At 45.6% G+C, this 71,309-nt stretch overlaps 2 protein-coding genes and 1 non-coding gene across 4 annotated transcripts; 1 reads left to right on the top strand and 2 right to left on the bottom strand.

Moving 5' to 3' along the window:
- Positions 1-5,273: 5,273 nt before the first annotated feature.
- Positions 5,274-5,389, top strand: LOC112546203 (U12 minor spliceosomal RNA). The gene has a single exon (XR_003089844.2). It is a non-coding gene; the product is annotated as a U12 minor spliceosomal RNA (small nuclear RNA).
- Positions 5,390-26,158: 20,769 nt separating this feature from the next.
- LOC102448678 (threonine synthase-like 2) lies at positions 26,159-40,445 on the bottom strand. 2 transcript variants are annotated; one of them, XM_025185651.2, is made up of 10 exons: positions 39,998-40,445; positions 39,112-39,274; positions 37,698-37,933; positions 35,417-35,611; positions 34,772-34,924; positions 33,467-33,697; positions 32,450-32,598; positions 30,656-30,781; positions 28,587-28,738; positions 26,159-26,876 (listed from the first exon to the last, which is right to left on the bottom strand). In XM_025185651.2, exons 3-10 carry the CDS (start codon positions 37,918-37,920, stop codon positions 26,672-26,674), a joined length of 1,434 nt encoding a protein of 477 aa, XP_025041436.2. In that variant the 5' UTR covers positions 37,921-37,933; positions 39,112-39,274; positions 39,998-40,445; the 3' UTR covers positions 26,159-26,671. The 2 variants fall into 2 exon arrangements, with proteins under 2 accessions (XP_025041436.2, XP_006111672.2); XM_006111610.4 differs by lacking the exon at positions 39,112-39,274 and having other exon boundaries at positions 26,160-26,876; positions 39,998-40,396.
- Positions 40,446-42,912: 2,467 nt separating this feature from the next.
- On the bottom strand, positions 42,913-57,795 carry THNSL2 (threonine synthase like 2). The gene is made up of 9 exons (XM_014574553.3): positions 57,594-57,795; positions 55,410-55,645; positions 53,804-53,998; positions 52,410-52,562; positions 50,402-50,632; positions 49,332-49,480; positions 47,061-47,186; positions 46,061-46,212; positions 42,913-44,082 (listed from the first exon to the last, which is right to left on the bottom strand). The coding sequence occupies exons 2-9, from the start codon at positions 55,630-55,632 to the stop codon at positions 43,878-43,880; spliced, it is 1,434 nt and encodes a 477-aa protein (XP_014430039.2). The 5' UTR covers positions 55,633-55,645; positions 57,594-57,795; the 3' UTR covers positions 42,913-43,877.
- Positions 57,796-71,309: the final 13,514 nt, after the last annotated feature.

Genomic DNA, 71,309 nt, shown 5'->3' with positions numbered 1-71,309 from the left:
CTTCTCCATCCAGTTCAGTCCTGTAGAGACTAATGGGTTTTCCATGTTGGCTTGAAGTCACTGCTGATTCGTTCACATGCACTCACTTGCGGTGTCCATGTGTCTTGTAACATAAAGTGATCTGCAGATAATGGGATTGTAAGAGCAACATGACTCACACGCTGCATTTGCATTTCAAGGAGCGCCTGGCTGCTGCAAACAAGACCGGGTGTGATTCCGATGGCAATTTCCCACCCCCGCAAACCTCGTCACATTCTTTTCTTTTTTTTTAATAGATGATTCTAACGTGTGAGATTCTGATCTTACTCTTATTATTAGGGATTGGTCCAAAGCCTCCTGAAGTCAAGGGGAAGATGATGAGCACTGGCATTAAGATCTGAACTTTTGTGAACTGGCCTCTACATGTTTTGTGTTATTATTATTAATAAAATAATAATAATAATAATGATAATAATTAATAATTAACAACAACAATTACAATAAGATACCCATAGGGGCTGTGGCTCTTTGCAGACATGAAGAGGCCTGATCCTGATTTCACTTACACTGGACTCCATTGATTTCCCTTGAGTTACTCCTGACTTAACGACTCGATCTTGTAAGATGCTGAACACCTCTGAGAGATGCCGAGCACCCTCCATTTCCATTGACATGAATGGGAGCTGATGGCGCTCAGCAGCTCTCGGAGGATCTCAACACCTTGCGGGAGCAGGTCCGCAGAGGAGATATTTAAAAGCAAACCGGGCCCGAGTGGAGCTGTGGGAAACCAACCAAAGGAAGGAGTCTGCCAAGCACAGTAATGGGTGATGAAGCTAACGTCACATCTTACGCTTTGTCTCTATGGATGAGTGGCTGGCACACACTGGGGTAGCTTCACTGATAAGCACTTGAGGGTGGACATAACAGACACCGTGCTGCTCAAGCAACAGGGTTTGAACTGGGAAAACCTTCAGAGCTAACAGCATGATTTATTCTAGCTCGGGCTACGTCTAGACTGCAGGGTTCTTGTGCAAGGGCTGTGTGCCAGCAGCAGTGGCTGGGCTAGGCAGCGCATGCGCCGTGCGCCCCAGGGGCAGGCCATGGCCTGCATGCTAGTGGCCATGGCTGGGCCAGGCAGCGCATGTGCCGTGCGCCCCGGGGGCAGGACTACGCATGCGCCGTGCGCCTAGGGGCGGCGCCACACACCCAGGCCCAGGACACCAAAATGGTTCAGGCCAGCCCTGCATGGACACTCTCTAGCAAGAAAGCTCTGATTGCCATTAACATAATGGCCACCAGGGCACCTGTGCTTCTTCTGTGCTTCTGTTTTTGCAGAAATCTTTTTGTTTAAAATCTTTCTGGTGGAGTTACAAACCATATGCACTTGTGTGTCTTTGTGCTTTTGCATGCCCTGAGCACTGAAACAACAAATGAAGCTGCTCTAACAAAGTCTGGGGCTACAGCTCCAAAACAAAACTGCATTCAAGTAGAGGCTGGGGTCAGAGGGAAAAAAGCTCCACTCACACTAGCCACCTGTGCAGAGGTTCAGACTACAGGCACATAAATTTTCTGGGCGTGGCTTCCTAGTAGGCATATTTACATTGCAAAGCAAACAAACAAACCAGCTCTGAAGCAGTGAATCTTAGATCCTGGTCACCTGCCTGAGGCTCATGCCCTGGGGCTAAATCCAGCAGTGTAGACATTCCCACTTTGGATAGCTGCAACTACACTAGGGCTTTTACAGCTTGATGCTTGGAGTGCTTTCCCAAACCTGAGGGAGAGCCTGGTGTAGTTCAAAAACTTGGCTCTTTCCCCACCGGAAGTTGGTCCAACAAAAGATATTACCTCATTCATCTTGTCCCACTATCAAAAAAATCACACCTCTGGTTGGCAAAAATTCCTGCTGTAAATCTGTCCTCTGTTCTGGAGAACAGGAAGCATCAGGTAAGAGGTGCCAGTGCACTGTACTAACGCAGCCCATGCCTGAAGTAGGCCTTGTCTCTGGACTGGGGATGTGTCCTGGTTTTACACATCTGGGAGACCAATCTTTGGTCTTTGCCACGTGAAGAGAGATTAAAAAGACTGGAACTTTTCAGCTTAGAAAAGTGGAGACTAAGGGGGGATATGACAGCGGTCTATAAAATCATGACAGGTATGGAGAAAGTGAATAAGGAAAAGTTATTTACTTGTTCCCATAACATAAGAATTAGGTGGTCACCAAATGAAATTAATAGGTAGCAGGTTTAAAGAAGAAAGTATTTCTTCATGCAGGGCAGTCAGCCTGTGGAACTCCTTCCCTTAAGGTGTTGTGAAGACCAGGACTTTGGGTTCAAAAAAGAATGAGATAACTTCATGGAGGGCTGGTCCATCAATACTTATTAGTCAGGAATGGAGTCCTTACCCTGTTTTTCAGATGCTGGAAATGGATGACAGGAGAGGGATCAAAACACGTGATGATTAACTATTTTGTTCCCTCCCTCTAGCCATCGGAAGACAGGATACTGGGCTAGATGGACCTTTGGTATGATCAAGTATGGCTGTTCTTATGTTCTTAATACAGGACTATGTAGCACTTTAAAAATATTTAAAAATAGTCTTTAAAGTGCTACATAGTCCTGTATTTTGTTTCAGCTACTCCAGACTAACACGGCTATATTTCTATCCTTATGTTCTTAACTAATGGAGGCACTTTCTAATGGAAGCATGCAAAGCAACCATTTACACCTGCTTGAAGATAGACAGCCGTTTATCTAGCTCACACCTACTCTTCACTAAATAGCTAAATCCACCCAACTATCTTGCTCAGAGGTGTGGATTTTTCTCACTCCTGAGTGAGGTAGTTAAGTCCCAGTGTAAACAGCAGTAGGTCAACAAAAGAATTATTCCCTCAGCCTAGGCATACAGCCCCACAGCTCTGTTGCAGTAGCATTTCAAGTCTGGACCACCTCTCCGACGATGTCTGCACTACAGAAATGATGCAGCTGTGTAGACACTTGCTACATCAAATTAACTTCAGGAAACTTAAACTGGTGGTGTAAATCTACCGCCTTGAGTGCAGTAGTGAGGTCAGAGGAAGAATTCTTCCATTGACCTAGAGGTGTTTATATCAGGGCTTAGGTGGACTTAAGTACCTTTTTCAGGGGTCTGATTTTTCCACCCCCCTGAGCAATGCAGCTAGATGGATCTAAGTTTTAGGTGCAATCCAGACCTCAACTATTTCTTCCCCCTAGTGAGGACACGGAACTTCGAATTTGTAAAATCGGATGCCCAGGAGTCGAATTTAGTAAATTTGAAATAATCTCCTAGTGTAGACATGGTGTCTGGGAGATGTTGCTCCTAGTCTGATGGAAAAACCTCTCCAACATAGGGTATGTCCACATGACAGGGTTATGCAGTCACAGCTGGCGACTCTCTAATCCAGCTAGTGTAGACAAGCTTAACCATCACACCAGCAGTTTGCTGCATCAATGAAATGTAACCCCGAAGCAAGTCAGAAGAAAGGGCACCCCTGACTCATGTTCACACAGCACCTAGCGCAATGGGGGTATGGCCCATGACTGAGGCTCCTACATTTAACTGCAGTACAAATAATAAATCATTAAAATAATGTTCCCCTCGTGGCTTTTTTGCCATTTGGGCCCATTTGCCCAAACTGGGGCCTCATAAGCAGACGGTGAATCCCTCATTCCGGGAGGATAGCCCCCTCCTTTGTCTCCCCACCCAAGGTCCCATCCCTCTCCCCAGAGAGCCAGCGTAGCCCCAAGACTTCCACAGTGGCCCAGCACTCCCCAAAATCCCAGGCTTGCCAGCTGGCCTGAGCCACCCTGGGCTGCCCTAGGCCACCAGCCACTATGAGCTCTGGGTTGCTAGCAGAATTCAAGCCCCCACCAGCTTTGAGGGAGAGGTGGAATGAGGGTGGGGCCTCGGGGCAGAGTATGGGCAGGACTACCGCCTCCCCTGGCCCATGCACAGTAAAAGCTAAGCCATACTGTCTCCCTGGAGACGAGGTTCGGCAGGTTTTTACAGATCCTGGGAAATGAAATGACTTCACAGACAATGAAGGCCTCATTCGGCCCTCCTCATCATCCGTTACTGAGGCCAACCTCCCAGGGAGGCTTACAAAGGAGTTGCCACTGGCCCCAACTAAATGAGTGTAGTGGTGATCTGACCCATAATCTTGCTAATCTAATTTGAAGTGTTGCTCCCTTGGAGCACACAGCTAGGAGAAGACCCCCTCGCCGCCTTCATATGCAATCAAACACATATCATCTACACAGGATCATTCTGCCAGCCAGGGTGACCATAGCTGGTGGCATTATGTAATCACCACCAGAGAAATTTGAACCTGGAACTTCTGGGCTGCATCTAGACTGGCAAGTTTTTCCACAAAACTTGCCAGCTGTCTACACTGGCCGCTTGAATTTCCGCAAAAGCACTTGCTTTTGCGCAAGAGGGCCAGTGTAGACAACGTGGTATTGTTTTGCGCAAAACCGCATCTAGATTGGCACGGACGCTTTTCTGCAAAAAGTGCTTTTGCGGAAAAGCGTCCGTGCCAATCTAGATGCTCTTTTCCACAAATGCTTTTAACGGAAAAACTTTTCCATTAAAAGCATTTTCGAAAAATCATGCCAGTCTAGACGTAGTCCTGGAGTTTAGTATAGGTGCTTCTACAGCTTGAGCTATAATGTTAGCTGGCTCTTTACTTGGGATGTAGAGCTCCCTTCTTCTTAGTTCTTGCTGTAAGTGGTCTAAATGCCACTACATGGGACAGTGAACCACACAAGGGTTACAATTGCACCTGGCATTGTGTAGTGAAGTTCTCACATCTGACTCAATCCTGCAAATCCATGCCTCCCTGGAGCAGCCCCCTGAGCAGTGCTAAGTAAGGGTAGGGTGTAGCGTTTGAGAGTACGGTGTGCTGGGATGGTTTTGTCCATGAAGTGCTGCTTTTGTGTAGCTTCAACTGCAGACAACCAGCAGTATAGGCAGCATTAGCTTGACACTTCTTGCAGACCCACTTGATTATAGAAACAGTAGGGAACAGCTTTACTTAACCCAGAAAGAAACAGCGCCATCTACTGGCTACATCCCAGCATAGCTGATCTCACTTGCACCAAAGCCAATCCAAGGTCATTCCATTCGTGTCAGCAAAGATCCTCACCAGTGTAAACAAGACCAGAGTCTAGCACTCAGAGCATAGCACAGGCTGGGAGCAGGCTGAGTTAGTGGATCAGTAAGACCCTCCAAACCGCCCTCTGAGCAATCTGACTCATGCCCTGCACCAACTCCCTAGTATGCCTTACACGTAGGAGTAAGGAAAATAACAATCTGGGGTGATACCCAGGTCCTCACTGCTAATGTGAGAGGAATTTTTGTGGCGGCTCAGGTCGCTCCCAGGGTGACTGGCCTACTTAGCGAGAAAAAAAATCACTTGTGTATGTGATACAGGGCACCAGCGGTGAAAGTAGCTTAAAATGTCTTACAGGTACTGTCCTATTGCAAGCCGGGTCCCTGCCAGCTCTCTAAATAGCTCCCTGCTGGTTTGGTGGAGCTGTGCACCTGGGTGCATTTCATCTCTGTAGGGCACCATGTTGAATGTGTTAGTGCTAAACAAATGACAGGTCCCGGCTCAGCTGGGGAGAGGCACTTATCTCACATGATGAGGCAGAGCATGAAGACTTCTGTGGATTCCTTTAGGAAACAGAACTGACTTAGGAAAATAGCAATAGACTGAGGTACAGTTCCAGGGAATTACCCAGTCATTAACATATGAGCAATCGTCCATAAAGGGTTTCTTTGACATTGGGATTGGGTCCTCTTTGTCTTACTTTTAATGCATAACAAAGTGCTGGAAGGATATTTTGTTGAGTTTGACCCCAGAAAAAAGTTGTGGTGATGATGATGATGATGATTGTTGTTGTTGTTCTTTTAAAATGCCAGAAAAATTAAGTTTGGGTCTCTCCTAATTTTGCAGGAGTGCTTGATTAGGTCTCAGAGGATGGATATTGCTAGCTGACACACATCAATAGAAGAAGGGTTGCTGACTCTTTATCAAAAGCTTCCTTTCTCCACAACATTAATTAGTCATTAAAGTTAAATAAGTGCTAACTAGTCAAAACAACAACCAAAACAAAAACAAACAAAAAAGAGATGTTGAGCCCTCTAACAAAACCTCCCATCCTTACCCTTTGTCTCAACTTTCACTCACCTGCAGGGGTGAAAGTGGGCCAGTACCACGTACCAGTAAGAACTTGTTGATGGTACCAGCCTGTACATTAAAATATCACTGCCCCCTTTTGTTCCCCTCCCCCAGCATTGGTGGCCTTCCTGGTAGGACCTGACAGGCCCACAGACAGGAGAGAGCCAAAGGGACAGTAGCCGGGAGCCCAGGGCCTTCAAATTCCTCTGAATTCCTGACTGCCACAGTGGTGATATTCATGAAGAACTGGCTAGGAAGTTGGGCCCTCATCTCACCTCTTTTGCCCAAGGCCCACCCCTTCTGGGGGTCCAAAGTACGCAGACATCCCTTGCCAAGGATGCCAGTGTGCTACTAAAGTCCAGGCACTTGCTTTCACCTCTGCTCACATAATTTTTCTGATGTCATCATTTCACTAGCCTCAGAGACTCTCTGAAGTTATATGAGACCCAAATGGCTAATGCAAAAAGCCAACTGAAGGATGTTAAAAAAAGCAAATTTTTTAGACTTCTTTTTTAATCAAAAAGAAGCAAAAAAGGGCACAGTCCAGAATTATTTTCCTCTGTCTCTTTTCTGATTACATCACTAAGTAGTTAACTTCCATGAAAGCAAAGTCACTTGGTGCAATGCTATGCTAGCTGTACAACTGCACTACGCAGAAGTTTCTACAATTCCTGTCTGAAAAGTGTGGTAACCAGGATGTGAAAAGTAATTCTGCTGCTCTACTCTGCACTGTTTAGGTGTCAACTGGAGTTTTGTATCCAGTTCTGGGTGCCACATTTCAGGAAAGACAAGTTATTTATTTATTCCTACAATAGAAGAACTAGGGGTCACCAAATGAAATTAATAGGCAGCAGGTTTAAAACAAATAAAAGGAAGTTTTTCTTCACTCAGTGCACAGTCAACCTGTGGAACTCCTTGCCAGAGGATGTGGTGAACAAGGCCAGACGGAGGCTTGGGTGAGCTGGGCAGCTGCCCAGGGTGCCAACCGACGGGGGGCTCTTGATGGCAGCTGTAAGGGGTGCGCGGTGTCCCTTGCAGCTGCCATCAGGAGCCACGCACCCGGCTCCCGCGGCGCCGGCCCCGCGGCGCTGGACAGCAGCACCCTTGCCCCTATGGCTGCAGGGCCATGCACGGCCCAGCGCATGTGCTAGCAGCGCTGGCTGGGCCGGGCTTGGCAGCGCATGTGCTGTGTGCTCCAGGGGCAGGCCCACGCATCCTGGGGGGGGGGGGCCTGTGCATGCACCCTGTGCTCGGGGGCGGTGCCGCACTCCCGGGCCCAGGGTGCCAAAAGGGCTCGGGCCAGCCCTGGTGGTGAAAACTAGGACTTTAAAAAGGTTCAAAAAAGAGCTAAATTGATTCAAGGAGGTTAGGTCCATCAATAGCTAATAGCCAGGATGGGTAGGAATGGTGTCCCTAGCCTCTTTGTCTGGAAAGGGGTGACAGGAGAGGGATCACATAAGGATTAACTGTTGTTTTTCCTCCCTCTGGGGCTTCTGGTATTGGCCACTGTCGGCAGACAGGACACTGGGTTAGATGGACCTATGGTCGTTCGTATATTTTTATGTTCTTATGTTCTAAGGTCCAGAGAAGAGCAACAAAAAGTATTAAAGATTTAGAAAACATGACCTGTGAGGAAAGATTGAAAGAACTGTGTTTGTTTAGTCTAGAAAAGAGAAGACATGATAACAGCTTTCAAGTATCTAAAGGCTGTTACACGGAGGAGGGAGAAAAATTGTTCTCCTTAATTCCTTGATGATAGAACCAGGAGCAATGGGCTTAAATTGCAGCAAGGGTGGACATTAGGAAAAACTTTCTGTGAGGTAGTTAAGCACTGGACTAAATTGCCTAGGGAGGTTGTTAGAATCTCCATCACTGGAGACATTTAAAAGCAGTTGGAATAGACATCAGGGATGGTCTGGTGCTTGGTCCCACCATGAGGCCAGGGGGCTAGACTTGATGACCTCTTGAGGTTCCTTCCTGTTCTAATGTTTTATGATTCTATAGTGCTCTGGGTGAATGACACCTTGGATAGCCTGAACAGTAGTCTTTGGTCCTCTGCCCAGTGGATACTACCCATGGCACTGGATGACTTGGAGAGGACTGTGTTCATTTGCGCCTTTAAATCAGCACCAAAGCACTGCGCCATGTGTTCCTGGTGATTGTGAAGACTGGATAGAGGGGCCAGTGTGCCATGGTCCAGGCGGCACTGACGGCTGGCTGCCCTGGTCCCACCCCTTCCATTCAAGGCCCTGCCCCTTTTGGAAGCATGTATCTGCCCCCCCTTGCTCTGGGACCTGGCTCCCCTGCAAATTGGAAATGCTTTGTGTGTGTCTGTGAGTGAGTGTGTGTGTGTGAGAGAGAGAGAAAGAGAGAGAGAGAGGGGCCCTGGGATGGGAATTTCCCCTGCTGCATTCCTATACACGCCTTTTCTTGGCTGGAACCTCCCTGTAGAGAACACTCCATCTTGACCATAAGGGTGCTACAGTTATATGTCGTTAGGTCGTCATAACCCCCACAGTAGACACAGCTCAATCTATGGAAGAATTCTTCTATTGGCTTACTACTGCCTCTCAATGGGCTGGATTTACTACAGTGATGGAAAATTCCTTTCTGTCTCTGTGGAAGTACCTACACTACAGGCTACTGCAACACAGTCTGAGCACTGCAGTTCTGCCACTGGTAGTGTAGACATACCCTTCGGTACACCAACAAAAGCACGGTAGTTTTGCTGGTATGACTGCATGAAAACCAGTGGCTGTTGCTGGCACATCTATGCCAATCAGGGATCACAGCTCTTCAAGGCCCTGCCTGCATCAGAAATCTATAGTATAGAATTTGCCTCAGTTACACTTATATTTTCCTTTCCTACTTCAGCCGCAGTTCTCTAGGGAATAGTACCCCCCACCCAAGTTGTTTACAAACACAAGTTGTACCATTCTAATGGTACCACTCTAGTTAATGCAATTCAACTGGATCTGGTTGTGGTGGCCTTTAGCGCAGTATATAAATGTTCTTTTAGCAGTGTAGTTTATACAGTAAAAAAACCCACACTCTCTAACTTCTCATCTAACGAAGTGAGTTTTGCCCATGAAAGCTGATTCTATATTTTCAGTCTTGCAGCACCTTAGAGACTAACAAAACACGTAGCTGGTATCACAAAGTGTCATGGGCACAACCCACTTCTTCAGATGAATGGAGTTATTAAAGGTCCAGTTTCTAAATAAATAGCCGGGGGGGGGGGGGAGGGGGAGAGAAGGAAAAAAAGGGAAAGTTTATTTATTTTGAAATGGGACCTTTAATAACTCCATTCATCTGAAGAAGTGGGTTGTGACCATGAAACTTCATGATACCTTCTACCTGTTGTGTTAGTTTTTAATGTGCTACTAGACTATTTGTTGTTTTTTAAGTTTTTCCAGTTACAGACTAACTTGGCTACCCCGCTAAAGCTATATATATTTTTGTTAGTCTCTAAGGTGCCACAGGACTACTATTTTTTTTAAATTTACAGACTAACACGGCTGCCTCTCTGAGTGTATTGACCAGGCCCCAGCTCCTCGATAAGAATCAATTCCTTCTTCCCCTCAGGCCTCTGCAAGTGTAGCAAAGAGTTTGGGGATTCCCAAATAATATTTCACAGATAATCCTAGATTTAAAAGTACTGCACATTTTCTCTAAAGTGTCTGATTTGTTCAAGAATTTGAAGTGTTGTTAACTTTTTTCGGGAAAAAAGTCACTATTTTTCATGAAAATGTTCACAAGTTTTCTCCTTTAATGTATCCTCTTTCTCCCCCATTTCCTCCAGTCAGTGGCATGTTCTGGACAAAAAACCTGATGCCAATGATACAGTTATATCCCTATTACTAGTCATAACAATTGCATCAGGCTATTTGAACAGATTCTACAGAGTTTGAAAATTGACATTCCTTTGTGTGTACAAATATTAAATTTTCGATTGTGGTTGAGACCTTAAATACCAATAATAGAATTCATTTAACTCTTTATATCTTCAAAGTGCTGTGGAAAGATAAATTAATTAATGAAAGAAAATTAAAGGCTATTAAATGTGTCCTTTCAAGTATGGGAACCAATCAAAATTCCTTTGAAGCATTCTGAAATGTGCTCTGCCCAATGTAGTGATCTTAAGTATCTTTCCAGTCCCAAATGATTTTTCTTTAACACTGAGTGGGCAGTCACCCCCTTGTTACCAGCAGCTACAATCAAACTGTCTTCCTGACATGTGCTATGCTGGATGTCTAGGACACAGGAAATAAGGTTTGAAGCTCACAGCTAGGAGCAAAAGCTAAAATTGAGGCTTTAATGAACCCAGGACTGAGTAGCTAGGGTGGTTCAGTGAAGCAGTAAATGCAAACACATTATCACCTGAGAACTTGCTCCAATTTCACACCAATTAACTAGGAATCAGAGAGGAGGGCTTGCGCTGGAGCAGAGATGGCTGATAAGCTGAATGGGCAGAAAGGGTTCATATGCAGAGCTCCTTGTGCCAAAATGAATTGCTTAGATAACACTAAATCCCAACCCTTCTGTCTTCAGGAGAGAGCATGTGGTTACTGGACCCGCTTTTATTAGCAGATATTTAAAGAATTTGCAGAAATCCGGATGCCTTGGAAGAGGAGTCAGGGTGGAAAGCAATAAAGCAATTGTCTCTAATCTCAGCAGTTCTCTGACAGTGGGACAGATACCAGAAATGGCAAAGAGAAGCAGAGAAAAGAGCACAGTGAAGAGGAGCTATCTGGGCTCATTTAAGTCTCTCTGGAAAGCTGTTTACCTGAGGGTCCTATCTTCAGGCCCACGTGTGGGGGAGCAGAGCGTGTCTCTGGTTCTAGTCCAGTTCAGAGAGCACCCGAAGTCATGTCTAGTACAGTTCAGAGAGCACCCACATGACTTGCATTGGTCTCACTTCTGTCTCAGGTGCAACCACTGGGAAACCTCGAGTGATATTTCAGTACAAAATTGAAATCTGGGCCCATCTTCCCAGAGGTCCTGCTTATCACCTGTCTGCAAGGCCTTATGGTAAGATGGGCCTAAATTCCATGGCAGGGGCCCTGGCTTTCAGTGTGGCAGGCTGGCAATTCATTCAGGTCAGTTCAAATCACAGGTGACTTGGGAGGTACATCACCGCCCTATACCTCCACCAAAATTTTAATTACTAAATGAGGTGCCCTCATATGTCCCTCTGGGTGGCCCCTCCACTCGCAACACCTTTTGTGTTTGGTTCAGATCTCTGTTGTATGGTATCACCAAACTGCCCATCACTGTAGTATCTGTGGGGATGTCTGCACTGCAACAAACAACCAAACAACCCTGCAATAGCAAATCCCAGAGCCCACGTATAGCCCCCCAGTGGGTTTCCTGATTTCCAAAGTATTCCTCATAACCACCCAGTCTAGACAGACACGTATTGTACATATTGTACCATTTGAAAACCAAAAACATCTATTCTGGAGTTTACATCAGTGTGAGGGAGGGATTCTGGGGCAAAGCCACAGGATCTCCGAATACATGAGGCCCTGCCAAGACGGCTGTGGGTCAGATCTGAGGCACAAAAGCAAGGTGGGTGGAGAAGTTTCCATTGTCGGATCTAATCTGTCCATCAGGGGGTTTCTAATGCCCCCATCCGTGAGGTCTGTGCACCGACACATCGACATGCAGCAACCACTCACTGCCAAGGCACAAGGGGCTGTATCTTCCCCTCCTCCCTACTATTCTGAGAGTGCATGTGAATGTCCTTTGTCATTGTGATCTTTGCAGTACTACACCCAGGCCCCCAAAAACAAGCCACTGTGATTCCATGTGGGTGCCAGGTTCTGCGCTGTTTGAACTGGGCTGTGAGGAATGTCTCAGGGAAAGCCATTACTGCACAGACCTGATGCAAGACAGGAACCTTTACATTGCGTTCTGGTAGTTAAAATCACTGATTGACCCTGGTGGATACCCCAGCCCTGGCCCTACAAAATTCACTATCAGTGCCAGTGATCCCAAGGAGTACAAAGAAATTCACCTTTCAGGACAAGCATAGTTCTGGCCCCTGAATTGTCTGGAGTGCCATCTCTGTTTATTTACCAGTTATCAGCGGTAAACATTGGTCAGTCTCTTTATGCGCTGGTAAATTATTTGTAATAAATAACCGATCATCGCTGCTTGTTGGGAATAATGTTGCAAGTGTTGTTACCTAGGCACACTGTTAAGTGCTAGGGATTTGTGGTAGGGTTATATCCAGATGAGGAGTCGTGTTTGATCATTACGTGTTGCTAATGTGCACCGACATTATTTTTTACATTAAGTTCCAGAAGGCTTTGGTGCTGGGTGTATATTGTGAGATTGTGGAGGACGGGTGACTATGTTGTGATCCAATCTGCATTTCTTTGTGTGTGAGGAGAAGAGAGTGCAGATGTGTACTGTGAGCAAAGGAGGATTTCATTTCAGCACACATTTTCACAGTGGGAGTGAGTAACCACCGGGGAACATGACCAAGGAAAGTGCAGGATCCGCCATCTCTTGGGACATGCCTATACTAGGAAATTATTTTGAAACAAACTAAATTTGAAATAACTCCCAAAATAACTATTTTGAAATAGGCTTATTCCCAGAGGAAAGCAGGAGTACAGCTTTCGAAATAACCAGCCAGTTATTTCGAAAAACGGGCTTAGTAATGTGGACTCTCTGCTTATTATTTCAAAACAACTCCCTAGTGTAGACCAGGGCGTGGAGTGTCCTGATGAAGCATGGATGCCTTTTTGGAAAATAGACTTTGTCCAAACACACATTGCTGGGCTGTATTCAGGGGTGACTGAGTGAAATTCTGTGTCTTGTGATACACATGAGGTCAACTTAGATGACCTAAAGATCCTTTCTGGCCTTAAAAATCTTTGAAAGCATGAAAAACTGAAATCTTAAAGTGGCACAAACTTAGCAACAAATGTGGGGGTTTGTATCTTAACAGTGTCCCTTTAATTTTCTTCACCTGGTTGCTTTTCCCAGCAAGCATGTACATAGTGGTAAAAATGGCTTTTTTTTTTGGTCTCATATTTTGCTTCTCCCCTACTACACAAAGGGAAACAGGCTGCTCCAAAGGCCTGCTGCCTCTCTCTGCAGACAGAAAGGGCTGGGTGTCTCTGCTTAATTGCGCCCTGAAAGAACAGCATTTAAAAGACAACAGCAAGGTATTTAATTAGTACTTATTAGCACACATAGGAATGCCTAGCAGCACATTTGCAACAAAGCAACTCCATTTTCTTTTATTCTCTTGGAATACATTCATTTAAAAAAATGAGTAAATCATCCATTTGCACCAGATTTGTGAACCTCTGATGCAGTGGCACCTGTCCGGATAGTAAGTGCTATGGGAGGGTGGTATTTGTGGGATGGGGTCTCTAGATTGTCAACTCTTTGAGTATAAGAACTCTGTCTTCATTGGTTTTGAATAGTAATAGAGAGGTAGCCGTGTTAGTCTGATCTTGCTAAAACAAAAGGAAAAACTAGGTAGCACTTTACAGACTAACATGATGGTTTAATAAGTGATAAGCTTTCTTGGGCCAGACCCACTTCCTCAGATCATACTCTGGAAAAGAATTGGCATGACCATATATACCAAAGGAATACAATGAAAAAAGTGAACACGTTATTAAACTGATAAGCCAGATTTAGTACAGAAGGTGGGGTGAGGGAGTGGAAAGGAGGGAATAGCTATTTATGAGTCAATGAATGGCTAATCAGGGGTGATAAGTGGGGAAGCTATCTTTGTAATGGTTAAGGTAATTAGCATCTTTGTTTAGGCCCATTTGTAAAGTGTCAAATTTAAGCATAAAATAAAGTTCTGAAGTTTCCCTCTGTAATCTGGTGTTAAAGTCTCTTTGAAGTAAGATGCATGTAGTAAGGTCATTAAGACTATTTCCAGGTAGGTGGAAATGAAAAGCAACTGGTTTTTCCTTGTGAAGATGTCTGATGTCTGATTTGTGGGCATTGATTCTTTGGCGAAGTGTCTGAGAAGTCTGTCCAATGTGCATAGCAGAAGGACACTGTTGGCACATGATGGCATAAATTATATTTCTGGATGAACAGGAATATGTGTTCTTGATCATATAACTGACATGGTTAGGTCCAGTGATGATGTCAGCAGAGTAAATTTGTGGACAAAGTTGGCAATGGGGTTGTTGCAATGGAAAGTTCCAGGGTTGATATTAATGTGGTATATCTTGTGGTTGTTAGTAAGAATCATCCTGAGGTTAGGTGGTTGTCTATAGGAGACTATGGGTCTGTCCCCCAGAGCCTCTCGGAGTGTAGTATCCTGTTCCAGTATAGGTTGTAGGTTATTGATAATGCGTTGGACGGGTTTAAGTTGGGGGCTATAGGTGATGATAAGTGGTGTTCTATTGTTGGTTTTCTTGGGCCTATCTTGGAGTAAATGGTTTCTGGGTATTCGTCTGGCTCTTTCAATTTGTTTTTTTATTTCCTCCGGTGGGTAATTGAGATTTACAAATGCTTTGTAGAGATCTTGAAGTTTCTGGTCTCTGTCAGTGGGATTAGAGCAGATGTGGTTGTACCTAAGGGCTTGACTATAGACGATGGATCGTATGGTGTGTCCTGGATGGAATCCCCTTTTAAAGAGTTGGCTTGCACCTCACTTCCATCCCACCTCTTTCTCTCCAGCCCATGAGGATAATGTTACCTAATCAGAGGTAGGGGCAGAAGATCATCACGTCCACTCACAGCCAGCCTTGTAGGGAGTGTTTGGAACACCATGGCTGCGTCTAGACTGGCATGATTTTCCGCAGATGCTTTTAATGGAAAAGTTTTTCCGTTAAAAGCATTTGCAGAAAAGAGCGTCTAGATTGGTACGGACGCTTTTCCGCAAAAGCACGTTTTGCAGAAAAGCATCCGTGCCGATCTGGATGCGGTTTTGCACAAGAAAGCCCCGATCGCCATTTTCGCCATCAGGGCTTTTTTGCGCAAAACAGTTTTTACCTGTCTACACTGGCCCTCTTGAGCAAAAGCATTTGTGCAAGAGGGCTTATCCCTGAGCGGGAGCATCATAGTATTTGCGCAAGAACACTGACAATCTTACATTAGATTGTCAGTGTTCTTGCGCAAATTCAAGCGGCCAGTGTAGACAGCTGGCAAGTTTTTCCACAAAAGCAGCTGCTTTTGCGGAAAAACTTGCCAGTCTAGACGCAGCCCATGTATTGTGTCTCTAACAAGGGATCTAGACACAGATACCATAGCTAGTGTGAGCTTTAATGCAAGAGTGATCCATATGCTATGGTCTGTTCAGTACTTGGCCTTTGTGCTAATGTAACCCACACAGGTAGTGTGGTTCACTGCCCCATGCAGTGGCACTTAGGCCACTTACAGTGAGAGATAAGAACAAGGGAGCTCTACAGCCTAGCTCAAGCTGTAGAGCAGTGGTCACCAACCAGTAAATCGGGATCTACCGGTAGATCTTGGAGCCTCTGACAGGTGATCCTGACTGGTTTGGTTGGGAAGCTATCCAGTGCCAGCACTTCAGTTGCCCCTCCTCTCACAATCATGCTGCCCCTGCCCTCTACCTTGGAGTCTCCTGCTTGCTGTGCTGGGTGTGGGAGGGAGAATCAGTGGGGCGCTGATGTCAGGGTGTCCCTCCTCACCCCACTTCTGTACCCAATCTCCACACAGAGAGAAGGGGGTGGAGGGAGCTTGGCAGTGCAAATCTCTGTCGCTCGCACACACTGCATGTGTCTGTCATTCTCACAAACACACACTATCTTTCACTCTCATCTCCCAACCCAACACAGGGTGTGTGTGTGTGTGTGTGTGTGTGTGTGTGTGTGTGTGTGTGTGTGTGTGTGTGTGTGTGGAGGAAGGGGAGGCGTTATTACTTCTGTTACTGCTTGCAAAGTGTGTAATTTGTGGTTTTGACTGGTCTGTGCATTTCATGATTTTCATTTCTCTCTTATGCTTACATTTAATTATTTGATTAATGAGTTCTAAAATGCCAAACCTGGCATGTCTGGAGTAATTATCCCTGTGGTAATTGCTGCTCCTGGAACTGGCTGGCATGTCCCTGCAGCCCCTGAGAAAGGCAGAGCAAGAGGTGTCCGCATGCTGCCCTTGCCTGCAGACGCCACTCCTGCAGCTCCCATTCATCAGTAACAGGGAACTGTGGCCAGTAGAAGCTGCGGGCTCAGTGCCTATCAAGATAGATGTCTATCAAGGAGTCATTGCTGCACATGCCAGTTGCTTTCAGGAGCGATGCAGGGCCAGTGCTGGAGTAAGCCTGCTGCCTTAACTCTACTGCTTCACCACCTGCAAGCTGTCTCAGTTAAACAGTGCCCAGCCAGAGCCTGCTTCCTGAACCCCTGTCCCAGCCCTGAACCCCCTCCTACAACCAACCTCCTGCCCCAGATGTGAGTCCCCCTGCACCCAAACTCCTTCCCAGAGCTTGCACCCCGAAACCCCTTCTGGACCTCAATCCCCTGCCCTGGGCTAAGCCCGGAGCCCCCCCCCCCCACTCCAAACCCCTTGGCCCAAGACCAGAGCCTGCACCCCAACCCCATATCCCAGCTGATGAAAGGGAGTGAGGAAGGGGGATGGAGTGAGCAGGGGCAGGGCTTCAAAGGAGGGGCGGGAAGGAAGCAGGGCAAGGGTATTTGGGTTTGAGGTAGATCTTACATTGCACTTAACTACAAAAAGTGATCTTGTGGTTAAAAAGGTTGGAGACACCCCCCCCCCCACCCCCACTCCCACTGTAGCAGCTCCTACACTAAGCTCTGGAGGTCCCAGGTTCAACCAGCCTGGTGGTGGTTACACTAATGCTGGCCCACAGGAGATGCTGAACATCTACGCAGCAAAGACAAATCCACGGTGCCAAGTCTCAGAGCCCAGGCTGATTGACTTGGGCTCGTGGGGATCGGGTGACCAAAAATTGCTGGATAGGTATTTGGACTCAGGCTCGGGTCTGTGACCTGGGAGAGGGGGCTCTTGGAAGCCAGGCTCCAGAACACCAACAGAGCCATTTTAGCCCTGTAACCGGAGCCACATGAGCCCAATTTAGTTGATCTGGATTCCGAGGGTGTGTCTGCCCTGCAGTCAGAGCCCCAGCTGGCCCTGGCTCATGAGGTTCAGCTAAGGGGCTGTTTAACTGTGGAGCAGACAGTCGGGCTTGGGTTGTCAGCTGGGCTCTAGGACCCTGTCACGTGGGAGGCTCCCAGAGCTGGCCTGGCCCCTGAAACATCTACATGGCAGGCCAACAGCCTCTTAGCCTGAGTCCCATGAGCCCAGGCCAGCCCTGGTTTTCAATTGCGCTGTAGTCATGCCCTGAGATTCAGCGCTCTGGGTGTTTCTTGGCAGTGTCCATGCGCCCTCGCTCACAGGGCTGGAGTGAGGCCACCAATTCATTTACTATAAACCAATGAACTGCTGCCAGATGGAAATGACTTTTAGGGTTGGTGTACGCTACAGAGAGTGGGGGGTGGAGGAGATCGATCTAAGTGATGCAACTTCAGCCGCATGAATAATGTAGCTAAAGCTGATGTGCTTAAGATAAATTTACCACTGTGTCTTCAGTGCAGAGTGTCAATGGGACATACTCTCCTGTCAGCTGCTTCTTGGGCTTCTTGTTCTGGTGGAGTACCAAAGTCAACATGAGAGCAATTGGCCATTGATTTATTGAGTCTATACTAGACTTCACATATATCAACCCCTGCTGGATTGATTGCTGCCCATCGATCTGGCTAGTCGTGTAGACATAGCCTTAGTCACTTTACCTGGACTGGATATGTACAGTTTCAAAATTTGTATCCTGTTAGGGATGTCATGGTGTAGAAGATGACTACATGATTAATTGATAAGCCTAGGCTTATCGGTTAATCTTGTCGATGACATGCATTTCCCCCTGTCCTTGCTGCCTCTGTATCAGAGGCAGCAAGTTTGGGGAGCGGGAGCTGCTGCCAGGGAAGAGCTAGCTTCAAAGCTGGCTCCCAATGAGCAACAGTTCCAAATCCTCCCCCTCCTCTGCACTGCTATCTCTGACAGAGAGGCAGTCGTGTGGAGTGTGAAAGAGGAAGGCTGGAGCCAATACATGTGGAGATCCGGCTTTCAATCCAGCTTCCCACCCGTATTGGCTCCTCCCCTCTCTTGCTGCCTCCTACAGAGATGGGGGGAGCCAGTGCTGGAGGGAATTGGCTTAAAAGCTGGTTCTCTCCAGCACCAGATGCCCGGTGCCACCTGCTCCCCCCCTTGTGCTGCTGTGTCTATCAGAGGCAGCAGCGTATGTGTGTGGGGAGGAGGGAGATGCTGGGTGGGCTGCCACAAAGCAGCCTCTTGTCTGCAGTGGCCCTGAGCTCCCTACAAACAGAGGCTGGTCTGCAACCCATGGAGCAGCCTCTGTCCACAGTAGCAGCAGTGTGGGGTGGCAGGAAGCCAGCCTGAACGAGGAGCTGGTTTTCCCCCTTAGCATTTTTCAAGCATATTTTCAGTCAATTTATAGTGAGGTTCTTGTGAGCCACATGAGCTATTACAGTTATTACCGAATCCCTTCCTGCAGCATTTTCAGTCTAAGAGCCAGTGGCTGAAAGTTGAAGGCAGCGTAGTTCAAACTGGAAACAAGGTGTCATTTAGATGCCAGTAGCACTGGATGGAGTTTTCTGGCTGTGCTATGCAGAAAGTCAGAGTAGATGTCCACAATGGTCCCTTCTGACCTCGAAATCAAATAAACTAAGAATCAGGCCTATTGCATCTGATAACAACACTCAACAAATACTGAAAGATGCTACTACACCAGGGTTAACACAGTATCTCTAGTATTCTATAAGTGGCGGGAGTCAAATATTACAGAAGTCTGCCCTCTACTGGAAGGAAATAGTTCTGCCATCATTCAGTAGTTTGCGCTTTAAAGCTTTTATATTTTCAGCCTCGGTTAAATATCTTAAATCAAAATGATTTTCTCTGCCCATTCCTGCCTAAAATGCAAGAGGCCTGTTGCTTCCATATCTGATATCTGGAAAGGGCACCATGACAATGTTACTTGTTTCTACAACTGCTTGAATAAGGGGGGGGGGGGGGGAGGGAAACGTGCAAATGTGTTTGTGAAACAGTGACTTGAGTCACTCATTGCTATTTATGTGTTTATGCTAAGCATCACTCCTGCTATTTGGATGATCACTGGTATTCATGTCAGTATTTGCCTGGAAGTTTTTTGAAGGCCTTATTCATTATAAAGATTCATTAACTGAAAAATCATAATAAATATTAAATAAAAAGTTTCCACTAACAGTCTGAAAATAATTCATCCAAACTACAGTATTAGGTGAATACTTCTGTATCTCTTAGGGTGCGTCTACCCTATAGGGCTTAATTCGAAATAAGCTACACAAATTGAGCTACGTCAATCTTATTTTGAAATTGAAATAGGGAGCGTCTACACCAGTGGCGGATTTAGGGCAGGGCGAGCGGGGCGACTGCCCCGGGCCCCACGCGTCCCGAGGACCCACGCATGCGCTGTGGCAAATGAGGGGCCCCGCAAAATTTCGCTGCCCGGGGCCCCGCGGTGCTACCCTGGGCCCCGCGGCACTCTCATCCGCCCCTGGTTTACACAACACTTATTTCGAAACAGAGCACTCTTTCTCCAACTTCCCTTTCTCCTCATACAATGAGGGTTACAGGAGTTGGAATAAGAAGTCCTCCAGCGTGACAGTATTTTGACACTCTTTTGAAATAACTGCTGTGTAGACGCGGACTAAGTTATTTCGGAATAGTGCTCGTTATTTCAAAATAGTGTTGCCATGTAGACGTACCCTTTGATACCATTTCCATGTTGTCTGAGCACCTCACAACACCCCTCTGCGCTAATGGAATGTTGTTATCTGCATTTCACACATGGAAAACGGAGGCACAGAGCTAGCAAAATGAGTGGGAATAGCAAAATCTGGATCCTGTCCCTGGCTATTTCCCTGATGATCTGTGTGATCAAGGATAAATGTTCATGCTTCTGGTCCCAAACCTCAAAGGTATTTAGGCTCCTAATGTCTGCTGACTTTTTTTTTTTTCTTTCAGGGGCAGTGAACATTCCAAATGCCTTTGAGGGGCTGGACCAAAATGACTTTCCCAGGATAGAGGTCTCCCAAATCAGCATCCCAGCACTTGAACCATTCTTGCCTTTCAGTAGTTATCATGATGATTATTAATAATAACAAATCCTCTGGCAGAACTGAGGAATGGTCTGTTTGCATGTCACATTTTTCTTTCCACTGATAATTCTCACAACTCTATTTGTTCACCTCTGCTACTAACCTACCTAGTGAATTAGCTATCTCCATTGGATTTTTTTTTTCTCACCAACATGGACCAGACTTGCAAACTTAGCATTTGGATGCAAATATGGGATTGATTTAATTATGTAGGGGTTTTATCCCCATCATGCAATGAATTGAGATTACGGGCTAATTTATGAGTTGAACTACATGCCCATATAGGAGAATAATGGGGAGAAATTCTGGAGGTGCTACCTTAAATTCAGTGGAGTGAAACTGGTGTTTAGATGGATTCTGGCTATAGCTTTCAGGGGAGTTATCAGGTTTTTAAATAATGAACAGTGGTAGTATTAATAGTGAATTACCAGGTAACATTTTTAGTGGAAAATAACATCTTAGAGGTGAACGAATGACCAATAATGGGATGTTTTTAAGTAGCTATTTTGAGGATTTAAAGAACAAAACAATAGCTCATTGGTTAATTCAGCACTGAGGGACAGAGCCATATCATGGACTTCATCTGATAACAGTGATTTAAACCAGCTGAGCAGATAGCTCTACATTTTTATTGCAATGCTATTGTTTCATTGGCTGTGGGGCCTGCTTCTTCATGGTACCCCTCCAGTTTCATGGGGTTATTCTGGCACACAACTGTAGTAACACCACAGTGAATCGATCCAGCTGTGCTTGACGCCAGATGTGTTCAAAGTCTATTTGGCAAGCTGCTGAGCTATGTTATGATTTTCAGAGGAACAAGCCAGAGCACATATGCATGGTTGTAAAAGGGACTGGGCAGACTCAGCTGTCCCTGAACTCAGCTGGAATGGCAGATCTCAGCACCTCTGTACTGCTTCAGTGTAGACGTTCACTATGGCGGTGGGAAAAACTCTTCCTTGGCCATAGTTAATCCACCTTCCGGAAAGGCAGCAGTTTGGAATTCTCCCACCTACCGACCTATTGCTGTCTACCCCAGCATGCAGGTCTGTTTCACTACGTAGCTCCACAGTGTGGATTTCTTACATCCCTGACTGACAGAGCTGAGTTTACCTAATTTTCCAGTGCAGACATGGCCAGAGTCATGGGACTTAAATTTAGGTCAACCTATATATGTTGCTCAGGGGTGCAAGCAATTCACACAACCTAAACAGCACTAGATTTGCAGAAAGTTTTAGCATCAGCTACCTACCTCCTCTAGATGATGTGGATGGACACAAATTATGTTTAGAGCCAGAAATGTCTCTACCTCAGAAAGCCGGAGAGAAGACAGCGCTGGTGACTATGCTTGCTACTACTCCTGCATACGGAGTTGTGTGAAACATCGTCCTAGACTGTTGGAACAGACTGCTTTGTTGGTATATGGTTTTCTCAGTGGGAGGTGTCAGTCCGGCAGACAGGGGCTGCAAAGAACTTTGTTTTGGAAGCTGGTGATCCTCTGCTGTATTATTCCCCATGTTCGGGTAGCGGAGGGCTGTGGGAACTCTGCCTAAACCACCACTGGCTGTTCAATTTCTTAAAAATAAGATGCATTAACTAGTAGGAGCATTCGCTCACTTCCCGTCTGCAGTGAGGTGATCTGAGAAACCTCTAGAAGCCAGGTCATAAGCTGAAAGATCCACTTTTCCACTCGTGTGAAAGGTCACCTCAGATTATATGTATGAGCTCTCTTCCTACCAAGAACAGCCTAAACCCTGAGAATTAGCAAAGGTGCCAGTCCCCCCTCCTCAGTCATTATCCCAACAAAAACCTCTCAGTCAGGATGTGCAGTGCCTTTAGGCCGTGCACAAGCCATCGATCAAGTGAGACAGGAACGCAAAGCCTCCCCTCTCCCCCACCATGCCCAAGGCAGTCACAAGAGCCCAAGAGCTGCATTCGTTTGTTTACACGGGGCTATGGCAGACGGGCCCAAACAAAAGACTCCCACTTGTGCTTTGCCACAATCCATCTCCATTAGGTGGCCTGCTAGGATAACACTTCCTAAAGCAGGGCAGGAGGAACGGTGGCGATAGCTGAGAGCTGCTTTGGACTGGTCTGTGGCTGAGAAGTGCCCAGCTTTGGCCTGTAAGTCATTTATCCTAGGCTAAGAGCAGTGCCAAGATGCCCGACACTTGTGAGGTCACATCCTGGAGGAATTGCTTAGGCTATGAGAACCTGCTGTGGCCACCTACAGATGGACGTTCATTTCTTCACACGAAACGACAGGCCCGGAGCTGGAGGAGCCAGTGCTGACTGTAGGCACAAGCAATGCCAGTGATTGGTGGTTGGGCCCAAAGCTTTTGGGGGACACACTTACAGCAACCGGCTGGCCTGCTGTCGGCCTTTGTAGGCGGGGGCAAATGGAGAATCCCATTCTACTGAATCAGCCTATGAAAGGTAAGGCCAACAACCTCCATGAGCTCCTGGACAATGTGGTGGGGTCCCCAGCTCCATTCTCCCGGAAAGGGTGGGACTGGGCCTTGCCTCCCCCCTGCCTTTACTGCTGCCCAGAGCACGTGGCCCGGAACTCTGGTAGTGATTAAAAGAACAGGGGGCTTGGTGTACGACTTCGTGCATGAACACACGCACCTCTGGTGAGTTTGCACTGTGCCAATACCAGGAGCCAAGTATGCACACAAGCAACATCCTAACTGTGGCAGCTTCCTGCCCATGTAACTTGCATCAGCAAAAGGCTGTGAGTGAAGACCTGCCCTATCTTATTCTCCTAGGATGATGCTTCAGAATAAAAGACTCCTAAATTAGTGAAAGATCTAATTTTTCAATTAATTTTAACTCAAGCTAACGAACTGATTTATTTGTAAAGTCCCATGCAATTAAGTAGAGTACGGCCATGAATCAAGAAACCACTTCACATGTGCTTACAGTTAAAAGATTTTAATCCTTGAAGTGCTTTCCTGAACTGGGATCCAAGTGCAGTGAATTGTGGGAGGATACACTTTATTAACAGAGCAGGGGAATCCCTGTTTTAGCTGCACACCTGGACCTCCCTACTTCTAATCTAAAACCAACTACACATACTCCCATGCATGCTGATGCCCCCCTCTCTACAATCTATCTGGCTGCCAACTTGAAACTTACACTGCACATTGCTAGTTCAAGACACTGTGCTACATTTGTCCAGGTAAAAGAAGTGAGCAAAGGAGATGGTGGACACCAAAGGGAAACCATTGAGCTCTGTGAGTGCCCTGTCATTCATCTTCCACCTGGACACACATGACTAATTCCCATCACAGGCTATGGTGACACCAGACCTTGCTGGTGTTCATGAAGTTACTACAAGCCCCAGGTGCTCCATAATTGAAAACATACCTCTTTGAAGTTGGGTTGGGTTTTTGTATTTCTTTTGGTAGCACATCCATCCACATTTTAAGACAGAACCTCTCCCCCCTCCCCCCCAGTATCCAACTTTTTCTTAACTCAGCCTCTCTTCTTTGGACACAGAATGGCTTCATCCCCCACCCCACTCCCCGACCCGGAGACTTTTATCGTTTGGTTGCTCCCTGTTATTTGCAGTGAGGTGGCTTCTCTAGCACGTGTAAGTATGTTGCCCACATTCCTGAGTGCCAAACTGCCTGCCTAGCCTGTGTGCTCTATCACGCCCCCCAACTGCCTGTGTAGCGCCACTATTTGGCATGGAAAGAGCTGCATTGCTCACTGTGCAAGTACCCGAAGTGCAGGCGCTGAATAGCTCTGCATGCAAATGAAGCAAGCAACTCCCTGTGGAAAAATCCACATATTGAATTGTGAAGATTAGTCCCTGCACGTGGAGCTGAAGCATGATCTGGCATTTATCGTACATCAAAATGGAATTCCAAGTCTCCAAAGACCGTCTAAGGCTGTTGGAATCGATACTAAGAATGTTAAAAAAAGGTTAATTAGGTTACCATGTAACCACTGAAAATCTGAGCGTTTGCCCGCTGTGGGCACCCCGGGAGCAGAGCTGGCAGCCAGTGCATGCTGGGGGTTGGCTCCCAGCTGCCAGCCCCACTCCCAGAGAGCCAGCTGTACCATGGACTCTGTCATATAATCTTTATGCGGTAAAGCCTGCAGTGCAAGTGGCAGCTGGCTACCTGAAAGCAGGGCCAGGGGCCGGGAGCTGCATGTTACCATTACAGTAACCAACAGACTCATGCTTATCGATTAACTGTTAAAACAGTTATACCATTACATCCTTAATGCATACAGGTGACAACTAGCCAGCACTCGTTCAATTTATGCTCTATCTACTATATATCTGAGAGAGTTTGTCTGTCTGTCTGTACATTCAAGAACTCCTAAATGGTAAGAGCTAGGACTGCCAAATTTGGGATGCAGCTTCCTCTTTTAGTTTAAAGCAAAGTCAGGGTTTGGTTGTGCCAGGAAAACAGGATGTGCTGAGAATGGGATTGCTTCTCAGAAAACTATACTGAAAAGAGACAGAATCACCAGCCAGGGCAAAGGGGCTGGCTGGGGGTGCCTCCCTCACATCTGGGACTGCCCCAGCCCCGAGTCTCCCACCCTCAGTGCCCTTTGCGGGGGACTGAAACTCACCTGCCCTGATTCATGTAGGAACACTGCTGGATGTTCCCCTTCATTAGGGAGTGGGGTGAAAGTGCACACTTTGCTGCATTCCTCACTCTGTCTGGGGAACGCAAGGGACAGATGAACCTGGACCTGCCCCATCCTGGGGACATGCATCCCTCCCCCAGTTGCGCATGCTGGAGCTGTAGGGGCTATGGAGAAATGCTTCTCACCTATCCCCAAGCTGCTGCGAGGAGAGAGGGCTGGGGTAATCCTTTCTCCCTGGGGAAGCCTGCACACTGAACCCCTCATCGCAGCCCCATCCCAGAGCAATGATTGAAATGAAGCAAGGACAATTTCATTTTATTCCCCCACCCAACCTTTTCCCCTCTCCCCCAAAATTCATTGAGTGAAGAACCTGAGCTAGATATATCTTCTAGTTTTAAAATATGGAAAAAGTTAAGCTATAGTGGACAGTTAGGGTACGTCTAGACTACACCTCTCTGTCCACAGAGAGATGTAGATTAGGTACATTGAAATTGCTAATGAGGCAGGGATTTAAATAACCCATGCTTCATTAGCATAAACATGGCCATCGCTATTTTTCGAAACGGAGCTTTTTCGAAAAAAAAAAGGCAGACTAAAAGCGGATCTGTTGAAAATAAACCTCATTTTTTGAGGAATACAGGATCTTTCGAAAAAGGATTTATTTTCGACAGATCCACCTGTAGACTGCCAGGTTTTTTTTTCGAAAGAGATCTGTTTTGAAAAAAAGCAGTGGCCATGTTTATGCTAATGAAGCACAGGATACTTAAATCCCTGTCTCATTAGTAATTTCAACATACCTAATCTACATCTCTCTGTTGACAGAGAGGTGTAGTCTAGACACAGCCTTAAAGAATCAGATAAGAAGAGAAGAACGGCTAAATTTGGTCACACCAAAGGTCTATTTAGCCCAGTATCCTGTCTTCCAACATTGGCCAATGCCAGGTACCCCAAAAGGAATGAACAGAACAGGTGATCATCAAGAGATCCCATCCTCTGTCACCCATTCCCAGCTTCTGACAGAAACTAGGAACACTGCCCCTGCCCATCCTAGCTAATAGCCATTGATGGACCTAACCACCATGATTTTCTCTCGGTCTTTTTTGAAGCCTGTTATAACCTTGGCCTTCAAGATAAAATTTAGCATTAACAAAATATCAAAAAAGGGATACAGTAACCAGAATTCAGAGACGGATTTTATGTACTGTACTTTGGAAAGTAGTTCATTTTTATTGGGTCTCCAAATTACAACACAATTATTGAAGGAAAAAAGTCATTACAGCAATTGGTATTATGTTCCTTTAGGATTTTTTTTCTCGAGGGAAAGGACAGATATGGGCTAATAATAATTGCATAAAATCTTAGTCAGATAATGACTCATGTTCATCAGGCACTTTGAAGATACATCTGAAAGAATGTTTCCATATGGATCCAAAGAGCGTACACAGGATTCTAAATATACCCTGTAGAATTTGACAGCCAGACCCTTTCTATATTTTTAAAGCATTCAGAATTTGATCAAGAATACTATTCCTGCTACAGAATTCTATCGTTTGGATTATGTGTTGTACGGGGATGTTATAATCCCCTATCGAGTTCATTAGGACTTTCCTAGGAACGGAAACTAGCAGAAAGCTTAACCATCATCAAGGCAGCCCTGTCTTTCATAGGCAACCCAGTTATTGCATATTCAGGGTCTGATGAACTCCATCTACGTCTGTCTGCGCTTGGCCATGTCTTCTATTCGGGCTCTTAGGGTTTTTGCCCAGTCGTCTTCCCGCGTCAGGGTGGTGGACCTGGTCTCCATCGCTTTTAAAGCTTGTATCTCGGGCGGAACTTCAGGAACAAGCTTGGCTCTGAGCACGGCATCCTGGAACTTCGCTGCCGAGGCGGGTGCTAAGCAGCACCTGGGTCTGCTGTGGAAGAGAGAGACATAGGATGTAAGAGCACCATTATCAGTGGTTCTGGGGCCAGTCGGGTGTAGCCCCAACCCAAACAAAAAGGCCCCTCAGGGAGAGGCAGAGCCACTGAGCTTGGGATTTCTGAGGACGATGAAAAAGAAAACAGGAGGGGGTGGTGTCAGAGATTAGGAAGGAGGGAGCCAGGTGGGGGACACTGAGCAGAGAACTCCAGGCAGCACTCACAGCTCCTCAAAAGTGTGTAAGGAGTCCACGGACACAGCCCAGAGGAACTCTGCCCAGAGGCGAGATCTGCAAAGGGACCAGAAATAGGCCCCTCCATCTTCCTCCTCCTGCTGTGATGGATGGCCAGTTTGGCCAGTGCTAAGAGGAGGTTCACAAGGACTTCCCACAGCTTAGTGAGGCACGGAGGGGGGGTGAGTGGATCAGATGTGGGAAAAGTGCAGTCACAACCTCAGTGTGAAGCTCTGGTGGAGCTAGAAGAGAGATTTGAGGCACCCACTCTGAGGTGAGCCAGAGTCTCCCTCATGCTGCAGAAGAGGCAGGGGTCAGTGGACCTATATCACCAGCCTATATCCCCGCAGAGCCGTGGGACCAGAATGGAGTACAGGCTTGCCCTGGGGTTCCCCAGCTTCTACCACAGGGTATCAGAGTGGAACATGAAGGTGAAGAAGTAAATAACATGGAGCATGAGCAGGTACAGATGTTCCCTGGATGCGTTTCAGAGTCAGACCGGCTGGATGGCAGTTAGCCAACAAGTCTGAGTTTTAGCAACATACACACAAGTGGGCCACACCCTTGAGGACTCTATGGGTGTGTCTAGACTACAGGGTTTTGTCGACAAAAGTGGACTTTTGTTGACAAAACTATACCTGTGTCCACACTACCGCTGAGTTCTGTCGACATAACGTCGACAGAACTCAGCAGTTTTGTCGACGCTGGTAAACCTCATTTTACGAGGCATAACGCCTTCTGTCGACAGAAGGTGTTATTGCATGTAAACTGTCCTTTGCGTCTACACTATCATGTCGACAAAGCAGCTTGCTTTGTCGACAGAACTCAATGTAGTCTAGCGCTCTTTGTCAACAGAAGTTTTGTCGACAGTATCTGTCGACAAAACTTCTGTCGACAGAAGCCTGTAGTCTAGACGTACCCTATCTCAGGCAGGGCTTTGCAGTGTCATTGTCCTCAAGGGGGGCATTTCCCTTTTGTGTGTACTGCTAAAAGGCCCATGGCACCTTGTGTTGAAGGAAGCTGAGCTGCTCTCTGATTCTCCCTCAGTGAACAGTGGGAGAACTTGTCCATTCTTCCAGGCACGAAGGGTAGGAGAGGCACTGAGGACTATCAGCACTTGAGGGGTTTAGCTGCAGCCTCACTCCAACATGGGTGAGACACCAGCCTGAGTGACAGCAGCACCTGACCTTAGCGCATAATGGCCCCAGCCTGAAACATGTGTGTTACACCCGCCCTTAAAAACTGCTTACCATGGAACAATTAGAACCAAAGTTATCCTGCTGCCCATGACATCTGAATCGTCAGAGTCAACCAGGCTGCTCAAAGTACTGGAGACACTTGAACAAAGGCAGAATTCCAAAAGCTCCTACTACAAATTAGGGTCCTTTAAGAATTCTCCTACTAAGTGGCATAAATGCTGGCCTCATATGATTACCCGGGGTGTTGGAATCTGGCCATGCCTTAGGAGATTACCTGCTGAGGTGGCACTCCAATTGCCTATAGTGGCAATGAACAGCCACGGCTGAGTGGGGACATAACAGGTAGCAGTTCTCTTCCCAACAGCGCTTCATTGCTCGGACAATATCTTCATCAGACGCAGAACATGAGCGCAGGGCCTCAGCAAGCTGGAAATCCAGGAGAGGGAAAAAACAGAAACAGACCCCAACCATCATACACGAAAACCACAGTGGATTTTGCAAATAAATGTTAAATCGTTCAAAAATGTATGAAAAGTTCATTCTGTGATGTCACCGCTTGTATGTAAGTCCTGCTTATTTTTTAGGGTCTTGAATGCAAGAGAGACAGGTATGGCTGCTGGACACATTAATGTCATCACCAGGGTCAATCCAGCCTATCCAGGCTTTTTGCACACCCAGCTCCGTCAGTTAATAGCTGCACTTTGTGGGGGACACAATGAAACTGATGCTGGTATTTGAGGATATCAGTCCCAAACCATCCAAAGCAGTGGCTCTCAACCAGGGGTACATGTTCCCATGACAATACGCTGAAGTCTTTCGGGGGTACATCAACTCACCTAGATATTTGCCTTCTGTTACAACAGGCTACATTAAAAAGCACTAACGAAGTCAGTACAAACTAAAATGCCACATAATGACTTGTTTACCCTGCTCTATATACGATACACTCAAGTGTAAATATGATATTTATATTCTATGTATTTTATAATTCTATGGTAAAATGAGAAAGTTGGCAGGTTTTCAGTAAGACTGTGCTGTGACGCTTTTGTGCTTTATGTCTGATTTTGTGAGCCAGTTGTTTTTAAGTGAGGTGAAACTTGGGGGTACGCAAGGCAACCCAGACTCCTGAAAAGGGTACAGCAGTCTGGAGAGGTGGAGAGCCACTGATCTAAAGAACCTCCAGACGTAAGTGATGCAGGCCCACTGATGGGAGGAGGGGCAAAGGTATCAATTGCCCTGGGGCCTAGCAATTCAAAAAGGCCCCGGGCTCCTGGCTGCTGCTGTTGCTACTGTGGCAGCAGTGGCCACTGGAGCCCTGGACATTTTAAATTGCTGCCACAGTGCCACGCGGCATGCAATGGGCAGCTCTGAGGGATGGAGGGGACACCACGGTCTGGATAGCACTGAGAGTTGAGTGCCTCGGCCCCGCTCCTTCCACCTGAGGCCTTGCCTCTTCTTGGAGCACGGAGCTGGGATCTCCTTCATAGGCCACATCTATACTTACGTGCTGGAGATCGATATTATGTCATTTGATTTAGCAGGTCTAGTTAAGACCCGCTAAATCGAATGCTGAGGGCACCTCCAGTCAGTGCTGGTACTCCTCGCAGTCACAAGGAGTAAGGGAAGCCCAGAGGAGCATTTGTTCCCATCAACCTCCCATTGTGAAGACAGTGCCAAGCTCAGCTTAAGGTATGTCGACTCCAGATACTTTATTTATGTAGTTGGAGTTGTGTACCGTACACCGACTTTCTGGGTCTAGTATAGACCTAGCCACACACCATGTGCAGGGGCCCTGTGAGGCTGTCAGTTCCCCTAATATGATGGGTGCAATAATTCGTATCTTTCACTATTTAACAAAGATTTTGCCAGTCTTTATTTTCCATGGAGATAACAAACATTGAAACCATTAGCTTACTTTTTATTTTTCTCCTTTTCGTATTTCTCCCAGTCTGATGCCCAATTCATCAGAGCTCTGATTTAAAAAGTTATACGTGCATATAGTCCCACAGACATCACTCACAAATTGAAAGTTACACACCTGATTAAAAGCTTTTGTTGGATCGGGGTGTTGGTTAATGAAATAAGATTGTTTTGATCCTATGTACAAATAATGCACCTGCTACTATACAGTGATTCTAGAACTGCAGGGAAAGGTTTAAATCCCAATAAAATTATTTACTTTTTAAAGAAAGACCTGCCTACAGGCACCTACATTTTAGGTTTGAGATAACATGGCATGATCTCTTCAGTACACTTGCAACATTAATATTTATTCTAAAAAGAGTTGATTTTGAAAAAATTGCACTGGGAAAGTATTTACTCTGCACACATGCAGGGACCTACCTTTCTGTGCAATTCTTCTGGCAGGGTGAGTCTTTTTGACGTGTAAAACTGTTCCATCAGAGTTTTAATCAGGCTGCCATCACAGTCGGAAAGAAGCCACAAGATCCTCTCCATATTGTACGGAGCCTATAAAAACACACACCACACATGAGCCTGCATTGACGGAGGATCTAATTCAGAAGCTGCAGCATCAGTGATCTCTAGTGGGACCCTTCATACTTAGGGCCTCCTGCATGCTCAGTGGGAATTGCAGATGCTCAGCTCCTTGCATATTTCAGCCAAAGTGGAAAAATCCAGCTACCTGGCTCCATCCAGGCTATTTGCAAGGTGCACCCAGACGTTTTGGAGTTTGCACAGGCCTGTACATTCCTGTTACTATTGGAATTGCTCCTCCTAAGAAACAAATCGCAGCTCATTTCACATGTGGAGGGACTGGAATGTCTACATGAGAATCTTTTCTGGTAGAGCTACAGTTTTTCAGCCTCCCCTTTTCTCCCTTACAGGACTCTGGCCACATTCAGTGAAAACAGTGCACAGTGCTCAGTGAATGAGTAGATGTTCACTATTTCACTTATTCCTTACCGCAGGTTGAATGTTCCTGATCCGGCACCCTTGGGACCTGACCAGTCTCGAACGAGGACATTTGTCGGACCAGGGGAGGTCCCCTACCACCAGCCTCCGAGCTCGCTTCTGATCAGCACTTCCAGCTCTGCTTCCACCCCAGCCGGCCCCCTGACTCTGCCCCCTCTACTGCCAGACCCAGCCAGGTGACCCCAGGCAGGCTGCCTGTCCTGCTGCCCAGAGTCCTGGCAAGCTGCTGGCTCTCCTCTTACTAGGCTCCTGGGGTTCTCTGGTCCAGGAACATGGGAGCTGGCCATGGACAAGGAGGAGATCCAGAAGGAGAGTAAGCCTGGGATGCTGCTCTACACTGGAGATCCAAGCAAAAAGGGTAAATTAGCTCTGGAGAGCACAGGAAGCTCTGTGGTAAACCAGAGATAGGAAGGTAGGGTAGGAGCTCTGAGAAACAGCAACAAGGTCTCAGAGCAAGCAGCCCTAGATTGCAGGACCCCTGGGCTAGAACCCGGAGGAGCAGGTGGGTCAGGACTCCCTTATCAGCCACTAACAAAGCGGCACAGGACCTACAGCTGGAAGAGAAGACTGCCTGAGGCAACACACAAACAGCTTGTCTGGTGGGACTGTGTTACCCCAGAACAGAGAAACGATGCAATGACCTGGCTACAGGTCAGAAAGAAGTTGAGCAGAAAAACAGATGACTTGGCAAAGAGTAAGACCCAGGCTTTTTCATTGTGCTCTGGGACAAACAATGTGGACTTACTCCACTTCTCAGGCCCAATTGAGCACAGGGGAGAAGCTCGTCTGTACAGAAGACAGGGCTGCCTAGAAGATGGTCTGAGGCTGTGGAATGACCTATCAGGGACTATGGATCATCGCAACTTTCCTCACCTTCTCCGAATGCCAGTGGCACTTTCCAACCCACCACTGGTACTATCAACACAGATTGTAAGGGGTGCATATGCATAATGGTTCGGTAGAATCTTCAAACAACTATTTATTGTACTTTGTTTGACAATAAACCTGGCCCAGTCCTTATCTAATTTTGGGCTCTCTCAAAGTCTGCTGTGTTGACTACTTGTGAAAAGTCAACACAACACACAGGAGGAGCGCACACACCCACAAGCTGATGTAGAATAGCACATGCATAGCCACACACGTTTAGTAGATGTATCATTCAACACAGTACGTATGATCTCTCATTCTTAACTAGGGACCTACCTGAATATCCATTGCAGAAGCTAAGGTTGGCTTAACGCTCCCTGACATTGAGAAATCTCCATGCTGAATTGCTCTGTGGATAATGTCATTACTATTTACCACAGCGACCAGTTGGATTGGAAGGCCCATTTTCTGTGCGATATATCCAGCTAGGAAAGAAAAATTTAAAAATGCAGCCTTCTGCCTCAAAGCAGATTTACCAGTAATATCATTGCTCCTTCATTTGTGCCAGTTTATCAGGAGGGGCCAAAAATTATGTTCCATAATGCAGCTCAATGTTTAATATACAGGTATTGTCCAAAGATACTATATCTCCCATTATGCAATGCTCCATTTGAGCAGCCTCATTGCAAAAGAGACCACTACCTGGTTGGTGCTGCAGTCTTTGCCAACCCTCCCATTATATTAAGAGATGTAGTGAAGAAAGGGGCCCTTGGAAGATGTTTTTCATTCCAAATGGGATGTGATCTTTGTACTCTTGCCAACATGTTAATGCAGCTTTAGTTAGACACCCTTGAAATATCATGGATGTGACTTTTTCATCACTTCCTTGTATTGTTTTTCCAATAGACATGATTCCCCTAAAGTTAAAAAGCCAGAATGGTAAAGTTAGGAGAGAGTTGTTACTATGACTTACCCTCTCCCCACCTCACCTCATTAGGACAATGTTCATGAGCTAATGAATGTATAGACAGGCCAGATGAGTTACACTACTACGCATGGATTCGCATTTAATTTAGGAAAAAAACAGATCCTCACTATTTTTTCTCCTCAGTATCCAACTCATTCTGTTCATGTGAATTGTTCATGTGCTCATGCCCATATTATCTATATATGGCACCATAGCAATGTTTATGATCATCTGTGTCTCATATGGCACTAAAAACGTGGTTGAGGCTTAAATATTAATAATCATGATCTATGTGATTCAAGAAAATAAAAATCCCAACCTCCCTCTTCATCTCAAGCTGCTTGTTGGTTTTCAAACGCAAAGAATGTCTTTTCCCCGCAACTAACCTGTGACATTTCCTCCAGCCCCTGTTGGCACAACGATTTCCACAGTCGGCAGGGGAGTCACATCCATGGATGGAGTGCATTGAAAGTAAGCGTAGAAATAGTGAGCGATCTGCACCATAACTCTGGACCAGTTGAGTGAGTTCAAACTTATCAAATTGTGTTTTCTGGCAAAATTTGTATCATCAAACAATTCTTTGATCGACTCATCAATTTCATCGCTGTTTCCATGAGCTGCGGAAAAGAAGAAGGCACAATCAGGAGTATTAATTGAAATGTTGCTGAATTTGGTGACTTAGGTATAAAATATTTGTTTTCACCAGCCAAACAGGATTCAAGATTGACAGGCTATTCTAGACGTTAAACTGGAGTTCAGTTCAGCCACCACACAGAGAGAGATCCAACACCAATCTTTGGATCCAGACGCGGGTGCCAAATCTAAATGACTCAGAATGCCCTAGTTTTAAGAGTGTCTTGCTGTGGGTTTGTGCTTTGGGCCCATCTCTAGCTTATTCCAAGGTGAATGAACCAACAGCAGAGTTAGGAATTGAACTCATAACTTGTGACTCCCAGTTTTTTTCAGAGTACTACCTAGGCCAAAGGGAGTCATGAAAGATCCCTCTGAGAAGAAAACTCACCAGAACAAGTCAAATTATTTTCAAGGGAGAGGAAATACTGAGAAGCAAAGAGGATACATTACCCCTGAAGGGAGGTCACATTCTTTTGGTGCAAAACAACAGTCTTTGTAAATACCAGTCAGCCATTGGAGAAAAGCCTTATCTAGAGGCTTTTCTCCACTAGAATACCAGATCTCCATTAGAAATGGAGATCTGGTATTCCAACTAGCCTCCCATTACTCAGAGGCATGGGGTGCTGAAAAATAACTTTAGTGCTGACTAGGGATATGAGGGAGGGGGAGGTTAATTCCTTATATTGGACCATCTGATGCTGGTGAGAGAGACAAGCTTTTGACCCACACAGAGCTTTTCTTTAGATCTGGGAAATCTACCCAGACCCGAAGGAAAGCTCTGTAGAAACTTAACTTTTCTCTCTCCCCAACAGAAGTTGGTCCAATAAAAGATATTACATCACTTACCTTCTCTCTCTAATATCTCAAAAAACAAGTCTACAACAATACTGCATACAAGGCATGCTGGCTGATAGCCCAACACATTACTGCCACAGTGGGAGCAGTGTACAACACAATGCCCCGAGGTTTTTCTAGGACTAATGCTCAATTCACATTGGGATTGGCACTAACATCCACCCAGCAACAGTATAAAGTAGGTCACCCAAAGACATGCAAACCAATGAACACATGGACGTTCTCCTCGATCACCGTCGTCATTTGCAGCTCTTGTATCTGGCTGCAGAGATCTTTGGGTAACACCACACAGATGTCCATCCCGCTTTCCCCTCGCACGCTTTCAATTGCCGCGCTGCCGGTGTCTCCTGCAGTTCCTGTTGCACATGAACATAATCAAGGAGAAACGTATTATATCTATTAATGAAAGGTTAATTGATGATGGAAAGCTCAGCCAAGTGTGTGTTCTCACACAGAAGAAGATTGCAGTCATCAATCTTAGTTAGTGCCAGGTACACGGCATTTAACACTGGAAAATGAGCCTAATGATATGTCTGCATCACAACCCACCACTGCCAGTGGCACCTTTGGTGGTCTCAGCAGCAAGGAATGACTGGGAGCTGAAGCAATGAAGATGCTTCTTTAGGTCAAGGCAGGCACATTGGCCACCATGTTTTGGAGATAACCCTGGAAACTTACTAGTTATCAATCCAGTTCCACTCACTAACAGGAGAGTAAAGTCCATGTAATATATAGCCCAGTGCAGCAGACCCACATAAGGCCCTTTCGACCCTCTTGGTAGCCCCTGGACCAGGAAAAATGCCAAGTACATTGCTTGAATTGCATCTATCTGCTCAGCTGTAACCTACCTACGAGAATCGTGACGTGCTTCTTCCTCTTCTTCAGGAAGTACTGTAAAAACTGACCAGTGCAGGACAAGGACAAGTCCTTAAAGGCATAAGTGACCCCATGCCAGAGCTCCAAAACATTCAACCCGTTCTTCAGCCTGGCTAGATGCACAATGTTTTTGTGTCTGAACCGCCGGAAGGCCCTGTCAATCAGATCTAGAGGGAAGCAGTTGACGAGGACGGTTACAGTAGGTACCAGCAATAAATCTCCAACACACCAGCCGTATGACCATGGATTACCAAGCTCATCAGATTCTTTACTGAGGAACCCAAGACTCCAGTACCACAGAAATATAGAAGTGAGAGACAGATACACGATACATTGGCCTCTTACAAATTGCAGCCCAGGGGGAATTCTGCAATTAGTTCTTCAAATGCAACAACTGCTGAATTCTCCCTGGACATCAATTAAGACTCTGCTCCTCAGTGTAAATTGGCAGCTCCATGGACCTCAATAGAACTAGATTTATACCAGTTGAGGATCTGACCCAATCAGAACTATTTGAACAATTAAAATAAAGAACCAAGGCATGTTGTAATGAACCAGCTTGGGTGAATGGCTCCCACAGCCTTCCATTGGGTGCAGTGAGACTTTGGATCAATGCTATATTAAAATCGAACTGTATAAATGAAACACTGGAACGGTCTGTCAGAGGCCCTTTACGGCTGACAGGTAAGGAGATGCTGCTTTTACAGCAGAAGACTCCGAACTCCTTTCCTACTGTTGGGTAGAAATTTGAGCATCCATGGAGTGTAGAATAGAGCCAATCTTAAGCACCATTTGGTCACTGATGTACAGGGTTTCTTTACCGAAAACAGCACCTGGCTTCATGGGTCGTGCTTGTTTTATAATCCATTTTGCCAAGGGAAAATATAGAATCAGGAACTCCCGGCAGGAGGAGGAATCAAGCTGCCACATTTGCTTTTACACCCGTGTACAAATACCTGTTATTTAAAACAGTGTGGGGCCAATTCCGACTGGGTGCAACCCAAAGGCAGAGAAAAACCACACATGCAGCAAGAAAGGAAATTTCCTCCTCAATCCTGTCTCCTCTCAAAACCCATCTAGAGCTCCCTGGATCTTCTCTGATGAGAAGTCACCAAGGTGACAGAGCCTGCTGATCTTTTCCATGCTCACCCTCTGCTACAGCAAGGGCCCCGTATGATACCCTCCCATGCTCCTGGAAGGAGTTTTCTACATGGAACAGCAGTGTGGGCTGGGGCTGTTGTAGCCAGCATTAAGGTGTGCAGTACCACTGACTTTGCAACATTATACATGCTGGTATTTGCACCCACTGCCAGTAGAGATCTCCCTTCCTACAGCAAGCTTGGAAACTGCATTAGCCTTTTAAGAGAAACACATTTATAGACAGAGACAGGATTTTGTGCTGTGTTTGTTTAAAACAACTCTTCTGCCAGTCTTCAGAAGAGGAGCAGGTGTCCAACAATCTAGTGTGCCAACAAGATAAATCAAGTGGATGAAACAATTGGAGGAGAGGAAGGAGAGGGTAACATTAAAAGTAAACATTGATATTCTGATTTCTAAGGGCCTTCATAGGACCGCTGAGAATCAGGGTTATTAGACTGATGGATTAATATAGGCTTACAGTTCTCAACCTTTTTGTATTGGAGACCCTTTCACACAACTGACCTTTGAGTGCACCCTCCACTTATAAATTAAAAACATGTTTTATATTAAACATGATTTTAAGTGCTAAGTTTATATCCCATCGTTCAAAATGGATCTGCCTTTTCTCGTCACTTTTAAATTAAGACAAGCACATTTCAGTGAATTATTGTTATGAGCAGAAAGAGTTTAAAAAAATATTACTGGGTAATGTTGGGGTGCAAAGAAACTTTGCCAATATTGCTTTTCACGACACTTTGTGCCCAATCACCATCCTTATTCCTGCACTGCTGCTGGCAACAGCATTGCCTTCACATCTGAACAGCTCACAGGGGATGGGTGTGACCCCCGCAGTTTGAGGATGTCTGTGGTAAAATAACAGTCTCATCTAAGACACAAGTCGATGAAACAATTGGAGGGGAGAAAGAGCAGAGTAACGTTAAAATACCTATGCAGATTCTGACCACTAAGGGCCTGTACAGGTCCAGTGAGGATCAGGGTTATTAGGATGATGGGTTAACACAAGGCAAGGTAATAGGCTCATCTAAGAGCTTTGCTACAAACAGACCAACCCCTACAGCAGGTTGCTTGCACTGCAGTCTGGTTTCCATTTACCATTCAGCTCTTTCCGTGGGATGAGTTCAGAGGAGATGAAGAGGGAACTCAGCTCTTTCACCAGCTCTGGATAGGAGAAGGTACTCCATGTTCGCAGGGTGTGATAGTCCAGGGTAGGAATTTCCTTGGGCACGTAAAGGCCACCATCCGGGGCATAGCCAGAAAAGAGGGCTCCTTCAAAGTCAACGCTTCCGGCTTCTCCTCGAGTGCTGATGTACCTCATGTTTCCAGCGTCGCTGCAAGAGACGTGACAGTAACACTAGGGTTCCCTGGGGAAACAGTCTGGGATAGCTCATGACAGATAGACAGACAGGTGTTTTGTGGATGCTGCTGTGCCCTTCAGTGATTGGTGTCATGGAAACATAGAAATGGACCAGTTCACCAAGGCAGCTGGTACTGTGGCAGTTGTGACATTAGCTGACTGATTTATGACTGTGTAGATCATTGTCGCTACCACTGTTATGTATTTGCAACAAATCTGGTGCATAGGTTATCAAGAAAGGCGTCTTTGGAAAGGTTATGAGGTGCTTTAGGTTTCACATGAGAAAGGGTGACACTCATCCCTACTTCCCCCTCACACACACCCTCCTACCTGGCGTTGGTTTTTCCCACTTCTCCACCCAGCCTGAGGCTACGATGTGCTCTGACTGACCAGCCACCACCTGCCCACACTCACCTGCCAAAACCAAGTTATGCTGACTGACCAGCGGGTAGCAGAAAGTCCGGGACAAGTTACCTACTCAGGCTATGTCTAGACTGTAGGCTTCTTTCGGAGATCTTCCACAAAAACTTATTCCGAAAGAGAGCGTCCACACTGCGAAAGCGCATCGAAAAAGCAATGCGCTGAATGGACGCTCTCTCACATGGAAGCTGTGATTACTATGGGCAGAATGGCCACCAGGGCACCTGTACTTTTTCCTTTTCTTGCTAAAGAACTCCCCCTCTTCCCATCCACACAAGCCTTTTTCCGAAAGAACTCTTGGAAAAAAGCTTCTTCCTCATAGAAAGAGGATTACCAACGCCAGAAAACCCCCTCTGTTCTTTCAATTTACTTTAGAAAGAACACGATTGCAGTACAGACATTACTACACTACAAAATTCGGTAGTGTAGACATACCCTCAGTCTCTAAGGTGCCACAGGACTACTGGATTGGTTGGTAATGTGGGCATGGGCAAACAGCATTTTTATATGGTTATGGCTAACTGTAAACGTGTACCTATAGGAACAGAGAATAGGCCATACTTCCAGGATGAGGGACTCTATTCTGGGCAGCAGTGACTTGTGGGGTAGTGGTGGATAATCTCCTGAACAAGAGCTTCCAGGGTTACTCTGTGGCCAAAAGAGCTAATGCAATCCTGGGCTGCATACACAGTGACAGAGGAATCTCAAGCAGAAGTAGAGAGGCTACGGTACCTCTATATTTGGCACTGGTGTGACTGCTGCCAGAATACTGTGTCCAGTTCCATGCCCACAGTTCAAGAGGGATGCTGATCAATTGGAAAGTGTTCAGAAAGAGCCACAAGTATGATTAAAGGATCAAACACATGCCTTATCCAGGATAGAGTCCGAGCTCAAGCTATTTATTTTAACAAAGAGAAAATTAAGAGGTGGCTTGTCTGTAAGTACCTTCCTAGAGAACAAATCTTCAATCTAGGAGAGAAAGTTGTAACCCCACCCAATGGCTTATAGTTGAAGTTAGAAAAATTCCAACAGGAAATAAGGTATAAATTGTAAACAGTGAGATTCATGGTGAAATCTCCATCACTGACCAATTTTAAATCAAGATTGGATGTTTTTCTAAAAGCTCTCCTCTAAGAATTTGGGGGAAGTTCTAAAGCATGTTATACAGATGGGGAAACCGAGGCATAGAGCAGTTATGGGACTCGCCCAAAGTCAGACAACAAACTAGTGACAGAGTCAGGGCTAAAACCCAGTTTTCCTGGAGCCCATTCCTCTTCCTTAACCACAAGACAATCCTTCCTCTCATTCTAGCTTCTTTTTCTTCCACCAGTTTATATAGGTTTGTCTTCACATTCCTGTATGTTGGGGAGGATGAACTGGGACCTTTACTGGCCTGCAGCTGGTCACATTTACAGTATTAGTGCTCAGTTCAGTAATTCAATTAGTAATTCAATTTTCTTTAATGCAAAGCTATTTATTTGAAAGAATCACAAACAGGCAGCAAAAAAGTTTTACAGTGCCTCTTTCTAATACGCCTCACTTCCCCATGCATAAACCCTGAGTAACTATGTTGGCCCTACACAGTATCTTGATTAGCAAACAAATCAGATATAGCTACCAGTCCTAGATGAAGGCCTTTGTTTCTTCTCTTCCTCTCAAGCACTTGGTCAGTTAAATATCCCCCGGAGCAGATTGTTGGCTACCCTGAAGCCCTCTGGCTCACAGGTCCCACAAGTCCTTCGTAGCAGGTTGTTGACTACACTGGCTCCTTCATTTTAGACCGTCACAGGCCTCTTCAGATGTATACTGGGGTGGGAACTGACCATATGCTATTCCCCAATATTTATTACTTCTTTTTCAGAGGCGTCACATGTCCCTAAAATATGCTATGCTGGCATTACATAATCTGTTTTGTCTAATGAATACTTTTGGACTGGGCGCTAAAGACAGACTGAAGGCCACCTGCTGTTTAGTCTCTCATCAATCATTCACTCAGTAATCAATTGCTCTTGGAGGTAGCTCTTGTGAGGTGCTACAGAGTCAGTTCCAGGTCAACCAGTGCTGAATTCATCATCTGTATGTTGTTTTTAGGTTTGTCAATTAATCACCATTAACTCAGGTGATTAACTCAAAAAATTAATTGTGATTAATCCCAGTGTTAATCTCACCATAAAAAAATTGAAAATTATTGAATATTTTTAGATTTTTTCCCCTTCATTTGCAAATATTCTGATTTCAATTGGAACGGAGAATACAAAGTGTACAGTGCTCACTCTCTGATTGATATTTGATCTGTAAAAATGACAAACAAAAGAAAGGGTAATTCACCTCATACAAGTACTTTAGTTCCGTCTATATCTTGAAAGCGCAACTTACAAATGTAGATTTTTTTTGGTTACATAACTGCACTTCAAAACAAAGGTATGTGAACTTTAGAGTGTACATGTCTCTTCAGTCCTAATTCTCGGTCAACCAATCAGAAAGATAAAGAAGTTTGTTTATATTTATGGGAGATAATGCTGCCTACTTCTTATTTACAATGGTCACCTGAAAATGAGAACAGACATATGCATGGAACTTTTGTAGCCAGCCGTGCAAAGTATTTACATGCCAGATGTGCTCAACATTCATATGTCCCTTCATACTTTCGCCATCATACCAGAGAACATGCTTCTATGATGATGACACTCATTAAAAAATAATGTGTTAATTAAATTGGTGAATGAATTCCTTGGGGGAGAATTGTATGTCTCATGCTCTGTTTTACCCATATTTTGCCATATGTTTCCTGTAATAGCAGTCTTGGATGATGACCAAGTATATGTTGTTTGTTTTAAGAACACTTTCATGGCAGATTTGACAAAGCACAAAGAAGGTATCAATGTGAGACTTATAAAGATAGCTACTGCCGTCAAACCCAGGTTTAAGAATCTGATGTGCCTTCCAAAATCTGAGAGGATCGAGGTGTGGAAGATGCTTTCAGAAGTCTCAAAGGAGCAACAGTCCAATGTCAAAACTACGGAACCCAAACCACCGCTAACAAGGAAATCAACCTTCTGCTAGAGGCATCTGATTCAGATGATGAAGATGAACACATTTGTCCACACTATATTGGATTGTTATCGAGAAGAACCCGGCATCAGCACAGATGCATTTTCTCTGGAATGGTGGTTGAAGCATGAATGAACATATGAATCTTTAGCACATCTGGCATATAAATATCTTGCAACACTGGTGTGACATCAAATGATTAAAATATGACCAGGTATATCATTGCCATTTGACCAGGTAGATCATATACCATTGTTATATAATAACAACAAATCTTACACAAAATGTGTCAAGTGTCAATAAAATAATTAATTTTCACCAGAGAGAATCCCATATAGTCCATTTGCAAGAGCTCATATAGTTGACTGGAAAAAACATTCTACATATAGTTGGCCTCACCATATATCAGTCCAAGCTCTTCCAAGTACCCACAGCACTTACCTTCCCTTAACTGAAAACATCCTGTCCTCTTTGGATATGGAATGGCTTCATCTACCCCACCTGGAAACTCTTCTTCTTTGGCAACTCCCTGTTATTTGCAGTGATGTGACTTAGGATGCTGTCTAGACGCACCCTTCTGTCAGAATAAGCTACACAATTTGCATAGCTTATTCTGAGTCTAAATCTAAAGAGCTTATTTTGAAATTTGGTGCTGTAAGGCACTATTCCAACAAATCTCTTAATGTTACAGGGACGCCGGAATAGGGTGCGGGCACTTTTAGAGATGTGGCGTTGCTATTTCGGAACACTTCCGATATACTGAAAGAGCAATGCAGTCTAGACATACCCGTAGATTGCATTTGACAGTTCGTTGCCCACACTCAGGAGTGACAAACTGCTCGTCTAATCTGTATGTCGTATTACCCCAACTGCCTGGGCAGTGCCACTATTTGGGCACGTAAATGACTGTGCAAGTCCTCCATTTGCAGGCATTCAATATGTGTGCATGCAAATAAGGCATGCAATCGCCGACAGAAAAATTCACATATTGAATTGTGAAGATTAGTCCCTGCAAGTATTGTTGAAGTATGATCTGGCATTTCTTGTACATCTAAATGGAGATCCAAGTCTGCAAAGATTCTTTATGGCCTCTTGAACAGTATGAAGTGACAACTCCTCCCTACTCTTTCAATTAATGTGCTCTTAAAATAGGAAAAAGTTATGTTGCTGTGCCCTCTGGTGGACAGTTAAAGAAACTGATAAAATTCAGCATTATCAAGAAAAAACCAACAAATGATCTGGTAGCACTTTATAGATTAACAAAACATGCAGATGGTATCACGAGCTTTCGTGGGCACAGCCCACTTCAGATGACCGTGGGCTGTGCCCACGAAAGCTCATGATACCATCTACATGTTTTGTTAGTCTATAAAGTGCCACCAGACCATTTGTTGCTTTTTTTTCTGTAACAGACTAACTCAGCTACCCCCTGAAGCTTCTGAGCATTATCAAGATTTTTTTTAAAAAAATCGATACAAAAGCCAGAATTCAGCACTGATTTTATTATATGTACTTGGGACACCAATTTTTTTTCACTTATTCAAATTACAACATAACTGTTCAGGGGAAAAAAATCATTACAACAATTTGTATTGTATTCCTTTAGGGATTTTTCTCTAGGAAAGGCAAGATATGGGCTTATATTAATCGTGTAAAGACTTAGATGATTAATGTTTGTAAGGCACTTTGAATATAATGTAAAAGAACTTTTCCTTTCATGTTAACAGAGATAAAAATCAATATGGGTCCAGAGAGTTTACATTGGAGTCTACTGAAGTTATGCTAAAAACCTGATTGAATTTGACAGACAGATCTTTTCTTTAACCATTCTAAACCATTCTATAGAATTTGATCAAGAATTATATTCCTGCTATAAAATTCTATTGCTTGGGTATGTGTTATATGGAGATGTTATAATCCTCTATCGAGTTCATTAGGACTTTTCACAGAAGAGAAACTAGCAGAAAGCTTAAGCATCATTAAGGGCACGTCTACACTAGGAATTTATTTCATTTCAAAATAACGCCCGAAATAACTATTTCGAAATAGCATATCCACACTACAGGGAAGCCTCGAAATCAGTTTGAGGCAGGCTCCCTTATTGCAGGCATTCTACCTCGACTTAGAGCCCCAGGAAGTACTGGGAAGTAATTACCCTGAATGACTCTAGGGGAGCAGTTATTTCAAAATAGCAGCAGTGGAGCATCCACACTAACTCTATTTCCAAATAAGCATTATTCCTCATGGAAAGCAGGAGTTATTATTTCAAAATAACCAGCCCTTTATTTCAAAATAACAGGCTTGGTAGTGTGGATGCTCTGGATGGTATTTTGAAATAAGGGGAATTATTTCAAAATAACTCCATAGTGTGGACCAGGGCTAAGGCAGCTTTTTCTTTTATAGGCAACCACCCAGTTATTCCATATTCAGGGTCTGATGAACTCCACCTAGGTTTGTCTGTGCTTGGCCACGGCTTCTATTCTGTCTCTTAGGGTTTTTGCCCAGTCGTCTTCCCGCGTCAGGGTGGTGGACCTGGTCTCCATCGCTTTTAAAGCTTGTATCTCGGGCGGAACTTCAGGAACAAGCTTGGCTCTGAGCACGGCATCCTGGAACTTCGCTGCCGAGGCGGGTGCTAAGCAGCACCTGGGTCTGCTGTGGAAGAGAGAGACATAGGATGTAAGAGCACCATTATCAGTGGTTCTGGGGCCAGTCGGGTGTAGCCCCAACCCAAACAAAAAGGCCCGCCCCCTCAGGGAGAGGCAGAGCCACTGAGCTTGGGATTTCTGAGGACAATGAAAAAGAAAACATGGGGGGGGCAGGAGGGAGTGTATCAAAGGTTAGGAAGGAGGGAGCCAGGTGGGGGACACTGAGCAGAGAACTCCAGAAAGCGCCCACAGCTCCTCAAAGGTGTGTAAGGAATGAATGGACACAGCCCAGAGGAACTATGCCCGGAAGTGTGATCTGCAAAGGGATTAGAAATAGGGCCCCAGAGCACCCTCTCCATCTTTCTCCTCCCGCTGTGATGGATGGCGGACTTGGCCAGGAGGTGGTTCACAAGGACTTCCTGCAGCTAAGTGAGGTACGGATGGGGTGTGAGTGGATCAGGTGTGGGGGAAAGTGAAGCCACAGCTTCTGTAGGAGCTAGAAGAGAGGCTGCAACTTGAGGCACCCACTCTGAGGTGAGCTGGGACCTCCCTTGTGCTGCCGAAGAAATGGGTCAGGGAAGTTCATGGAGCCATAAGCAAGGGCGTAAATCTTGTGTGGTTCATGAAGGATCATGAAGTGATCCACAGGACTAGAGTGGAGTATGGACTGGCTATTGGGGTTCCTTATCTCTTCACGTGGCTACAGGTTCCACCATTTGGTGTCAAGGTAGGACATGAAAGCAAGGAAGTAAATGGCATGGAGAACGAGAGCAGGCATGGATACGGTTCAGAGTCAGACCGGCTGGATGTCAGACAGCCAATGGGATTAGCCAAGCCTGAGTTTTAGCAATATACACACCAGCTGGCAGCACCCATGAGGACACAGTATCTCAGGCAGGGCTTTGCAGTCTCATTGTCCTCAGGAGGGTTCCCTCTTGTGTGTGTTGCTAAAAGGCCCATAGCACCTTGTGCTGAAGTCGCTCAATTACAAGCCAATTTCAGAAACAGCTTGAGGGAAGCTGCAGAGCTTAATTTCATGTAACGTTTGATACCTACATCCTAATGACATAAAAGATCAAACACCAGGTACTTAATAATATTTGGAACTCTCTCTATTAGCTTCATTTAGCATGGAAGTTCTGACTATTCTTTTCCCATTTTATTTCTCCTTTCCTTTCCCTCCCCATCCCCTCTCTTTCTCTGCTATTTATGTGGAATTTGGACCCCTTGAACTCCATTCACCTGAACAAGGGCTTGTGCCCATGAAAGCTCATGATATCATCTACATTTTTTGTTAGTCTCTAAGGTGCTGCAGCACTATTTGTTGTTTCTTAATTATTTTCTATTAGGGTACATCTACACTCCAGCACTATTTCAAAATATTTCCAGTATCCCAAAATAGCTATTCCGTGTCTTTTGAATGAGCCCGTTATTTCAAAATATAATGGGCTCACTATTCCGAGGTCACTGTAAACCTCGTTCCACAAGGATTAAGGGACGTTTAGGAATAGAGACCGTGCCAAATTACAAAATAAGCTATTTTGAAATTCTCTCGAAATAAGCTAGGTAATTTGCGTAGCTCAAATTGCGTAGCTTATTTCGAGCTAAGGGTGCAGCGTAGATACACCCTTACAGACGAACATGGCTAACCCTCTGAAACTGAGCCCTCTATGATTTTCTCTCAGTGAACAGTAGGAGAACTTGTCCATTTTTCTGGCCATGTGGGGAGGTTTGGACTGCGGGGAGGCACTGAGAACTATCAGCACTTGAGTGGCTTAGCTGCATCATCACTCCAAAGTGAGTGGGACATCAGTCCAACTGACAGAAGTACCTGACTCTATCTACCCCACGATGATCCCCACCAGGCTAGCCTGAAACGTGTTACACCCGCCCTTAAATATTGCCTCCCATGAAACGATTATAACCAAAGTTATCCTGCTGCCATTCCCTGAAAGGCATCTGGCTTTCTATTAGTCACTTCTTACCTGCTAAGATGGCACTTCAATTGCCTATAATGGTAATGAACAGCCACAGCTGAGTGGGGACATAACAGGTAGCTGTTCTCTTCCCAACAGCGCCTCATTGCTTGAACGATATCTTCGTCAGACACGGAACATGAGCGCAGGATGTCAGAAAGCTGGAGATCCACAGAGAGGGGTGAAAAAAAGCCACAGGAAACACCCCAATCAGACACAAAAACCACAGTGGAATTTGCAAAGCCATGTCAAATCATTCAAAAAGAAATGTATTGTGATGTCACCACTTATATGTAAGTCCTTCTTATTTGTTAGTATCTTGAATGCAAGACACAGAAGCATGGCTGATGGACACATTAATGTCATCATCTGGGTCAACCCAGCCTATCCAGGCTTTTTTGCACACCCAGCTCTGTTGGTTAATCACTGCACTGTGTGGGGGACACAATGTAACTGATGCTGGTACTTGAGGATATCAATCCCAAACCACCCAAAGAACCCTCTGACATATGTGATGGGTTTACTTTTTGCTTTCTGTTTTCCCCACACTGGATGCTGGATTCACCAAAGCTCTGGCTTATAAGGTTATGCACGCATGTAGTCCCAACGAAATCCATAGAACCACTACAAATTTAAGGTTACATATTTGTTTAACAGCTATGCTGGATCAGAGTCTTGGTCAGTGAAATTACATTGGATTTGGCCCATTGTGCTAATAAATCACATTCTACTGCACTAGGGTTTCTAGGATTGCAGGGGAATGATTAAATCCAAACAAAAGAATTGTATTTTTTTAAAAAAGGATTATATGACAAGATTACTATGCACATAGGTTTTTTTACACTCCTGTCTTCCATCACCCCAAATCGATAGATACCTGTATTTTAAGTGTCAGACGACATGACATCTTCAAAACACTTGCAACATTAATATCTGTTCTGAAAACAGCTTTTTTTTTAAAATATGATAGAAAAGTATTTGCTCTGCACACACACATGCAGAGACTGACCTTTCTGTGTAATTCTTCTGGCAGGGTCAGGCTTCTCGACATGTAAAACTGTTCCATCAGAGTTTTAATCAGGCTGCCATCACAGTCCGAAAGCAGCCACAAGATCCTCTCCACATTGTACGGAGCCTATAAAAAGACACACTACACATGAGCCTCCATCAACTGAGAGTCAAATTCAGAAGCTGCAGCACCAGTGATCTCTAATGCGACACTTCGTGCTTAGGACTTCCTGTGCGCTCAGTGGGAATTGCAGATGTTCAGCTCCTTGCATATTTCAGCCAAAGTGGAAAAGTCCAGCTACCTGGCTCCATCCAGGCTATCTGCAAAGAAGTTTGCACAGACCTGTACATTCCTTCCAACACTCCAGTCCTCTGAAGAAGTGGGCTGTGCCCATGAAAGCTCATGATAGCATCTACAACATGTTTTGCTAGTCTTTAAAGTGCTACCAGATTATTTGTTGTTTAAGTTTTTCCTGTACACTACTGTTATTATTGGAATTGCTCCTCCTAGAAACAACGAGTATTCCCGTGGCCCCATGGCATTCCGGTGCTCCTTGTTCTTAAAGTTACAGACTAACAAGTCTACCCCTCTTGAGTCCTCCTAGAAAACAATTCACAGCTCATTTCACATTTGGAGGGAATGGAATGTCTACATGAGAGACTTTTCTGCTAAAGCTTATTTTTTGACCCTCCCTTTACACCCCTTCCACAGGACTCCAGCCTCATTCAGTGCAAACAATGGGATGCTGTTTGCTGAATGGAGTATATGTTTACTATTTCTCTAAATCCTTATTTGTAATTTCTCTTGTTTGAAGAAACATAACAAAGTAGGTATCCCTCTGATGACCCTCTACTAGCTGATACGGAAGATACTCTTTAAGGGACTGGTCTCAGTCCGGTTGCTCATCAGAACTGGAAACGGCAGCAGGAAAACCACGAACACAATGGGAAATATTGTAGATGGCATTATTGTGGGAGTTTCTAGGAATGGGAGACAAAGAGTAGCCCCCCCCCCCTTGTGCTAGGCATTGTATGAACAAAGAAAGAGAAGTCCCAACCTAGAGAGCTTAAAATCTAGGGGTTTGGCTACTCTTGAAACGCTGCCACCGCACAGCTATAGCACTTCAGTGTAGACACTGATTATATGGAGAAAATTCTTCCCGGAAAGTGGTAGGTAGGTGGAAAGAGAATTTTGTGCTGTCTACACTGAGGAGTTAGGGCTGCTTAACTGTATCACTTAGGTGTGGGGATTTTCACACCCTTGTGCAACGTAGCTGAGTCAACCCAATGTTTTAATGGTGGCCAGCCCAAGGATACAACAGGAAGACAAAACAAAGAGGACAACTTGGCAAAGAATAAGACCCAGGCTTTTTCATTGAACTCCTGGATGAACAACATGGACTTACTCCACTTCTCAGACCCAATGGAGCACAGAGGAGAAGCTCGTCTGTACAGGAGACAGGGCTGCCTCGAAGATGGTCTGAGGCTGTGGAATGGCCTATTAGAGACTATGGACCATCACAACTCTCCTCACCTTCTCCGAATGCCAGTGGCACTTCTCCAACCCGCCACTGGTACTATCAACACACAGCAACATGTAAACCAAACAAAACAACCCCCACCAAAGCACCACACTGCACGCACAATTCTCTCCCTAGGGAGACAGAGGGAGAATGAACCACACACGACATGTTAGTCTCATCACTTCATGCACTACCGGCAGGCCCCCAGACTCCGCACTGCTGAGTGTGGTGTAAGAGCCGACATATAACGAAACATGGATAGCAAAACACCTTGGCTACGTCTACACTGCAGGCTTCTTGCACAAGAACTGTTTTACGCAAGAGCTCTTGCACAAAAAGTCTTGCACAAGAGCGCGTCCACACTGCCATGTGCTTTTGCGCAAGAGATGTGCTTTTGCGCAAGAGCATCCATGGCAGTGTGGATGCTCTCTTGCACAAGAAAGCTCTGATGGCCATTTTAGCCACAGGGGTGTTTTGCGTAAGAAACCCATGTGGCCCGACCACTCTGCCTTCTTGCTCAAGAGCTCTTGCACAAGAGGGCTTATTCCTCATGGAGAGAAGAATAACTCTTGCGCAAGAAGCCCTCTTTTCTGATGCTTTACTGTAAATTTACTTGCGTAAGAACACTGATGCAGTGTAGACGCACCGCAAGTTTTTGCACAAAAAGCCTACAGTGTAGACATAGCCCTTTAGTAGATCTATCATTCGACACAGTTTATATGATCTCTCCTTCTTAGCCAGACACCTACCTGAATATCCATTGCAGAAGCTAAGGTGGGCTTAACACTCTCTGACAATGAGAAATCTCCATGCTGAATTGCCCGGTGGATAATGTCGTTCTTATTTACCACAGCGACCAGTTGGATTGGAAGGCCCATTTTCTGTGCGATATATCCACCTAAGAAAGAAAAATTCAAAAATGTGGCCTTTAGTTCCAGGACAAAACTCTCATAAAGCAGATTTACCAGTGAAATCATTGTTCCTCCATTCATGCCAATTTATCAGGAAGTGCTATTATTGTGTTCCATAATGCAGCTCTATGTTTAATATACCCAAAGAAAGCTAGTTTCTACTATGCAATGCTCCATTTGATCAGTCTCATAGCAAGAGAAACTGCAACATGGTTGGTTCTAGGATCTTTGTGGACCGCACCATCATATTAGGAGATACAGTGCTGAGAATGGCCATTTGAATGGAAAGCATCATCCGATTGGATGTGGACACTGAACTCCCAGGGCCCTGCTAATGCAGCTTCAGATAGCTGCCCCTCAATTACCAAGAATGCAACTTTTCACATCCCCTTGTATTGTTTTTACAAAAGATACGATTCACGTAAAGTGGGGGTGAGTAGTGGAGAGAACCTTTTTTTTGGCCAGGTGCCTTAATACCCAACTCATTCTGTTCATGTGTACTTCTAATGTGTTCACTCCCGTGATATCTATATATGGCACCATATCATAGTGTTGGATTATCTGTGCCTCATGTGGCACCAACAATGTTGTTGGGACTTAAATATGAACAATCATGATGTAAGTGTTTAATTTAATAATGGAGATTGCCTATCTCCTAGAACTGGAATGGACCTTGAAAGGTCATTGAGTCCAGTCCCCTGCCTTCTCAGCAGGACCAAGTACCATCCCTGACAAATTTTTGCCCCAAATGGCCTCCACAAGGATTAAACTCACAACCCTGGGTTTAGCAGGCCAATGCTCAAACCACTGAGCTATCCCTCCACAAAAAATAAAACACAACCTCCCTTTTCATCTCAAGCTGCTTGCTGTTTTAAGGCCCAAAGAATGTCTTTTCCCCCCCACCTTACCTGTGACATTTCCTCCAGCCCCCGTTGGTACAACGATTTCCACAGTTGGCAGTGGAGTCACGTCCATGGATGGAGTGCACTGAAAGTAAGCGTAGAAGTAGTGAGCGATCTGCACCATAACCCGGGACCAGTTGATTGAGTTCAAACTCATCAGATTGTGTTGTCTGACAAAATCTGCATCAGCAAACAATTCTTTGATTGGTTCATCAATTTCATCGCTGTTTCCAAGAGCTGCGGAAAAGAGGACATCATAGTCAGGAGCATTAATAAAAATGTTACTGAAATTGGTGACATATTTTATGCCTATGTTTTCATCTACTAATGGGATTCAAGACTGAAAGGTAATTCCAGCCATCAAACTGGAGTATGGAGCTGGGGTTTGGTTCAGTCATCACACAGAGAGAAGTCCAACAGCAATATTTGGATCCAGATGAGGTTCTAATTCTGAGGTACTCAAGAATTCCCAACTTTTAAGGGCATTTGGATCTGGGTTTCTGGTTCAGGCCCATTTCTAGCTTATTCCAATGTTATGAACCATCAGCAGAGTCAGGACGTGGCTTCCAGTTTTGTTCGGTAACTCAGGTCGCATTACACAGCAGGGCTTAACTCAAAATAAGCCACGCAAGTTGACCTATGTCAATTGTGTAGTTTAAGTTTAAATAGCTTATTTCGAAATTAGGAGTGTCTACACAGCACTTATTTCAAAATAGAGCACTCTTCCTCCGACTTCCCTTAATCCTTGCACAATGAGGGTTACAGGAGTGGTAGTAAGAAGTCCTCCCACTTGTCAGTATTTCAACATTATTTTGAAATAACTGCCTGCTGTGTAGACACAGAGGCTATGTCTACACTGCACTCTAAATTCGAAATAAGATATGTAATTTGAGCTATGCAAATTGTGTAGCTTATTTTGAAATAAAGTGCTATTTCGAGACATTCCTTAACCCTTGTGGAATGAGGGCTACCGGGATGCTGAAACAGCACACCCATTATTTCAAAAAATATTCTGAAATAATGGTGGCTTGTGAAGATGTGGGGTAGCTATTTCGGGATACCTCTGAGTATCCCAAAATAACTTTGATGAATAGACATACCCAGACTAAGTTATTTCAAAATAACACTAGGTATTTCAAATTAATATTGCTGTGTAGACGTACCCTCAGAGTGCTGCCTGGGCCAAAGGGAGTCATGAGTAAGGCTCTACCAAATTCAAGGTCCATTTTGGTCAGTTTCATGGCTCTGGTATTTGAAAATTAGTCAATTTCAATATCCAGCGAAGTGAGAAAAACTGCTGGGTCTTGTTGGTATGCAGTTTCAGAGAGCTGAGCGTTTAGACTGGGTGGCTATATTTAGAACTACTCTTTTTGTCTAACACATATAGTCACTTAAATTCTATTGCTGAAGTCAATACACTTGTTTCACTGTTTATCTTTACCTGTGAATCTGTACATATGTGGCAAATTGACTCTGGTGAACCCATTCATAAATCAGACAGCATATCCCTGATGTGCAGTGCTGGGAATTGGGGGGTTGGGGGAAGGAAATGTGGCTGTTGCCTTACTCTGAGGGATTCCTGAGTGGCTCTGGGAGCATTCATGCAATCTTGTTGGGGGTAGGGCTCCACATGTGGTGGTGCTGAGTGATAACAGGACCTGGAGGGGTTGCTGCTGGTCGCTAGCAAGGCATTGTGAAAGACATCCCAGGCTGTAGAGAGTTCAGCGGGCTACAGGGGCTCCACAGTCTGAGGCTGCACCCCACGGGGATCCCGTCACAAAAAGATATTATCTCACCTACCTTGTCTCTCTAATATCCTGGAACCCGCATTGCTACAACAATTCTGAATGCAAGTTGTGCTGTCTGATAGCCCAACATGGTACGGCCATAGTGGGAGCTGGGTATAACACAATCCCCCCGAGACTTTCTAGAATTACTGGCCAGTAAACATTGGGATTGACGTTAGCATCCACCCAGCAACAGTATAAAGTAGGTCACCCAAAGACATGCAAACCAGTGAACACGTGGACGTTCTCCTCGATCACCGTCGTCATTTGCAGCTCTTGTATCTGGCTGCAGAGATCTTTGGGTAATAGAACAAAGATGTCCATACTGCTTTCCCCTCGCACGCTTTCAATTGCCGCGCTGCCAGTGTCTCCTGAAGTTCCTGTAACACATGAACATAATCAAGGAGAAAAATCTGAGTGATATCTATTAATGAAAGGTTAATTGATGATGGAAAGCTCAGCCAAGTGTGTGTTCTCACACAGAAGAAGGCTGCAGTCAGCAGGTCGGGATATTTTTGGTTCGTGCCAGGTACACGGTAGGGATGTCAACGTGTAGTCAACTACACGATTATCCGATAAACCTGGGCTTACTGGTTACTCTTGTTGACTACACACACTCTCCTCCCCCCTGCTGCCTCTGTATCAGATACATTGGCGGGGAGGAAGGGAGCCGGTGCCTATGAGGAGCTGGCTTTAAGTAGGCTACCGATGAGCACTGAATCTGCCTGCCCCTGCGCTACTGCCTCTGATAGAGAGGCAGCATCGCGGAGGGTGAGGAGGGCAGGCTAGAGTGGTTAGTGTGGCTACAGCGGTTACACAGCTATTCAATTACACTCTAACATCCCTAGTACCCGGCACCCAACAATGGAAACTCAGCCCAAATGTCTACATCACAACCCACCACCACCAGTGGCAACCTTGCTGGTCTCAGCAGAGGCATCAAGTACTGAATGGGAGGCTGATGCAGTAAAGATGCCATTGATGGCAGCTGCCTGCAGACCCAGGGGCTGCTCAACTTCCCATTCTGCCACAGGCTCCGACCCCACCTGATCCCTTCCCTCACCCCTCCACACCAATCCTGCCTTCTCCAGCTTCCAGCCCCACCCCACTCCTGCTCACCTCTTCTCACCCCCTCTGCTGAGCATGTCCTGTCCCCGCTCCTCTCCCTCCCACAGCCACCCACCCGCAGTAGAACAGCAGATTGTGGCAGGTGGAGGCACTGGGAGAGAGGAAGGAAGAATTAATTGGCAGGGCTGTCAGTGGTCAGGAGGAGTTGGGAGAGAAGGAGATGTTGGCTGCAAATGGGTGCCAAGCACCTGCTAATCTTTTTTCCATGGGTGCTCCAACCCCAGAGCATGCATGGAGTCAGTGCCTATGAAAGATGCCCTCTATAGGTCAAGTGAGGCATATTAGCCACTGTGTTCTGGAGATAATCCTGGAGGCTTACATACTAGTTAACAACCCAGTTCCATTCACAAGCACTAACAGGAGAATAGAGTCCATATAATATATAGCCCAGTGCAGCAGACCCACATAAGGCCATTGTACTCTCTCAGCAGCCCCTGCACCAGGGAAAATGCCAAGTACATTGCTTGCATCCATCTGCTCAGCTGTAACCTACCTACGAGAATCGTGACGTGCTTCTTCCTCTTCTTCAGGAAGTACTGTAAAAACTGACCAGTGCAGGACAAGGACAAGTCCTTGAAGGCATAAGTGACCCCATGCCAGAGCTCCAAAACATTCAACCCGTTCTTCAGCCTGGACAGATTCACAATGTTTTTGTGTCTGAACCGCTGGAAGGCCCTGTCAATCAGATCTAGAGGGAAGCAGTTGACGAGGACGGTTACAGTAGGTACCAGCAATAAATTTCCAACACGTCAGCCTCATCATGACCATGGTTTGCCAAGCTCATCAGACTCTTTACTGAGAAACCCAAGACTCTCCAGTAAGTGAGAGACAAGAAGCAGCGTTCCCTCTGAATTTTCCCCCCACATGTGCAGAATGAATTTTGTTATGTGCTCTAATATGTGATGTAGGACACCACCTCCATAATGGTGCACATAACGTTATCGCAGAATCATAGAATCATAGAACCATAGAGCTGGAAGAGACCTCAGAAGGTCATCAAGTCTAGCCCTCTGCTCTAGGCAGGACCAATCCCAACTAAATCAACCTGGCCAGTACTTTGTCAAGCCGAGACTTAAACACGTTTGTGGGCTGGGAAGCTACAAAGGTGACAGAGCCAGCGTATCTTTTCCATGCTCACCCTCTGATACAGCAAAGGGCCCATATGATACTCTCCCATGTTCTTAAAAGGAGTTTTCTATATGGAACAGCAGTGTGGGCTGAGGCTGCAGCAGACAACACAGAGATGCCCCGAAGGGATGTGAAAGGTTAACCGGCTAACCGGTAAGCATCACCCTAAATGGGTAACACTTACCGGTTTTGGTTAACCATAGGGGCTGGAGCAGCTTCCCACCTGCCCTAGACGGGGACTGCTCCAGCCCCATAGAAGCCACTGCAGACAGGGGCTGCTCCGATTACCTGGCCAGAGCAACCCCTGTCCATGGCCAGCTTGCCTCCTCCTCCCCCACTGCAGGTTACATGCTGGCTCCCCAGGAGCAGGGATGGCAGGAGCTCCAGAGCCTACAGTGAACCCTCCTCATCCCAAGGAGGCTTCACTGAAGGCTCTGCAGTATAAAGTTTATTTAAGTTTTATACTGCAGAGCCTGCAGCTTGTGTAACCATGCAACCGCTAGGATTTTCAGTGGTTACCTTTTTAACTGACTTTTTACATTCCTAGTGCCCAGTACCACTGATACTGTAGCATTAGATACACTGTATTTGCATCCACTTGCAGTAGAGATGTCCCTTTCTACAGTAACCTAGGAAACTGCATTGACCCTTTCAGAGAATGACATTTATAGGCAGACAGACAGGATTTGGTGACTTTTCCGCTTGTCTTCACAAGAGGAGCAGATCTCCAATAAGCTAGTGTGATGACAAGACCAAGTTGATGACACAATTGGAGGGGAGAAAGAGCAGAGTAATATTAAAATAACTATGCAGATTCTGGCCACTAAGGGCCTGTACAGGTCCAGTGAGGATCAAGGTTATTAGGATGATGGGTTAATACAAGGCAAGGTAACAGGCTCCTCTAAATCTTTGCTACAAACCGAGCGACCCCTACAGCAGGCTGCTTGCACTGCAGTTCAGTTTCCATTTACCGTTCAGCTCTTTCCGTGGGATGAGTTCAGAGGAGATGAAGAGGGAACTCAGCTCTTTCACCAGTTCTGGATAGGAGAAGGTACTCCATGTTCGCAGGGTGTGATAGTCCAGGGTAGGGATTTCCTTGGGCATGTAAAGGCCACCATCCGGGGCATAGCCAGAAAAGAGGGCTCCTTCAAAGTCAACGCTTCCGGCTTCTCCTCGAGTGCTGATGTACCTCATGTTTCCAGCGTCGCTGCAAGAGACGTGGCAGTTACACTAGGGCCCCCTGGCAGAGCAGTCTGGGATAGCTCATGACAGACAGACAGGTGTTTTGTGGATGCTGCTGTGCCCTTTACTGATCAGTGTCATGGAAACTAGGAACAAGACTGGGTTCAGGACTGATTCCAACTAGTACTCTAGGGCTACGTCTACACTGGCCCCAAATTCCGGAAAAGGGATGCAAAGCAGGTAAGTCAGCATAGGGAAATCCCCCGTGGATTTCCCTATGCTGACTTACCTGCTTTGCATCCCTTTTCCGGAATTTGGGGCCAGTGTAGACGTAGCCTAGAAGTGCAAGGGGTAGTCTCAGGCCAGGATTCTCTGGCCCCATTAGAGGAACCCTGCATGTTCTATGAGGGCGGGGAGATTAATTTGGAGAAGGATAGAGAAATGCTTCTCTTGGTATTGCATCTGCCTGTTGCTGGGATTGTTAGATTGTGTATTAATTATACAGATTAAGAATTTCCAGTTATTATTTTGAGGACTGACAGGCATTTGTTTCAAGATTGGGACCAGTATTATTTAAATTATTTTATAGTTGGGAACCACAATGTGCACAGTTGCAACACTTACATTATAGTAACTTTTTAATACTTACAAATATAGATTATTCATACATTGAGCACAGTGAGAATCATTAAGTAGTGGAATCCACCAAGGGACATGGTGGATTCTCCATGGCTAGCAATTTAAAAATCAAGATTGGATGTTTCTTCTAAAAGATCTGCTGTAGGAATTATTTGAAGGGAAGTTCCAAGGCCTATGCTAAGCAGGTGGACAGACTAGATAGAGAGGTCCCTTCGGGCCTTGCATTAGGGATGTAAAATATTAACCAGTTAATCGGTGAGCATCAGTCTTCCTGGTTCACCCAGCTTAACTGCTAACCCCTGGGCCAGCCAAACAGCGCCTCAACAACTGTTCAATCCCAGCCCAGTCACAGCCTCTCTCATTGTAATCAGTTAACTATTTAAACAACATAATTGTTGCCATTTAAACGATTAACTTTTAAAATGATATTTTACATCCCAGCACATATGAATGCCTCGGACTCTTAGCTTTCATTGGAAAATCGGGGGCGGGGGGGGCGGTAGGAGTGGGAGGGAGGGTTGTTTTGTTTTGTTAAATTAAAGCTGGAAAATATAAACACTGAAAACAACCAAAAAGAGCCTAAACTCATTTTTAAAAATCTCATCGTGTTATAATTTGCATTGTCTAAGACTGGAAGCAACTTAGTGCCGGGCCCATTTTTGTTGCTCCACCTCTGTACAGCGCCTAACACAACGAGTCCATGACTAGGGCAAGCCCATACCCTTCCCAATTCACGCTTGCAGCGCGAGGTGTCCCTGCCCCACCTGGAGAGCTCAGTCAGAGCCGGGAAGAATTTTTTTCAGTGACTCTTTTTTTTTTTACCCCTCCCTCCCAAAATGCAGACCGGGGTCCCCAGGAGTCCAGATGTGTTGGATTCCCCAGAGGGTCTGGGGGAGGGGCGATTCTGGCGTTCCAGTTTCTGATGCACAATCACGGGTCGGTTCAAACCCCAATTCCATGGGACCGGCAGAACCGCGCCGGCGGGAGCGACCCGGTCGTGGCCGCAGCCCCGACCGATCCATGCTTCGCCCAGCCCGGGGCGCGCCCGCTCTTGCCAGCTGCGGCTGCAGCGTTTCGCAGCCCCGCGCGCCCCAACGCTTCTGCCGGAGAGGGGGGCAGGAGCCGGGGCAAATACCCCGGCCAGGTCCCGGCTTCAGATCCCTGCAGCGTTGGCTGCTGAGCCCCGACCGGCAGCCAGTCCCGCAGAGCGCGAGAGCCAGCTGGCTGCCAGGGTGCCCGGCAGCAGAAAGCGACCCCTCCGCTCCAAGCAGCGCTCTCGGCTCTACCCAGACAGAGCCGCCCTGGCCCTCCCCGAGGTGCCGGGGGGCACTTACTATAACTAGCAAGGCAGGACGCGTCGGCCACCCACTGCACACGCCGCCTGGACTCCGGGGGAGAGCAAAACCGAGAGCCCCCGGCATTCACCGAGCTCTGCTTCGTTTGCCAGCCAGCAACAAGCCGTTCTCGCTCCCCGCTGCAAGCCAGCCTCCTCCTGTGTGTGCTCCCGGGAAACTGCCCCCGCTCCACCTCTCCTGGAGGCGGCCGGTTCCCCTGTAAATAGGCCTCCCTCCAGCCAGCGGTAAGCCAAAAGTCGGCATAAATAACCTTTGCATTTCCATCCCTCCAGGGATCTTTGGATTCATTACAGACAATTAATGAAGAACTCCACACTCACACACACACACACACACACACACACACACACACACTGTCCCCTCTAGTGGCGCGCACACACAGGGTTCACTGTGCCCTTTCAGTGGCACTCAGACCAACCCCCTGCCTTAACCACAAGACAATTCCTCCTCTCTTTCTTGCTTCTTTTTCGTCCATCAGTTTAAGGCTTGTCTTCACTTCAGCCTTAGCTCCCAGGTATAGCTCAAGTATAATCCCTAGGGTCTTTGGAAATGATCAGCCAAAATCTGCTCTTGGGTAACCCTTCTGCCAAGCAGAGTTTGCAACTACAAAGATGGACTGGTTATACCCCTGCACACAACTGACAACAGACCAGGGCTATTGAATGCAAAAAGTAGTAGTGCAACACTGAGGGCTGGTCAATATACAGTTATGTTACTGCTTTCACTATAGAGAACTACTATAGCTAAAGCAGAACCTCCTAGTATGAATGGAGTTATGCCTGTATAACTTATACGCCTTAATTTGGGGAAATAAAATTATCCTGGGGTAGGCAACTTTGCGCTGGTGTAACGACATTCACAGCAGTGGTTGTACTGTTTTCACCATATTGGTTTAAAGCAGCCCCCCCTAACCAAAATAGCTAAATCAGAACAAACACTGTGTGCAGACCAGGCCTAAAGTTGCACCATTAAGCATGCAAAAGTAACGAACTACAGAAGCAAGGGCTGTTCCCACAGCTCCACTGTCCTTGGGCCTTTACATGATGACGGTAAGTATGTGATTACATACTGCTTCTCAGATAATTGTAAATAATACACCATTTGCTGCAATCTTAAATACTCCCCAAATACTTTATGTAACCAGTGAGCACACATTTAAAGGCTGTATCATAATGCCTGTGAACAAAAGGAATTGGTTTGTGTACCCACCCAGTCATCACATTTGCCTTTCCTCACTTTTTAGTTAGGGTTGCCAGATGGTTTCAGAAAAAATACCGAATAAAAAAAAAGGACCCTGAGAGTTGTTAAGCAAAACAAACAAAAAAGACCCTGGGAGTAGAAGACCCCCAAGAGTTGTTAAGCAAAGCAAAGCAAAGCATAAAAAAAAAAAAAAAAAAAAAAAGGCAGCATGGCCATTAATGCATGGGGAGGCTTTTTGGCCCTAACAGGCTGCTGGCAGCTGCCAGCCATCTTGCCTCCCTGCACAGGCCGGACATCTCGCCTGCAGAACCCTGCCTCTGTTTTGAACCGGACAGCCCAGAATTTTTGCCTCCTGGCCGGGAAAAAAATCAGAAAATACTGGTGGGGTTGCCAGTATGGTTTTGAACCAGACAGTCCGGTATATGAGCTTTCCGTTCAGGAATCAAATTGAAAAAATATAAACGAGAAAATATAAATGTCCATTTTTTTCTAAATAAGATGTAATGTAGATTGTGATGTAATGAATATTTTTACTGGACAGGAGGCAAAAATACCAAACTGTCCGGTTCAATACTGGACAACTGGCAACCCTATTTTTAGTGCGTAAGCCTCCAGCCTTCATGTCATGTTAATTATTTTTGGTACTTCATTTCCTAGGTTGTTAGGTGTTTTTCTTGATGAAAAAAAAGAAATCTGTGTACATGATTGTGGGGGAGGGGAGAGTGCGCCGTTCTTTGGCTGTATTAAGATGGATTTGATTTGTTAGCTCCCTTCATCCTCCACAATTATGTAAAGGCAAGGTTGCGGGGAAGGGAGGGGAAGGAGCAAGGTTGGGGATGGCTAATGATATTTAGGTTGAGGGGAACCAGAAACTCCAAGCAAACCAATAGTCTGTCAACCTCAAAGAACAGATGCTGCAGGCCTCAAATAATGTAACCACAAAACCGAACCCAGCCAGCCACTATATCCTTTATTCCAGGCATGGGGAATCTCAGGCCCGGGGGCCTCATGTGGCCCCCAGTTTGCCTGGATCCAGCCCCTGGGCTCATGGTTCCCCCTCCCCGCAGCATTGGGGAACTGATGCTGGTACTCCAGTCCCCTGTTGCCTAACCATGGGGCTAGAGCACATAACATCTACTTGCATGGGCCCCTCTAGGCCCTGGTGTAAGAGGGGCATGTGGGGAGTCTTTCTACTTCTCACTCAGAGGCCACATCAGTGAGTGTTTGTATTGGGGTGGGGGGTTTTCTGGCTTCTCACTTTTGTGCAGCCCCCAACTGATTTTTCTGTGGGTCAGTGGCCCCGACCCAAAAAAGTTTTCCCTCCCCAGCTTTATTCTGCCAGAGCAACATATACTGTTCTTATTAAACACTAGGTGGCAGCAACCGCCACTTCCATACACAGTGCCATGTGGCGCAAACATCCTCCCTGATTGGATCCACCTCGTCATCTCCAGCCTGATCCTAGCCTGCATATTTATACCTGCCTCTGGAAATTTCCACTGCATGCATCTGACGAAGTGGGTCTTTGCCCACGAAAGCTTATGCTCCTACACTTCGGTTAGTCTATAAGGTGCCACAGGACTCCTCACCGCTTTTGCAGATTCAGACGAACACGGCGACCCCTCTGATACTTGAAGCATTTTGCTATACAGGTCGAGCAGCTCTAGCACGGCCCTCTCTGGCCCCGCACCATCCATGGTTCGGCATGAGTTTACTTAGCTGGATGTCCATGAGGAGTAACGGTAGTTTGAATTAGAAAGCCTAATTCGAACTACCTACTCTGTGCCACGTGTAGCCGCGGGCACGGAGTCCGCACTAAGGGGGATTTAAAAATGGCGGCGCCCGGCAAGATGCAAATGAAGCCCGGGATATTTAAATCCCGGGCTTCATTTGCAACTTCGAATGACTACATTAACCACCCTAGTTCGAACTAGGGTGGTGGTGTAGACATACCCTTACAGAACATAGATGGGTGCCTGTGTACACATTTAATTTTCATGATCCTGCTGAGGCCTACACAGCATTTTAGAAAGGAGGTAAGTATTGTTACCCTCATTGTTACAGCTGGGGAAACTGAGGTGCAGGGTGGTCACACAACAACACCTGCAATACAACGAACCATTAGCCACACTGTACCAATTTCAACCGCACATTTGGGCTTCTCAGAGGTTTCTCAGGCTGGCCTGCAAATTTCTGACTCTCTCAGAGCACCCTGAGAGGAAGGGGAGCCCAGAAATGAATTATGAGGGTATGATCCCTAGCAGCCTGAACTTGAGAGGTGGCCTTGAGTTACTCTCAGCGGGGCTGCAAGTGCTCACCCCTCAGAATCAGGCTAGAAGCCGTGAATGAATCCCTGAGTTTGGTGAGCCCCAAATCTATTTGTCCAGAGTCGTCTGTTGCTGCCACATTCTCCAAACCTGCTTTTACTCTGTGCTCTAATGCTGAAGGTCAGGTCCCCAGCTGGTGTGGCTTGGCAAGGCGCTACTGAAGTCTGTGGAACAACACCAGTTTGCACCAGCTACAAGACTGGCCCACGCTGTGCTGATGTAATGCTTTACCTGGCCTTGTGACTCTCTCCTTGGGAGCTAGTTAGTTTGAAGAGAACTTGCTCCCTGCTTGGGTTGGAATATGCAGTCCTAGTCTGCTATATATTTGAGAGAGCTTGTCTGTCTGTGAGTGAATCTGTCTGTCTGTTTGTTCAAGAACTCCTAAACAGAAAGAGCTAGGACCACCAAATTTGGTATGCAGCTTCCTCTTATTATATCTTAAAGCAAAGTAAGGGGTTGGTTGTGCCAGGACAACAGGGTGTGGCTGGAATGTAATTGTTGCTCATAACATGGAAAGGGAGGGCTCTGCTCACAGGGACAGTTTTATTGTATAATGACCACAGGGGGGCAGCAAAAAGCCAGAGATGGGGACCGGGACAGCTATAACTGGGTCAGCAGGGGGCAAGGGTGGAGAAAGGGATAGCTATCTATTATATATTTGAGAGAGTTTATCTGTTTCTGTGTGTGTGTGTGTGTGTCTATCCCCCAACCAGGGAACCTGGTCCCCTCCCCACCTGTGGCTGCTGCAGCTGCAGTGGCCATGGACAGGTGCTTTTCACCTGTCCCCAAGCTGTTGCGGTGAGAGAGGGCTGGGATTGGCTTTTCTCCCCCGGGCAGCCTGCATACTGAGCTCCTCCTCCTCAGCCCCACCCAAGCCTCCCAGCCCCCAGGTGTTCTTTAGGGAGGGCAGGGGGGTAGAACTCTCCCCCACAATTCACACGGGGACCTTGCCAACCCGAGCAATGCCAGGCAAATCGTCTAGTGAGCTATAATCTCATTGCTACACACACCATGGAAGGCTTCTGCTCCCACTGCGAGAGAAAGGGACACACTGCATGCTCAGTGAGGCAGGCTGATGTTTACAAACCACACACAAGCACCTGTTGCCAGATGATGACTGCACCATCTCCGGGTAGGTCTTATGAGTGCCTCCACCCAAACCAGTTCGGTTCAAACCATTCCCAAGCTAGGGAGGTTCTGGCACAACCCCTCAATATGTCTGCCTCACCTGCAGGGATCTTCTTGGACTTTGTGCCCCCTGCCCAGTTCATCACATGTATTAACTGAAGTGCCTTGTAGCTGTCTATAATGGCTGTACCCTACGACTGCCCTGAGCCTAGTGCATCCAGTGGGGGCAGGAGGGAAGTTGTGAGATGTTCACCCTCTTCTGATCCTACAATACTTTGCACGTTCTCTGACAACTCCTGGTTGGGGAGCAGTGATGGGTACTGTGAGATGGGAAATAGGGATGAGCTACTAGAAAATTAGGTCAATTTTTAACACAGAAGAAGACAAAGGCCCAAAAAGCTTGCACTGTTTTCCCCTTTGCAGAGGAAAACAATAAAAAACTCATCCATCAGGAGACGATTTAAACACAAGTTCTTGGGGGTTAAATATTAATTTTCTGTCATCCATCAACATAACATGTCATTGCAAATCCTCATGTCAAAAGCAAATTTTAAGTTCCTCACAGTTCACACATTAAAAAAAGGGGCCAGGGATACCTCAGCATAAGGACTACAAATCCCAACCGTCCCATGAGCAAAGTTCTATCTAGTTGGATGTTAAACCCCCAAAATCAAATCAAAATGAATCGATATATGATTAATTGGTCTAGTCCAATGTGGTATTTCCTCTGATTCTGCCTGAGAAGTAGACAGCACTGGAAGACTCTGTCCATTTTATATCTAAGGATATAGGGAAATATTGTGTGTACAATGCTTGCCCAGAATATTAGGTAGTTACTCGGGCTATCTGGATTACAGTTAGGTCGGACGATTTTTCTATGAGTAACCCATCACAGCCTGTGATTGCAGTGTAGATATACCCTCTGGATCATGTAACTGTGCACTCTTAATCTTCTTTTAATGCCTTTTTATTGACATATTTATATAGATATATTATTAAATCTACAAACAAACCAAAGTGCACAAAACTGCCCTTTTGGCATGACAAATATACATCCCCTTTCCAGATACAGTGTGTGTAAAAGAATGGCTGTTATTTGACATGGACTCAGAGATAACATTTACACGTGGGTGGTTTTTCCCCTTTCCTCCCTAACTTCCCCAAGAGTTAATAAGGTAAAAGATCACTGGGGGAGGGAGGGAGAGACAAGCTGGCTTGAAAGAGGATTCAAGTCCTTTAATCTCATCTTCTCATTCACAATAGGTTCTAAGGGCACCACTGCCTCCAATTGTGTTCAGTAGAGCAAAGTGCAAGACACAGTTGTGGAGACAGAGGTCACAGGAAGATTGAGGGCGAGATTGTGCAACTCTTACTCCTGACTATGGGACAATTTGAGTTAGTAGGGGTTTTCCAAAGGAAGGATTGCAAAACCCAGCCCTAAAAGTCTGGTAATTAAATCAAAGGCAGGGGCTAAATTTTATCTCAACAGCTGTACACAAGTGTGAATGAAAACAAATGAGGAATGGGACCTCTAGCCCAAACCAGAGAAAAAAAAGAATGCAGAGGTTAGCCTAATAATCTAACACATGGGAGAACCCAGTTCAATTCCTTCTCTAACATAAAAATGGCTATACTGTCTCAGACCAAAGGTCCATTTAGCCCAGTCTCGTCTTTCAACAGTGGCCAAAGCCAGGTGTCCCAGAGGGAATGAACAGAACAGGTGATCATCAAGTGATCTGTTACCTATTCCCAGCTTCTGACACCGTTCCTACCATCCTGGCTATTAAGCACTGATGGATCCTCCATGAATTTATCTAACTCTTTTTTGAACCCTGTTAGGCTATGTCTACACTGCGGGGCTATTTCACGTCTTAAGAGCAAGCCTGTTATATCAAAATATAATGGGCTCACTATCCTGACGTCCCTATAAATCTCATTGCATGTGGGTTAAGGGACGTTTCAGAATAGCTCCTTATTTCAAAATTACCTTGAAATAAGCTACGCCATTTGCGTCTACGCAGCACCCTTTAAGTTCTGATCCTCACAACATCCTCTGGCAAGGAGTTCCACAGGTTGACTGTGCATTGCATGAAGAAATACTTCCTTTTGTTTATTTTAAACCTTCTACCTATTAATTTCATCTGGTTAATCCTAGTTCTTATGTTATGGGAACAAGTAAATAACTCATGATTTTATAGACCTCTATCTTATCCCCCTTAGTCGTCTCTTTTCTAAGCTGTGAAGTCCTAGTCTTCTTAATCTCTCTTAATATAGCAGCCATTCCAAACCCCTGATCATTTTTGTTGCTCTTTTCTGAACTTTTTCCAATGCTAAGACATCTTTTTTTGAGATGGGGCGACCATATGTATATGCAGTATTAAAAATGTGGGCGTACTGAGTATTTATACAGAGGCATAAGTTATTCTCTGTTTTATTCTATATCCCTTTTTAAATAATTTTTAACATTCTGTTTTCTTTTTTGACTGCAGCTGCACATTGAGTGGATGTTTCAGGTCTGCCACAGATAAAATTTATGACCTTGGGCAAATTACTTCATCTTTGTGTGTGTCCGTTCCCTCTCTACAAAATGGGGACAGTAGCACTTTCCTACCTCAGAGAGGTATCTTGAGGATATATATGTTAACTAGTAGGGAGTGCTCAGATCCTATAGTGATGGGGTCCATAGACAGACCACGGAACATAGTTTGGGATCGGAAATGTGGTGTTCCTATGCAAAGAGAGGACATAATACAAATAATCTTTATGCACACAGCAGTTTTTAGATCATGCTATTTCCCAAGTGGCATCAAGAAGGAAAATAACTTGATTGCCAACACGTGCACATTTTAGTGATAAATAACAGTAACCCCTTATAAGTTAATGAATATGCATATGCAAGGCTTAAAGGAAAACTTTATATATATAGGCCCTGATTCAGCAGTACAAATAAGTAGAAACTCCAATGCAATTAATGGTGTCAAACTGGTGAAAGCATAGTTACCATCAAGCTAATGATTTGGGCTGGATGCAAACTGTAACCTACAAATCTGACTCTCTTGAATTAGGGGGCCAATGACATAAATGACTATTATTTGTTATATTGTATCATGGTCACGCCTCGAGCCGCAGGCATGGACCGATACTATGGTGATAGGCACTCTACAAACCCAAAACAAAAAGACTGTCCCTGCTCCAAATCCAGATGCAAATGGCGGGGCTTGAGCAGATCCCTACAGTGTAATGCTCCCAGCATATGAAATCTTGGAATCGCTAAGTTTCATTGAAAGCCTGGTAGGGCATCCACAGGACCGTCACAGCTTCATAGTCACTCCAGTGGCACAGCAGGGCAGTGTCTGATTTAGGAGTAATTAGTTCATGCCATTTCGATGCACAGAGTGAGCCACCTCTCTGCTCCCAAAGGGCAGAGATTGCATTCACCCTTGGCCCTTCCTCATAGAATTCAAGGAGCAGCAAATCTGATTCCCACACACCATTTTGCATACCCATTAAGGCACAATCTGGCAGGCCCCATGACCAATATTCCCACTAATCTTTCCCATCCATGTGAGGATTTTTTCCATCCGTGTATGGCATAAATTTGGGTGCACCAAGGCATGTGAGAATGTGCACTGCCAGTGGAAACACAAACGTAGCTATGGGCGCTCTGCTAATCAGCTGGGTGGCATTGGAATTTCCAGTGCTGTCTTCAAGTCGTCATTGTCAAGTCCAAGTTGAGTCTCAAGTCACTACAGTTCAAGTGTCAAGTCAAGTCTCGAGTCCCTAAAGTCACTTTCGAGTCAAGTCCCAAGTCGAGTCTCAAGTCTTAATTTAAAAAATGTCAAGTCGCTTTTGTATAAGCCATCAATATCGGCATTTTCAGACAATTTTTTCACCAAGTCAATTTAACAAAATTAGCAAGTCTCAAGTCGAGTCTGAAGTCACAAACAATGAACACGAGTCGAGTCACCTAGGCGACTTAAGTCAGACTTGAGTTCAAGTCATGGGACTCGAGTCAACAACTCTGGGAATTTCTCCCACGGGCAGCTGCACCAGTGCTCAGCTGACAGGGAACACTGACCAGGACACTTCGTTAAGTGACACTGATAAGTTTCAGCTTCTCCAAGACCCTCTGGCATTCTCAGAGGTTGCCTTATGGATAAGAACATTTCACAAGGAAAATGCTGCTGAATGCTGCAAAAGGGGACTGATTCCACCTAGAGCGTTAACTCCAAATGTCACTCTGTGATCAGATGCCACATGTAGGATTAAGCATGGGTACAACAAGGGCATGTTTTGGGAGGAAGCCTCACTCAAACATGAGACCATATCATAGTTCATTGTATTTCCCAGTGATTTGCAGAACAAAACAGCCAGATGCAGCTGTGTCACAAAACCATAATCTCCTCCTCCTGCCAGCAGGAGAGTGCCTCCATGCACAGTGACGTCATGTCAGCCACTGCACCACAGCCCCAGCAGTCCCAAAATAAATGAAGGACTCCAACTGCAGAATAAGGGGCAGAAAGACCCATGCAAGTCAGAGCTGTGCTATGAAATTCAGGACGCAGGGCATCTCCACCCCCACTATCAGTGGCATGCCACACCACCGCAGAATCTAAAACCAGCCAGAACAATTTATAGGACACTGGAGGATACAAGAGAATATCCAGTACATTTGGATGCACACATTTATCTATTGTCAAATGCACAGGGTTGTTGTAACCATGTTGGTCCCAGGAAATTATAGAGCCAAGGTGGGCGAAGTAGTAAGTTTTATTGGACCAACTTCTGTTGGTGATAGAGACAAGCGTTCAAGCTTACACAGAGTTCTTCTCCAGGTTAGGAAAATGTACTTAGTGACAAGGGTGCCTTGAAATAAGTGTTAACTACTTATTCTAAAACTGATCTACCTTGTGTTTAGCATGGACTCTCAGGCTACGTCTATACTGCCATTTTTTGCAGCAGAAGATATGCAAATTGCTCTCTCATTTGCATATCTTCTGCTGATTCTCTTTGCGGAAGAGGTTTTGTCACTAAAAAGCCCCATGTAGATGGGGTCATTTATCAGGAAAAAACCCTTTTGCGCAAGATCCCTTATTCCGCAAAAAATGAGGTTTACAGGATCTTGCGCAAAAAGGCATTTTCCCGACAAATGGCTCCATCTACACGGGGCTTTTTAGCGGCAAAACCTCTTCTGCAAAAAGGATTGGAGAAGATATGCAAATGAGAGTGCGATTTGCATCTCTTCTGCTGCAAAAAAAGTCCATGTAGACGTAGCCTCAGGCCATCTCTTCACTAAACCGAAGATCGATGCTGCTGTGATTGATCTTCCAGAGTTCGATTTAGTGAGTCTAGTTAAGACATGCTAAATTGAACTCATAGAGCACCCCCACTGCCTGCCAGTACTCCTGCTCCTGCGAGGAGTAAGGAAGCCGACCGGAGCAAATGTTCCCACTGCAGGAACAGCTGGGAAACTCAAAACAAGGTACCTTGACTCCAGCAACATAATTAACGTAGGGTGGAGTTGCTTATCTTGATTTGACCTTCCCTTTTAGTGCAGACCTGGCCTAAGACAGTAAGTTAAGATCTGGTGTGATAGGTTGTTTGGGTGAAATTCAGCCCTGTTCACCATGAGCGAGCACAGTGACTACACATTGCATAAATACCCTTTAAGTTTTCAAAATAGGGACCTACACGACATGTAGGCCTGGAACTGGCCTTCTGCACAGAGCAGGGGTGAATTTCATCCCTTATGAGCATTACTCACTGAAGTATATCATGTCGCAGCCTTCTGAACAAGCTGCTATGCTTGCAAGAACTTATCAGGCAGCTGATAAAGATGCAATCTAATCTAGGAAATAGACATCAAGGCCTGGCACTTGAGAAATAACACTGGGTGAAAAAATCAAACAAGATATGGATAAGAGGAACCCCTTATTAAGAGCTCACCTATTCCTGAATAACACCATGTGTAAAAAGCCTTTTCTCACAGAATCGGACTATTCACACATGGAGTTATGCGGGATACCTATTCTGCTTTAAGTTTACATTCTACCTTCTACAAATTTTCATTCATAGATAGGCCCCGACACAGCTTTAACCTAAAGGAGGCCACACCCCCATGCTACAACACCTCTGGAGAAATTCGGCACAGGAGAGAATTAGCCGACAGTTAATAGATTCAAGCCCATAGCCAAGGTTGAGCAGCAACTGAGTCTGTGAACCTCAGTTGAGTCCTCAGACAAGGCAGGGCAGCCAACAGTTAAGAGCTCTGGCCTTCAATCAGCCAGAGCAGCAGTGAGCCTGGCGTTGAGGCAAGCCCTTGCACTGGGCACCAAGAGTTAAGGAGCTCTGGCCTTCAGTCAGGACCGAGCAACACAGTAGTCTAGGGCAGGGTGCTGGATCCAGCCTGTGGATTCATTCATATAAAGTCTTGTATCTGCTTTCTTTACATCTCCTCCATATTTGAAGAGTATTATCCTGCCCTCTGTCAGCCTTCTGTAGCCTAACCATGCCCAGTTCTTTCAACCTTTCCTCACAGGTCAGAGGGTCTCTAAACCTTTTTGCAATTTTTTTATGCTGTCATGTGGACTCTCCCCAGTATGTTCACATATTTCGAACAGGGTACGCCTATACACCGCTGGGAGCCCGCTTCCTAGCTCAAGGAGACAGACCCATGTTAGCTCTACTTGAGCTAGTATGCTAAGAATAGCCCCGTAGCCAGGGATAGCAAAGGTGGAAGCTTAAGCTAGCCACCAAAGGATAAACCCATCTCGACCTGTTACCATGGTTCCCTTTGGCTATGTTGCTATGTTTAGTGCACTAGCTCTAGCAGAGATAGCTCATGTCTGTCTACTCAAGCTAGGAAATATACTTTCAGTTGCAGTGTAGACCTAAAATTGCCCAAAATACTCGAGCTGAAGTCTCAAAAGGGCCAAGTAGTGTAAGACAATTACCGCCCATGTCTTATATAGCAACATTCCTGTTACTATACCCTAGAATGGCATTTGCGTTTTTTCACTGCAACATCACATATATGGCTCATCATCAATTTGTAATCTACTATATCCCCCAGCTCCTTTTCTTCATTATTACTGCCTAGCTGCTTATTCCCTATGTTATAGTTGTGCATCTGGGTTTGGTTTTTTTTCCTTCCCACGTGTAGCATTTTATACTTCTCTTTATTGAATGTTATCATATTCATTTCAGACCAATTCTCCAATTCTCCATTTTGAAGTATTGTCTTGTCAGCCAAAGTGCTTGCAATAGCCCCAAACTAGGTGCCATCGGCTGAACCTTACAGGACATCAATAACTTCTCTTTGAATATAGTTTTGCAATCAGTGGTGCACCCACTTTATAGTAATTTCATCTAAACCATATTTTCCTACTTTACTTATGAAAATGTCATCAGAGAAAGTATCAAAAGCCTCACTAAAGTCTAGCTATATCACATTCACTGCTTCCTCCCATCCATTAGGCTGGTTACACTGTCAAAGAAGTTTGGCATGATTTGTTCTTGTCATATCCAGTGCGCCTCTTGTTTATCGCCTTATTATGCTCCATGTTTGAACAAACTGATTGTTTATAGATCTCTGTCATAGTCCCTGTTAGTTTCTTCTTTTTCAAGCTGAAAAGTCCCTAATCATTTTTGTGCTCTTCTCTATATCTTTCTCAATTCCAATCAGAACTGCATGCAGCAGGGGCAACCTATAAGGGGTCACATGCACCCAATGCCGTGGGCAGGAGGGGCCAGCTAGCAGCCAGGGTACTAGAGGGGGAGGGGCCCTACTGCCCCTAGCAGAGGTTCTCCCCCCCCCCACCCACTGCACTCACCAGCAGTGGCAGGGGAAGCGGAGCAAGGCGGCCCCGCTGCTTTGCTTTCATGGCTGTGCTGCTCCAGGGGAGGAGGTGGGACTACCCTTGCACTCCCTGACAGGAAGTGGAGCAATACGGCAGCCAGAGAAGCAAAGACCACCTCAGTTGGGGGAAGAGGCGGGGCAGGATGGAGCAAGGGTGGGAAGAGGGGTGAGGAGGAGGCAGAGTAAGGGCAGGAGAGACAGGGCCTGAGTGGAAAGGGTGTATCCCAGCCCTTCCCCAGGCGGGGGTGTAATATGGCTGGTGTATCCCCCCCCCCGACCTCCTCTTACCAGTCACCGCTGATATGCAGTATTCAAGATGTGGGCATAATATTGATTTAAATAGCGGCAATATGATATTTTCTGTTTTATTATCCCTGTCCTAATGGTTCCTAACATTCTATTAGCTCTTTTGACTGCTGTTGCACATTGAGGGTATGTCTAAACTACATCCCTTTTTCAATAAAGGGATGTAAATTAGACATATCAAAATTGTAAATGAAGCCGGGATTTGAATTTCCCGCACTTCATTTGCATAATGGCGGCCACAGCTTTTTTCGAAAAGCCACTTTTCAAAAAAAAAATCGCAGTCAAGATGGAGATCTTTTGACAGAAATGCCCCATTTCAAAAGATCCTGTAACCCTCAAAAAATGAGGTTTAGACATACTCTGAGTGGATGTTTCAGAGAACTATCTACAATGGCTTCAAGATCTCTTTTGTGACTGGTAACAGCTAATTTCCACTGCACCATTTTGTATGTACGGCTGAGATGATGTTTTCTAAAGTGCATTACTTTGCATTTATCAACATTGGATTTCACCTGCCATTTGTCGGCCAGTCTCCTAGTTTAGTAAGATCCTTTTGTAATGTTTTGGACTCAGCTTTCTTGAATAATTTTGTATCATCTGTAAATTTTGTTACCTCACAGTTTACCCCTTCTTCCAGATCATTTATAAACATGTTGAACAAAGGTTTGGCTAAGAGTTCTGTTGGTGAGAGAGACGAGCTTTTGAGTTTACTTGGAGCTCTTCTTAGGGTGACTTGAAGAAGAAGTCTGTGTGGCTTTGAAGCTTGTGTCTCTCGGCATCAGAAGATGGTCCAAGAAATGACATACCTCACCCACCTTGTCTCGCTAATAGCCTGGAACCTACATGGCTACAACTACACTTCATACAATATTAGGC

This window comes from Pelodiscus sinensis, chromosome 5, assembly GCF_049634645.1.
Source record: "Pelodiscus sinensis isolate JC-2024 chromosome 5, ASM4963464v1, whole genome shotgun sequence".
Classification (NCBI taxonomy): Eukaryota; Metazoa; Chordata; order Testudines; family Trionychidae; genus Pelodiscus; species Pelodiscus sinensis.
This window is presented reverse-complemented; position numbering and strand designations above follow the sequence as displayed.

Excerpts from the sequence above, each read along its gene's own strand:
- THNSL2 (XM_014574553.3), bottom strand. The coding sequence starts at position 55,632 with ATGAGGTACATCAGCACTCGAGGAGAAGCCGGAAGCGTTGACTTTGAA. Across the intron at positions 49,481-50,401 it reads GGCTGGAGGAAATGTCACAG|GTGGATATATCGCACAGAAA; the intron begins GTAAGGTGGGGG and ends TTTCTTTCTTAG. Across the intron at positions 47,187-49,331 it reads CTTCTGCAATGGATATTCAG|GCTCCGTACAATGTGGAGAG; the intron begins GTAGGTGTCTGG and ends GTCTTTTTATAG.
- LOC102448678 (XM_025185651.2), bottom strand. The coding sequence starts at position 37,920 with ATGAGGTACATCAGCACTCGAGGAGAAGCCGGAAGCGTTGACTTTGAA. Across the intron at positions 33,698-34,771 it reads GAACGTCCATGTGTTCATTG|CTCATGGAAACAGCGATGAA; the intron begins GTTTGCATGTCT and ends TCTTTTCCGCAG. Across the intron at positions 30,782-32,449 it reads CTTCTGCAATGGATATTCAG|GCTCCGTACAATATGGAGAG; the intron begins GTAGGTCCCTAG and ends GTGTTTTTATAG.